Genomic DNA, 71043 nt, shown 5'->3' with positions numbered 1-71043 from the left:
CATGCTTCAACAATACCATGTGAAACCATCACCTGTTGCTGAGATGGAGAAAAGGAAAATTCACAGGTGGGTATTTAATCATGTTTGGTTTTGTCTCCCATGACAATATATGATGTTTGTTTAGGTAGTGTTTGGCTTAAACCTTTTTTGGGTTTGTCTTCAAAGGTTATGCCTAAAATAACTTTCCTAGAAAGAAAGGGTTTTAAACATAAAAGTAGTGTTTTTCTAATGGCATTGTGTATGATCATGCAGATCTGCTGCAGAGATGCCTTCTAGCTTTAGTGAGGATGAAACTGCTGAAACCAGTTCCTCACTAGATTATTAAATGCTGTTGATAGATGGTTTTGTCTTAATCCATTGGGTATGTACATTCTAAAACGACACATACGTTTTCCTTTAACATGGAAACCACTGTTTCTGACAGCCATGACAGTGACTCCATTTACTGTTCTTTGTGCTCGCCTATTTTTCCTTTGTAAAAAAAACAATGAAAAAAATGAATTACTTCCCCCATGTTATTTTTTTTGTGTAAAATTTCATTTTCTGAAGCTCCTTGTGGTTGGTTAAATTCCAGCTTATATACTTGTTATTTGTCTTTTACTGGTTTAATTATGCTAATTTGATCCATTGATTGGTACTTTAAATCCCAACTTCTACTTTTTACTTTAACAATCTCTGTTTCATTAGTTCTCTATTAATTTAAAAAGATGTAATTTAGTTAATTGATTCTGTAAGTTCTTTGTAATTAATTGGGTCTTGAATTAGTTTATGATGACTTTAAATGTGACTTAGAAATAGTGAAGCACCGTAACATTTTTAAAGAAAAAAAAAACATTAAATATTTTTAGAAAACATATATTATAGAAAGTTTTAACTGCCTAAGTTCTCACAAATTATAACCATTCTACACATTTTTTACATTTTAAAAATATTATACGATTTTTCATCATTAATATTATAAAGAAAAACATCTCTATGGTAACCAAACAATTATAAACCATTGATCTCTTCTCTGATTACGCATTCTAGTTTTTATTTTTTATTTTCATAAAATTCATTTAAGTGAAATATCTTTTAATCATTGAAGTTCTCAATCAAAATCAAAGTTAATTTTAAAAGTAAACGTGTCATTGAATACATAACATTTTTTCTAATTTTCGCTAATATTTTAGAATGGTTACCAGAAGCGAACATTGGAAAATATCCACAAGACCAAACACATACGATAAAAGTTTTAATTTAACTATCAAATCTCTAAATTTTACAAGAAAATAATAATGGATAAAACTCGGTTATATTTGTGTCATTAATTGATTATATGTTATGTTAAAAATATAAGTATAAGGATAAGTGAATAAAAATTAGAAAATAGAAGAAAGAAAACCTATAAATTTTTATTACAAAATTGTGAATTAAAAGAAATGTAAAACTTATTCGAATTGAGTTCGTATAATATTGTACTACTCCAATAAATTCTTACTTGAAATGTTCATCAATTTAGTACAATGTACAAATGTATATGTTGTTTTGTGTTAAATGGTTCTCACCCTTTGGATTTTCTTGGCACCAATCACCAAATCCTAGTACCATGGAAACATGGCTAAGAAACATTTTAATGATGTGTATTTTAAGTAGTGTACTTGCATGTTCTGTATTTTAGCCATGAAGATACGAATAACATGAGCCATTTAATTAATGGATGCAGAATAAAACACTTAAGAAAGACAGCATGTGAAAAGAGGGCTTTCATCAATTTTAACAAACCTATGTTTTCTTTTCTACTATGATGTTTGCTCGTCAAACAAAGGTTTCTGTACACCATTATTACACTTTCCTAAATCTAATATTAGAAAATGGTTTTATAATATATAATTAAGGTGTAAATCTCATTTTATAGACCAATTTTGTGAGATTGAATTAGGTTTAAAATTACTTTTTAATATCTAATTTGCTAATTCAGTTTATGAATTATATTCAACTCTTCTTAATTACATATACATACTAAATTACATGCTTGCATAGTTAGATAATTTGTGTTACATGTATGATTGTTTTATGAGGTAGGTAACTTAATATGTCTGAATGAAAATTGTTAAATTATATATTATTGGGATGTTTTATATGTTTTCACGTAAGTTGATTAATTGAGCAGTGAATACGAATCATCCATTTTTAATATAGAGTCGCGTGTTTAATTTTACTTATCTATGTATACAAAGTTCTTAAAACCTAATTAGTGAACAAAGATTAGTTTAGTTTCGAGAGTGAGAAAAAAAAATTAATTAGGAAGTGACCCAATAATTAGTTGATCTAACAATCATTTAACAATTTTTTTAATATATATTATTTTTTTTGTAAAATCAATATCAACTTAATAATTTTAAAGATCTAATGTTATAAATGGATAATAGGTTTATCATATTATATATAAGTAAATTGAGTTTGTATTATATAATTTTATTAAAATACAAATTTGTTTTTATTTGACTTAATAGATATATTAAAAAATATAGTCTAACAAAGTTTAATATACTTCTTCATTGTGATGAATTCAAACTTCAATTACACATATACTAATACTGTATTAGAAAGTGGATTTAAATCCAACTTAATCCCACAAAACGGCTTGTAAAGTGAGAACTGCATCCATTTACATATTGTAAATTGGTTTTATGTCTAGTCGATGTGAGACTTCCAACAACTATATTTATAAAAATCTTAAACTCTCTTGCTGGCTTGTTTCATTTCAATCAAAAGAAATTCTCAAATCACTGATAGAATATTATCAACTGTATGGAAATACACGCTTAGAATCCCGATAAGATTACAATTTAATAAAAATAGTATGATAAATAAATTTTTAATGAAATTGAATATAAGTTTAAAAATTAGAAGGTACTATGAATGTGAAGCTAGAACATGAAACTACACAAAAAGATAGTTTCTCTTTAATAATTGGCTTGGAAGGACCACAGTTAGGCATGCAGAATAAGCGCTTATAATAGTTGTGCTTAAAAGAAGAGCACTATATATATAATTCAAACATTGGATCAATGTTAGGTTCTCTCTCCCATATAGTTCAAAATTGACAATTAACCTTTTTAAAACTTTGGTCCACATCACAAAATAATTGCAATCTCAAACATTACTTCAATTTCAAATTTATATAATCATATATATTATATCATCAAAATATATATAGTTATATGATAATAACTTCTATCATTGTTTAATTGTATTTAACCTTTGCTTTCACGTGAACTTCTATTAACAAAAAAATAGAGTGTTAAAGTTTTGATTTTATAAATCTTCAAAGTTTTTGTTTTATTTTTATTTTCTCTCGTAAAGCAATATTCATTATAGAAGGAAAGCTGTATAAAAATATTAGTGAGTAGTGTTATATATCATAATCAAATAGATTGTACTAATTAAGTTGAATTAGTATTAGGTTATTAAAATGACTTTAATCGAATTTACAAACCATATAATTGCAAAGTATTATACTATAGGGTGTAAAGCAAGGAAAAACCTTTTTTAACAACATTTTTTTAACAACTTTTTGACAATCCATACGTGACAGTTTGTGATTGATCCGTTTTAAATATTTTTTAAACATAAATTCAAATAAACTAATAAAATAATGACTGTAAAAAAATTGTCAAAAAATATTGTCAAAATATCATTGTCTATAAAGCAACAGCATGATTCAACTTATGTTTCATTAATCATTACATGCATATATAATTAAATTATAATAAATTAATAATGTCCAAATCTCTTCAACAGGTCATACAAGTATTTCTTTTTTACAGACGGTGATGTCTTTTTTTTTTTCAGTGACAAAGTGTATACTTGAGTACTCAATTTTGTGGTTAAAAATTACAAATAAAATTATTTTCTTATTTTAATAAATATAATTACATGATACGAAAAGCTTTTAATTATCGGTCAAAATAAAGAAATATAAATCTAACATTAATATAATTAAGGATTTTGACATTTGTTATTTTGAAAATTATATTTTAATTCTTTAACCGAATATTTCGGCAACAAAAAAAAGTAAGATTTTAAGTTTCGATTTATAACCGATTTATGTTTAAGTTTTTTTCTTTTAATCAAAATCTATTTTTATATTAAAAAAAATATTTTTGTTTCAATTTAATTCTGAAAAAATAAATATTAATTGGTTTTCAGCTTTTTAAATTGTTTTTAATTATTTTATATTGTTTTAGTGTTAACACTACTAATTATGGTTCTTGATACACTGATAAGTATCCGTGACCTTGTGAATATTCGAACCAAAGTTATTAACCATATCAAATTAATAACATAGGTAGATATATAAAAATTTCAAATTATTTCATTTGATCTTTATATATACTAATCAAAACATTACAAATTCTACACGTAATATCCTTTCAACGTAATAATAGTTTTCGTGAGCAAACCTTTTTGTTCATGTGGTTAAAGGCAAGATGGTCCAAGCCTGTTGTAATTTTATTCAAACTAGAAAAGCTTAAAAGTGTTTTAATTAAAAAGTGACAAACCTTTCCTTCTATATTTAAGCATCAGAACATGTAACTTTGTGTTGGAATTCATATAAAATAAACTTACATATAAACAAAGTAAGAATTGCATATGTAATAAGAAATAACTTGTATCACATAGTTAATATAAATAAAAATAATACTTTAACATTTATAAATATTTTACATATCTTTTTATTTTTTATTTTCTTTACTCTTAAAAAATATATATTTTTTATAATTATTTTACTTTTATACTATATATATCATATCAAATGAACGTAAAAGTATGTAATTTTATCATTATTCTAATACAAAAGTTAAATAACTTTAATTTAGTTTATGGAACAGATAATTGTATTTTGTTTTATGAATGAAGAAGTTATATTATAAATATTTGTCATTGTTTTATTAATTCGTATATTTGAAATAGATCTATCACAAATTATCATATAAACCGTTATAAAGAAGACATTTTACTAAATATAATATTTTTGATAGAGAAAATTAGGTTAAAAAAAAAGTGTTGAAAGGAGAATATTAAATGGATGAAAAAAGTGTAGAAGCACTTAAGGTAGGTATAGGGGACCATGAAGTTTGAGGTGTGGCTAAGGGGAACTTTTGAAAAAAGTGGTGTTGGTCTCAATCACTCACAAGGGTTGGAGAGACAAGTGCCATTGCCAAGGGTATCATGCCTCTTTCTCAACTCCATCCATGCTGCACATGCACTATTTTTTACCATTCATTTCTTTTCACTAAAGTATATTCATTAACATTTATTTCATATACATTATATAGGAATAAAATAATTATTAGAATATGAATTTTTCTATTTATAAAAAAAAAAATAATGAAAGATAATATTAAATAAATATAAATTATTTTTAATCTTAATTTTTATGAAGGCTGGACTCAAAACTAAAGCAGGAAAAGTTTTTGTTTAAAGCTCTCAAGAAAAGAAAGTCTCAAAATTATTTTTTTAGCATTAATTGTTTTACACTTTGAAAAAAAGGTTTAATTTTTTAAAACTGATTGCCTTATACTTAAAAAAAAACTCAAAAAATTTGAATATTTTTTAAAATGATAAAATATTTTATTCTTAAATATTTGGAGTAGTGAAGGGAGCAAAACCCTTGTGAAATTTATGATAACAACCTCTTATTGCTTTCACTCTTTATATAAGCTCAAGCTCATACTTTATTTTAGGTTACTTTCATTATATTACATTATCTTTTCTTTTCAAAACTCACATTATATATGTCTATTGTTTCATTAATAATGTTTAAATTATTTTTTCTAATATAATAGTTCCATAGAATCATTTAATTTTAATAAATGTTAGTTTTATTTAATTTTTTAATATTTTAAAAATATTTTCTTACTTTTATGATTTAAACTGTTATTTAAAATTTAAAATTAGAAACTTTATACCGTGTCAACATATTTCAATAAACATATTTTATACATTTATTTTTAAAATTGAAAATATTACACGTCCTTAAAGGCTATTTCTAGCATTGTTTATTAAGTTGATAGATAAGATACTAAAATATATGGAATTAAAAATATAAAATTTTGATATAAAGTGAACTGAAACATTTTATGCTTAGTACATTTAGGCACAACTTAAAAGGTTTTTTTTTTTTTTTTAATTTTCAAGTTTTCTTCATACACCTTCAAACTTTTCTAAACGTTTAAACTATTTTTTATTAGATTTCAAAATCTAATACACCCTTCAACCAGATTTGAAAATTTTATATATATATATATATATATATATATATATATATAATTGTAATGTAACTACGTTGTTTCATATCTTTGTTGGTGATATGATTGTCACACTAAATAATGTGATTACGTTATTATATTTGTCTATAGTAGAACAATTATGTCTAAATGAAGTTTTAGACTTTGAAGCAATTTTGGAAACTCTCATGGACCTATTGGATGTGGATCGTGCGAGGGTAAAACCAACAAGGAATGAATTAATTAAATTGTGCTTTTAAAAATTTTCCATTTCTATAAAATAATTTTTTAATAAAAAACAATTCTTTATAAATATCAAAAACTTCCTTAGTTGTCCTAGTCAATCATGAATCTTCTCTAATCTTATGTATTTGTCACACCACTAACTAAGACCTTTAAGCAAATCATGTCATATAAGGGGTCGTGATTCTTCACTCATTCCCAACAAAAGCAACAATGCATTTACATTTACAATGATCATCAATATCGACATCAACAACATCGACAATGTAAGAATGACAAATTGGATGAAAGTGATCTAACAAGGGTATGCTTCTTTGTTGCATAAATTCAACCTTAAATTGCATCATCTTCTTTTTTTTGTTGAATAGCTATCAGGTATAGAATATAAGGTGTCTACATGTTCAAAATATAAAGGTTCATCCTTTGTAGATATTTGATATTGATGAACTTTAATATTTTTGTACGCTCTTCATTTCCAGTTTATGCATTGGAGATACTATTAATGTCATAAAAGAACAAATCATTTTAATGTAACTTTTGTTTGATTGTTTTGTAATGTCAATTTCTTTGAAATAATGAACACCAAATTAAGTTAATTTTGAATGCATAATTTTTTCTTCTATTCATTTGATGATGTATTTAAAAAAAAAAAAACTAATAAGTCTAAAAGAAAAAGAACGTTAAAATCTGTATTTTTAAGCATAGCTTTACGCATATAAAAATTAGTCACACACACAACTATTGAAATGTGAAAATACACTTCACACTTAGCTTATAAAAGTTAACAAATTAGTTGTTCACACTTAAGAACTATTTAAAGAAACAAATAATATATAATATTAAAACAACTTATATATATATATATATATATATATATATATATATATATATATAAGTGTATATTTTCATTAAATATTAAAAAATGCATGTGAAATGTTAAGGACATGTGGACATGGTTTCAATTCATAATAAATTATTTCAAGTTATTATATTATTTATTTACTCTAAATTTAATGTCTTAAAAAGTCAAATATTAAACGTTACTTCTGAAAATGATTTTGTAAAATTATTAAATTTTTTATGTTATTTGATTATAACTTATGTTTGAATAATTCATATTATGCTTCGATAACGCTACTCAATATAGATTTTGTCTCGATGATGTAAGAATAAATTTTTAATTTGGTGATATCATCATTTATTAAATTATTAACTTTACGTGTAAGTAAAGCGTGAATAATCAGTATAAATAGGAGTACATATGTATTTAATAAGTATGCAGATAAAAATTAAAATTTGTACTCAAATATAAATGTAGAAATATATACCAGTATTATTTTTTTTTCATATTTTGTATATGAAAATAATTATTATAATATCTCTAGCCACGTATATAAGTGTGTACAAAATTATTTTTAAGTTTATATGATAAAATTTATTAAAAAATAACTTGAAAATAATTTCTCTACTTTTTTTATCTAAATAAAAATAAAGTAATTGAAGTACACAAGATGTGGACTTAATTGTTTAAATAATAACAAAAAATTTAGAGCACTGTCACGATAAGGACGAGAAATATTAAAATACAACAACCTTAAAATTTTCAAATATTTAAAATTCATTAATTTTAGTAATTTTGGTTTGTCATACCAAAAGTGAGACATGAAAATTGGAATTGATAGTTGCATCTCGGATAGCTCTACTTGTTAGACGATGATGTTTCAATGTTTCAAGTGTTAATGTGTTACTGATTCATTGTACATACATCTTCTTCACACATTTTTTTACCGAAAGAAAGAAAAAATATAATTTTCAGAACATGATAAAGGAAGGATGAATAACACACATAATAATTTACGCTGATAACTTTTTAGTTATACATATAATTATAGAGTATTTATGCATTTTACAGTTTTTAAATTTAAATAATTTATCAAATAATTAATCTTTTTAACTGTACTGACTTTTTTAAATCTTAATTAAAATTACATGGAAATTCAATTAAAATCTATTATTAACTTTTATAATAATTGTTTTAAAAAACATGTGTATGGTAATTTCTAGTTGATTGAAAATGTACAATTTTTTTTTTAATTATTAGTGTACCAAAATCAAACTTTTTTTTCTTTCTCATCGCTTTCAATGTTTAAATATATAACAATACTAATAATAATAATAATAATTCTGAAAATAAAAATATATTTCTCTATTTTTTAAATTATTATTTTGGATTTATCATTATATTCAATCTTGATTTTAATAGATTTAGTTGTACTTTAGTTTTATTTTCCATGATTATTATGTGATGTTGTCTTGATTGTGCATGTTTTAATCAAGTCTTTTTCATTTATTTTCATCTCATAGTTTTGAATATTTATTCTAAAAGGATAATGTGTTGTTAGAAATTAAGGATAACGTTTTTAGATTTATTTATTTATTATTATTCACGTTAAGCTGCGAACTTCTCACAATGAGTGTTTTATTTATAAATTCCACATATAATAGCTAATACTTAATTTTATTATGATATTTGTATTCTTTTCTAATATATCATCCATTGTTTTCAGTTTTAATTTCAAATTTAAATATCAAGTTATGAGGTATATTGTCACGTGTTAATCTAATAAGTCATATTTGAATTTTTATAAATAAGAAAAACTTAAATTTCTATCAAACCTAATATTATATATATATATATATATATATATATATATATATATATATTCTCCTATTTCCTTAAATTACGTGTTATAAGGTACAAAGAAAAAAATAAATAAATAATAATTCTTATTATATATAAAAATATCATATTTTCTCCTTAAAAAGTCATTTAAATTTAAATTTGAGTAGTATGTTTTAAACAAAACATATTAATACATTTTTTAAAATTTTATGAATTTACAGATCTTTGATTACTAAAGAATCAAAGCTATATATATTTTTTGGTTTCAGAGAAAGAAAAACTTAATATTAATCTTATCCGTTTATGGATTATGTAAATTTTTCAACTATTCTTTATATAAAATTTATTTATTTAGTTACTCATATGAAATAAATGTTTTATTTTTAGGTATATGTTTAGTGTAAGTAATAATATGGAGTGAATGATGAATGTAAGTTTATAGACTACTAAGTCACTCGTAAATACAATAAATTTGGTAACATCCAAACCTACATTGCTAACTAATTTGTATGAGGAAAACAAACATATTTTTGTCTCATATATTACTATACAAACATAGTTGGTTGACTTGTAAGTATAATTTGTGATTTTAAGGTATAACAAGTAGGTTATTATTAATTTAGACATCATTGATAATTATTTGTGGGTTTTTCTTATGAAAACATGGTTGTGTGATTTTGCTTCTTGTATAACTCTCTTCTAACCATATCAGACAAGTAATAGATTGATAAAAATCTCAATGTTATGTTAATGTTGTGAACTTTCTGTTATATAAGTGTGTCTTAAAACATTTCATTTTTTATTGCTCAATTGCACGTGATAGTTATTAGAAAAATCAATTGCCAAGGCTAAAAAACTTGCATAAATGTCCTTCGTGGTTTGATATTTTGGTCCATATAATTATAATTGTTTTATTTTAACAATCTTGCTCAATTATTTATAATTATGTTAATATATTGTAATGTAATAGATAAACTTATTCAAATGAGTATAGTTACTATATAATTCATTAGATGACAATCATTATTCGTGTTTATATTACAACTAACCAAAAAATACTAATAATTACATCAAATCAAATATTTTGTAAAATTATCATTTTATATACTAATTAAAATTATTGTCTTTTATACAAAAATTCAAGAATCTTAAAATAAATTCTGATAAGCCTATTAATTATTTAAGGAAAACTTGCGCAAAATATCTAGTAAAAATGTGCAATAGTATTTTAAGTATTATAAAAATATCATAATTGGTAAGATATACAAATGTCTAAATTATTATTTATGTTGTTTTTATTTTGGGTTTCTGTGTTGGATTTTATTCAAATTTAATTTGTAAGATGAAACAAAAGTAATAATAAAATGTCTAACATTAAATTTCAGTAATAACCAAAACTGAAACAGAAAGAGGTATTTGGTTTCAGTTTGGTCATAAATGAATCCAAACACCCTTTTACAAAAATAATATTTTAAAAAAATATTAATTATATATATAACTGAAATACAAATTATATTTGACTTCAATTCATTAATAATGAAAGTCCAATGCTTTTCAGAAAATGTTATTTTTTTTAAAAGCTTTGATTATAAGCAAAGAAAAAAAAAATTTGATCTTTGTGGTATTGATTACAAACAAAATTAATTATAAAATAAATCGAAAGTTAAATAACCGCTTTTTTTCATTTATTTAGTTGTGATTTAATGTTTTTTTTAACCAAGACAAAATATCACTTTTTTTTATTATTTCGATTTATAACTGAAACAAATAACCCTCGTTGTATTTTTTTTCCTAACATTGTGAAATCATAAATATTCTCTTTTGGATCATATTCTAATTTAAATATTACAAAAATATTTAATTATGTATCTTATAATATTAAAATCAAAATAATTAATCATAATCAATATTTTTCAAAATATTTGTATTAAGTATGTTTGGTTAAATAGTAATAAATAATTCATCATAAACAATATTAAAATCTATACGGACTCTTTATGTCATGTATAATGTTGGTTCTCTGCATTTAATATATATATAATTTTAATAACAGGATATATTTAGCTGTATGATTTAATTGACAATATAAAATTATGATATTTAATTTTCTTAAAGATTATTTGTATCTAATACCTCAATTGCGAGATGTCATGATAACATTCACTTAAAAAGAATATTTACTTATTTATATATTTACGTATGGATCTTGTTCAAACAAGTAATAAATACACTAATTTTAAGAGATCATTCATTAAAATATGACTAATTCAAGTAAAATTTACTAATTTCAATAAACCATCATCCAAGTAATTAATCCATTTTATCCAAAAGATATCCCATTTAAAAGGGTTGATTTAAACCTAAGTTCTTTTTTAAACTTAAAAAAACCTTCCTCCATCAACATCTCCACAAAAAGAATTTAAATTTTATTTAGTATTAACATGAGTAAAACTCTCTCAATGCCATGTTTATTCTCAAGATTGCTTTTTCTTTCTTTTTGGTTATATATTTAAAGGTTATAATTAGTGTGTTAAAAATTAAATATTTTATTCCAATTAAATATATGCATAAGTTCATTCTTATATTAGTTTATTTTATGTGTTTTGGACTATATATTAGCATGACAATTTGAGTAATCTCTTATCCATATTTTGAAAAAAAACATATTTTCAACTTGTATTCATATACGCGTTTTTATTTGCATTTTGGTTTAAACTTTGGTTATAAGTACATGTGCATATAATTCTAGTAGGTTGGCCATTATTTTTGACATGACAATTCTAGTAGGTTGGTTACAATTTTAGTCATTAATAAAAATAATTATTTATATCAAGATATCGTAAATGGTCACATAATATCAATTCTTATTTTTCTTTACTAACAATTAAAGTTACTACTTTAATTTCTAAACTTAAATTGTTGCCATTTAATGAGTCAAATCCTTTCCCAATAAAACATGCAGTTTTAAAATTGCCCACAAGATTAGTAGTTTCAAAATTAAATTTAAATTATTATTACTTTTTTTTTATCATATTTCAATAATTCTTATTTTAACCGTTATTTATTTAATGTTTCAATTTTTATTTTTCTTCATAAGTTTGAAGTTTTTTTTATTCATTTATTTACTACTTATTTTTCGCGAAAATACTTTAATTTATTTCACATTTTAAAATTGATTTAAATTTTAAAAAATTAGTGTGATCTCACATTAATTATTAAATATGAACACAGACACTAAATAAAAATAAGAGTATTACATTGAGTTTTATCCAAATACATAATAATAAAATAATAAATAATAATATTACAAGATTAATCCTATTCCACGCAAACAGGACACAGCCATTCCGGCATTTTCGGCACTGCAATTATATTCACATGTATTGTATTAAAATCACCTTCCTAAGCTACCTTTTTATTTATTTATTTTAAATTCTCTTTTTATTTATTTATTTTAAATTCTCTTTTTATTTATTTATTTTAAATTATCTTTTTAAGTACTCATGCACACACTATTGACTCAACCACGACCATATATATTTTTTAAAATATTAATTAATGACTAAAAAAATTCAGTTTCTTTTTTAATTTTCTGTGTCATATTCTTGACAGTGTAATGAACCAAACATAAATATTTTAATTTTTAAAGAATTTTGTAAAAAGAAAAAGCGTAGAGTAATGGCATGGTCGTAAATTATGGCGAAATTTAGGGTGATTTTTGATTCATTTAGCTTTTTAGTTTTTTCAATTTAAAAAAATAAAAATGAATGTAGCTTGCTTCTGTTTTGAGCTCTCTCTCTCTCAGACACACACTCACTCATTCCTCAGCCATAGACGTACACTGTGTTTCTTTTTCTATGCTTTTTTATAATTCTCCTTCGCTTTCTCTCTCTAAAACCTCAAGTTCTCTCTCTAGCGCCCTCTCACTGCTCTCTCTCTCATCTGCAACTGATTTTGCAGATCATACTTCCCTAGATTCTCCCATTCCGTTTACGCGCACTTCCTCGCCGCGAGCTCGCCGACCTCAACGTCACCGGAATCCACCGAGAGTCGCCGTCGTTCCTCGATCGCCTTCTTCCGGTGCAACCTAGTGCCTTGCCACGGTGCCAATCGCCGAGTCGGAGAGCGCTAGAGTGGTTCCTGCGCCGCGCAAAGCTGCGGAGCAAAGCTTCAATTGGGTGAGTGAGAGATGGAGCTGTAATTATGGTGGATTCGCGTGCTGGAGGAGGCTCGGAGCTGTTGGAGCGAGGGTTTGAGTGGGTGAATTGATGAATGGAAGGGTTCGGGTACGAGAACGGGTGAATGTAAAAGATTAGTGTTTGGATTTGAGGAGAAAGTAAAAGTTTCTAATTAGTGCTGTTTGTGTGTTTTTTTTTTTCTTTTTGCGTTTTTTTGGTTTTGTTTTTGCGTGATGTCGCGGACTGGTAGAATGGCTTCGGATCTTAGCAGAACCGGCCCTGTGGAAAGAGACATTGAGCAGGTATATAATATGTTTTCTTTTTTGTCCATTTCCTTGGAAACTTTTCTCTGTAGCGTTGTGCTTTGAATTTTATTTTGGAGTACTGTTTGCTTTTAGATTTTGTTAATCTGTGTGCTGTGCGTGCGTTGTACAGTGGTGGCAATGTTCTTATTTTCTGTTGGTAGGGGCATTGTAAATGGGATGAGGGAGGCAATAGGTAATTAGCTTCATTTCGTTTGGAACTTAGAATTATGGATATGTTGATGAATGTCTATGATTCGCTTGTTTGACTGCCAGCTAGGACTGTATCCTCAGGTCAAGCTAGTTTATAACTGGTAGTGAAAAATCTTGGTAGTTTTGATCTGTTACTCTGAGTTTACTTCTTTTAATTAAAATTTGAGAGTAACGAATGTGTTGATAGTTAGTTAAGTGTGTCGTGTTCAATGTTTTGATTACTTCTTTTGCGGGCTAAATAATTAGATATTTGACTGTGATTATTAGATTAGTTATTTCTTTTGATTTGTTTCACTAATATTACCATTTATCCCCCTTTCTAATTGATCATTGTTCACTTTCATGGATTATTTGGGTGTTTGTTACCATGTGCCATAGGAAGACAAGGTGAATGCTATTTTGTATGGCTCTAAAAGACGCTGTTTGACTATTATATTGACAAAATGACAAAAGAGTTGGATGTGCTCTTTTATACGGCCTCGTTGTAGTAAATTTTGCGATAGCATTCAGTCAGTCTTTGCTCTTTATGTTCGGTTTTAGACTTTAGCAGGGTGCTCTTGGTGCTTTTCAGTAATGTTATCCATGTGCTATGCTTATTCAGTGATTTCTCTGTTATAAGTCTTCTCGTATCTTCAGATATGCTGTACGTGCTGGCTGAAATCTTTTATTGATCTTATTGACAGGCCATTACTGCTTTAAAGAAAGGGGCCTGCTTGCTCAAGTATGGAAGAAGGGGAAAACCCAAGTTTTGCCCCTTTCGTCTTTCCAATGTGAGCTTGTACTCTTATTTTTTAAATTAAAACGAATACTTGTTAAAGTGTGCTAACAAATTTCTTTTCTTCAAAGAATTGTATTTGGCATTTGTAAAATCCTTGGTCCTTCTACATTTTATTTTGTATTTATTTATTGTTAAATAGTGGTGAAAATATTTATTCTAAGTGATTGTAGGGGACCTTGAAACAGATTAGATAGTGAAAATTAGGACATCCGAATATTTCATGCTCTACTAGAAAAATTTCACATATTAAAGAAGGTTAATCAATTGCTCGCCATTAATTAGTTTAGCTTAAGACTAGGTTTCTCAGCAGGTTTGCAGTAACAACATCATGAAATTTTGATATAGTCACAATGATTATGGTATTGAGCTTAACATGGACTTTCAGCAACACATTGAAAATATGATAACTTGACGTTTCGTTTACTAAAACCCTTGGAAATGGGCTTACTGAGAAAATTTAGTAGTGTATAGTGGGATACAACTTCTGGTCAACATCAGAATGATTTTATCTGGTTAAGACATCCATTGTGCCAATATTTGGCACATTAAAAAATTGGAAGGTGGCCTTCATGCCAAGTCTTGTTAATGCAATTACTCTAATCCACATGTCTAGAGTTTGAACGTAAGCATCCATGGTACCTTATTGACCACCATGCCATATCAACTCTTGTATTTGGTGGTTGTGCATACCATTTACAGAATTACTTTCATGGTTTTAAGTATATACGACTGTTTTGTTATTCCCATAATCTCGTGTGTGGTCTACTTATGTTATTTTCATAATTTATTTTTTTAGATGTTTTCCAGTAACCAAAAGTTAAAATTTGAGTCCTCTAATTTTTTTTTTTCAGGATGAATCTGTTTTGATATGGTTCTCAGGGAAAGAAGAGAAACACCTTAAACTGAGTCATGTCTCTAGAATTATATCTGGACAACGCACAGTAAGTTTTCAAAATTGACAAGAAAAACCATTTTATCTTTTTGCTTCTTTAGATTTAGCCAACAGTGCCTTAACATGCTGAGATAACCAGTTATAAGATATTTCTTTTCATTTTGATGTTTGTATGACTAATACAGTTTGTCACCTATATCTATATGCACTTGTGGTGTGAGTATGAGTGACCACCATGTGCTGGAAGTCAAGATTTCTAAATATGATATATTTCATTATCCATCTACAGTAAAATGCTTTGTTTCTTTAGTATTATGAATAGTTTACAATATACTTGTTTGTGGTAACTATTAGATTGTGTTTTGCTTTGAGGAACATGATGTTTGCCGTTTCAGTGTCCTGTTCTAATAAGTTGGCATTTAAATCCAAAGACATTACTCATGCCTTTTTGACTTTCAGCATCTACCGTGAATTCTTTTCAAGTGATAAGGTTCTCTGTTATGATTGATAAAAGATGGCCCTACTCTTTTCAGCCTATCTTTCAAAGATATCCACGACCTGAGAAAGAATACCAGTCATTCTCTCTTATCTACAATGATAGGTCACTGGACTTGGTATGAGTTTCTTCATTCCTCTCCCGTTTGGATTTTTTTGCTGCAGTAGTCCTGTTGCTTCTACAGATATTATTGATTTTGTGAACAGTATGAATAAATTTTATATAACAGTCTGATGGTTTGATTATTTTCTGCTACAGTCTGATGGTTTGATTATTTTCTACTAGATATGCAAGGATAAAGATGAAGCTGAAGTCTGGTTCAGTGGTTTGAAAGCATTGATATCCCGTAGCCATCACCGGAAGTGGAGAACAGAGTCAAGAAGTGAAGGTATTCCATCCGAGGCTAATAGTCCTCGAACTTACACAAGAAGAAGTTCTCCGTTAAATTCTCCCTTTGGCAGTAATGAAAGCCTGAAAAAGGTGTTAACATATTGTTTATGTCCTTTCTCTTTTCTGACCCTCTCAATGGCAGTTGAAATTGTTTATTTATAGAATATTTCTTTGTTCTATTCAGGATAGCGGGGATCACCTTCGCCTTCATAGCCCATACGAGAGTCCCCCTAAGAATGGTTTGGATAAAGCATTGGATGTGGTTTTATATGCTGTCCCTCAAAAGGCTTTCTATCCTCCAGATTCTGCCAGTGCTTCAGTACATTCTGTGTCGTCTGGAGGATCAGACAGTATGCATGGTCACATGAAGACAATGGGGATGGATGCTTTTAGAGTTAGTCTATCAAGTGCTGTTAGCACATCTAGCCAAGGTTCTGGTCATGATGATGGTGATGCTCTAGGGGATGTTTTCATTTGGGGGGAAGGCACAGGTGATGGTGTTCTGGGTGGTGGGAATAATCGAGTTGGGAGTTGTTCGGGTGTGAAAATGGATTCTCTATTTCCAAAAGCCTTGGAGTCTGCAGTAGTTCTTGATGTGCAGAATATTGCTTGTGGTGGACGGCATGCGGCCCTAGTGACCAAACAAGGTGAAATTTTCTCGTGGGGGGAGGAATCCGGTGGCAGACTTGGGCATGGTGTTGACTCTGATGTGCTCCATCCAAAGCTTATTGATGCTCTAAGCAATACAAATATTGAACTTGTAGCTTGTGGGGAATATCACACATGTGCTGTGACACTTTCTGGTGATCTTTATACGTGGGGTAATGGTGCATACAACTATGGCCTTCTTGGACATGGAAATCAAGTGAGCCACTGGGTACCAAAGAGAGTAAATGGTCCCTTGGAAGGCATACATGTTTCATATATTTCCTGTGGACCATGGCACACTGCTGTTGTGACATCTGCTGGTCAATTATTTACTTTTGGTGATGGAACATTTGGTGCTTTGGGTCATGGAGACCGAAAAAGTGTTTCATTACCAAGGGAAGTAGAATCCCTCAAGGGTCTTCGAACTGTGCGGGCTGCGTGTGGTGTTTGGCACACGGCTGCAGTTGTGGAAGTCATGGTTGGAAATTCAAGTTCCAGCAACTGCTCTTCAGGGAAGCTGTTTACTTGGGGTGATGGAGACAAAGGTCGACTTGGGCATGGTAGTAAGGAAGAAAAACTTGTTCCTACCTGTGTTGCGCTCATTGAACACAATTTTTGTCAAGTTGCTTGTGGACATAGTCTCACTGTTGCACTTACCACCTCTGGCCATGTCTATACAATGGGCAGTCCTGTCTATGGCCAATTAGGCAATCCTCAGGCAGATGGGAAGCTACCAATTCGTGTTGAAGGGAAATTGTCAAAAAGTTTTGTGGAGGAGATAGCTTGTGGTGCATATCACGTTGCAGTTTTAACTTCAAGGACTGAAGTTTACACATGGGGAAAGGGTGCAAATGGCCGTTTAGGCCATGGGGATACAGATGATAGAAATTCCCCAACATTAGTAGAAGCTCTGAAGGACAAAGATGTCAAAAGTATTGCTTGTGGAACTAATTTCACTGCAGCTATATGTCTGCATAAGTGGGTTTCTGGTATTGACCAGTCTATGTGTTCTGGCTGTCGAATGCCATTTAATTTCAAAAGAAAACGCCACAATTGTTATAATTGTGGACTTGTTTTTTGCCATTCATGTAGCAGTAAGAAGTCTCTTAAGGCTTCAATGGCACCAAACCCGAACAAACCTTATCGTGTCTGTGATAATTGTTTTAACAAACTTAGGAAAACAGTAGAAACTGATTCTTCGTCTCATTCTTCTGTGAGCAGAAGAGGAAGTGTCAATCATGGGTCTCTGGAGTTAATTGATAAGGATGACAAATTAGATTCTAGATCTCGAAATCAGCTTGCCAGGTTTTCTTCAATTGAATCCTTCAAACAAGTGGAAAGCAGATCTTCAAAGAAAAACAAGAAATTGGAATTCAACAGCAGCCGTGTCTCGCCTGTTCCAAATGGGGGTTCACAATGGGGAGCATTGAATATTTCTAAATCTTTTAATCCTGTTTTTGGATCATCAAAGAAATTTTTCTCAGCTTCTGTTCCTGGATCTAGAATTGTTTCCCGAGCAACATCCCCAATATCTAGACGACCTAGTCCACCTCGTTCAACTACACCGACCCCAACGCTAGGAGGTCTTACATCACCAAAGATAGTTGTGGATGATGCTAAGAGGACTAACGATAGCCTCAGTCAGGAGGTTATTAAATTAAGATCACAGGTATCTTACTTTATGCACTCACTGTCTGTATTCACTTTCTTGCTGTAAACGTAATATAATTCTGACCAAAAGGATTCCAAATGGCTCTGTATTTGTCCGATGAAATGGGCTAGACATGTGTGACAATGAAGACAAGAATGAATTTACATGCTGTTATGATATTTATAGTATTATGCCCGGACACATGTAAAAAGATTCTTATTCATTGCAAGTCAGCGAGTTGCCCAATTACTTTCTGTATTTTATTATAATGATCTAGAGATAAATTGCAATTTGAAATCCAGGAGATCATAAAATTTCCGTGTTAGATATGAAACATTTCCATATAAGTTTTAATGTATTATTCCAATGCAGAACATGTGACAATTCACTGTTGAAGGTAGTCAGGGTTTGTGATACTTCTGTCTCATAGAAAGGTTAACAGTTAGTAACTTGGTAGATTGTTTTACACTTTTTTTTTTTCTTTCTTTCTTTCCCATTTGTGTTTTGGAATTATATAGAGAGCTTCTTTTCACCTATCTAGTATTATTCTTTCATAAGTGGTTGACTGTTTGATATAGAGGATACCCCATCTCTATAACATACTTTGGTGGGCTTGAACCGATTCTTTCCACATTCCTTTCTCCCATTTACTTTTCTAAACTTCCAACAAAGATGTTTAAATCACTTGGTTGTCTGTTTGTGCCTTATAATTTTTTTCCTTTGTAGGTGGNAAACCTGACTCGGAAGGCCCAACTTCAAGAAGTTGAGCTGGAAAGAACAACTAAACAGCTAAAAGATGCAATAGCAATTGCTGGGGAAGAAACTGCCAAATGCAAAGCAGCAAAGGAAGTAATAAAGTCACTCACTGCTCAGGTTGAAACTTTAATCTCTTAAATTACTAACTAGACTATTACCACAAAAAACTTACTCATGGAGAAAGCGAAAAAAGAATCTTTACATNAAAGGTTAAATAAGGGAGTAAATATGCTCTCATCACTGACCCTAAAATAGAATTGTAAAGCCATGAAATGTGACATTTGCAGAGTTACAGTCAAGCCTGAATCAATTTTGTACCCCAACATAGCGGATCTTTTAAAATCTTTAAGCTTGTATAGCTCTGTTTTAGATTTGCACTGGATGTATCATAGCAAGGCTAATTGATCCAACATTTATTTCTTTTTTGTCCTGAGCAGTTGAAGGACATGGCTGAGAGGCTACCTGTAGGACCTGCTAGGAGTGTGAAATCACCGTCTCTTGCTTCTTCTTTTGGTTCTAATCCTTGTTCCAATGATGTTAACTATGCTTCCATTGACCGATTAAATATTCAAGCATTAAGTCCAGAGGCAGAATTAACTGCATCAAACAACCAGTTACTTTCAAATGGATCAGGCACTGTTAGTAACCGAAGTGCAGGTCACAATAAAATGAGCCAGTCTGATTCAACAAATAGAAATGGGAGCAGAACAAAAGACTGTGAATCCCGTAGTGAAAGTGAATGGGTTGAGCAAGATGAACCTGGTGTTTATATTACGCTCACCTCCCTTCCAGGAGGTAAAATAGAGCTTAAGCGAGTTCGCTTCAGGTATGCAATGTTTTGTAGACATTGTTTTCCCGCCATTTTACGTTTTACATAACTTAAACGTGAGAAATTTGTTAATGTTAAATATGATATACTTATATAGAAGAAAAAGTAGGATACAATATACATGGTGTTAAAAGCCTTGACGANCATTATTCATACGTCAGNGACATTTTCATTCTAATGGTAATTTAATTGCATATATTCCTGTGTTTCATGTTGTGATCAGTTACATATTTTCTCTGATTTACTTTCCGCTATAATGTCTGTAGTTGGTATTGGTGGCACAAACCAGATAACTGTACAGCATTTCACGATTAGCAATTTTATAATCTGATTTGTATCCTTAACATTGATGAATGTAGTNGGAAGAGGTTCAGTGAGAAGCAAGCAGAGCAATGGTGGGCTGAGAATCGNGCAAGAGTATATGAACAGTACAATGTGCTCATGATTGACAAGTCTTCTGTCGGTGTTGGGGGTGAGGACCTGGCTCATTGACACGACAACCTGTAAATGAGATGTTTTTCATCATTTTGGTTGGGATTAGAGCAAGACCACACTGATCAATTTCATTTGGCTTCCATCTAATATAAACGACGAGGGAAGCTAGGGTTTGGCATAGTAGGAGAGAGAATAGGGATTGATTGTGATTTGTAATTCCTCTTGGTTTTCTTCTTCATCTTTTCCTCTTTGATTTCACTTTCCATTTTTTCCCTATATGATGTACCTTGTGTGGGGGTTGAGGGTGAGAAATGTAAATTCTTAGTAGGTTGCAGGCTCTGGTTGAAAGGAGCGGCAGTGTAAATTTCATAAGCGAATGCATTTGCAAATTTTTCTTCTACACGGGATATAAATTCCTTAAGCCATGGGAACAACGCCACTAATTAGCTAAATATATTTACATGGCCCTGCCATTTGCCTACTTTTCATTTTCCTGTTCTTGCACTTATTATCAGCTCACATCAGAAGCCAAATCCTGCTCATTTTTATAAATTTAATTGTCATTTCTCTAGATGAATATAAGAATTAAGTAATCCAGGTTTTTGCAGACATATCACAGTACGAATTTGTCTACATTTTTAATTTCACATGACATGTCAAACTAGATAAGTGCCATGGAACATTGTTTAATTTTTATAGAATATAAAAGTTCAGGAATTGATTTATTTAATAATAACTTCTATCACTTCAGAAGAAGTTATGAAATGTCCAGTAACTTGATTCCTCTCTCCATCACTCAATATTCAATTTATTGTAAAATATTTGATAAGTAATCATTAATACGAAATATCTTGGTCAATGTGTAAGCTTGTTATTCATTGTGTAAACAAAAGATTTGCTGTTCTTCATTTTCAAACTACATTCTCACTGTATAAATGATGCTCAGGAATAGTGAGACAGAAGAAATATATATTCTAGGCACAAGGTAATGGGTTGGCCACGTACAACAGATAATAACACCAAACTTTTCCATAGGAAAACATGTCAGAAATCAAAGGAAGATAATTGTCTGAATCCAAGATAATCTAGAGGAGGCCATGGCTTCTTCACTTCCAAGTTATTTATCGACTTTTCACACCTTCTGATCCACTATTTTATGATACTGTGCTTCGTGCAGTTGGAAACAAAATGAATTAGGATGCTGAAGCATCTTTTCTCCTACTTTTCATAAAAATAATTTAGATAGAGGAAGCAAATGCATCTCCTTCATCACTGGTTCTGTGAAACTGTAGTTATTCAAATGGCAACCAAATTTTGAATGAAGGAGATCCAAGCCCTGCTAACAAAACCCTCAGTGCATTAATCCCTTAAGTCAGTAAGGCAATACATGAAAGGAATTTCGACCAATTATCTTGTGCAATATGATCTTAAACCTAGCCACAGTGTAGATAGCAAATAGACTAAAAAAGTCCCCCCTTTCTGAGGTGAAAGAGACACATAGTGCTTTCGTTCATAACAGTCTTATTGCAGATAACACACCGGTAACATTCATATGTTTCCATTACATAGAAAAAATAAGGGTTGTGGCCATCAATTTATACACGTTCCAAACGAAAAAATTAGACATGTTCAAGGCACATGACAGGGTAGTGGTCCTTCATACTGGTTATCTATATATGGATTTGTTTAATAATTATGGTCTCTTTTTCTATATCTCACAACTGTCAACTGTGTAAAGAGTTTACTCCATATAGATGATCACGTCAGGCTCAAATTCTGTCTCCTTGCCTCATCTTCTTGTGTGCAGAAGCACATTCTGAGTTGATCTTACTGGCCATATCACCAAATAGTTTCCACAGCGTAAAGTTTTGTACCAATGCACATTTTATTACAGAGCATAAAAGTTTGAAAGAGGGAAAGGAAATAACTATTGACCAACATAATGAATTACATAATAACTATTCACCGATGATTAGTGTTTTAATTCCTCCCAAGTTGTTTCTCTCAGTCTCTCTTTGGGCTTCAATAGTAATCTTAAGTTGAGTTCGTATTCTCCATGTTATTTATGCTAAATGAAAACTTTTTGATGCATCAGATGTAAAAGAATGAAATGATAAGTCTAACTATTCTGATATGATTGCTAAAGTGCTGTTTGATTTTTGCTGCTAATACAATTGCTAAGGCATAAAACTTTTAAGGGTGTTATTCAGCTTCTCACTATCAGTTTTATGCTAATTCAATTCATGTAAAGCTCAAGTTAATTTCTTCAGGTTTTCTCAGTACAGGGTGAAGCATACTTTGAACCTCATTCTGGCTATGCCTTTTAGTATAGCATACTTCAAGTTCGTGTTAATGTTGTTTTATGACTAGAGTGTTCCTTCCTTAGGTTGCATGTGAGAAGAAGGATATCCCACATCGATAAATTCTATTGGAGTAGTGGCACTGATGGGTTATAAAAGAAAGGCATATGGGATGTAGCAACATACTTACCTGGACGGGGTCAATGGATGATCAAGAAGGTCTATGGCCTAGACATGTGACTTCCATTGCACTTAGGAAGGGTGCCTGTCTAAGGTCTGCCCAAGTGGCAGAGCCTACGTCATAATTTGTGGCAGTGGGGGCCTGCGTTCGCGCGGCCCCTTCCAGTGCAGTTTAAAATGTTTTCTTATGTTAGTAGTGTATTTTACACATAATTTGTTTGCTTTCTTAAATTTAAAATTATTTTTCAATATGATTTTTTTAGTTTAAATTTGCTTTCTTAAATTTTCTTAAATTTTTGAAGTTTTAAAATTTCTGAAGTATGAAATTACTTTTCATGTGCTTTCTTAAGTATAGAATTATTTTTTATGTGCTTTCTTAAGTATAAAATTATTTTCTGTGCTTTCTGAAGTGTAGAATTATTTTCTATGTGCTTTCTGAAGTATAAAATTATTTTCTATGTGCTTTCTGAAGTATAAAATTATTTTCTATGTGCTTTCTGAAGTATAAAATTATTTTCTATGTGCTTTCTGAAGGATATAATTATTTTCCTTGTGCTTTCTGAAGTTTAAAATTATTTTTCGTGTGCTTTCCGAAGTTTAAAATTATCTTTTACTTGCTTTCTGAAGTTTGAAATTATTATAAATTTTATTTTATGAATTTTAACTACGTACTGATTTGCTTATATCGTTGAACGTTAAGTGTAGTTATATTTTCATTTACTTTTAAAAGTAATTCTATCTTGATATGCCGCTGATAACGTGTTCATATACCTAGTTATACTACTAACCTAGGGTCAGTAGTAATTTAAATATGGCATTAAATTGGGAGATGATACTTTATATGAATATAGTTCTTTATGATAATAGTTTTAGTGTCAAAATTAATGAAAGAGTTTTATCAAATTCACCTGGGTATTGATTTTTATTGACAAAAAGTATAATTAATCCTAAATTTCAGTATGCTTGGTGAAATAAATCAATGGGCATAGTTTTATCAAAAATCCGTTGTCGTCCAGCGGTTAGGATATCTGGCTTTCACCCAGGAGACCCGGGTTCGATTCCCGGCAACGGAAGTTTTGTTTGTTTTTTCATTTTATATTTTAATTGCATTATGTTTTTCAGAGTCAATTCCTCTTATATACCAAAATTTACAGCATATATCACAGCTAATTTCATGAAAAAAACTCTGATATGGCAGTTTTTTTTGTTCCATCATGCTCTGCTATTATTGCTTCATCAAATATAGTAGAATTGAATTTTAAGCAGAGATAATGACATCGAGCTAATCGAACGGTGATAAGCAATGAAGTTTACATCCGTGACTCTGTTGTGTATACAAAATCGTAGTGTAATAATCCTTTCAAACAAAATCTATTTTGAAAACAAATGAATGAAACTATAGTTATTCGTGTACCACTATTCTGCTATTATTACTTCCAATTATACACCGATGGACCTATTATTACTCATTACATCAACTTTATTAAAATTTGAAGTGCTAGATTAATGGAAGATTGCGGCATGAGCAGCATCTGGATTGTAGAGGCAATATCGTGCACCTTGATCACAATTCAATAGTTTTTGATGATCAAACTTGGACATGGCAAGGAAGCAAGGAAAGACAGTACAGTATCCTATCTACTGTTCCACTGCTATGCCAGACTCCTGATTTTGGGAAGGCCTCCATTTTCGTTCATAGATGCTTCTTCCAACCACCTGTGCACCCTTATTGTTCTGAATACAAAGTTTCTGATCTATTAATTCGAGCAATTCTTGCAACCCAACTCCTGTGATAGCAGATGTTTTCACATGTGGCCCAGATTGTTTGTCAAGATTACTGTGTTTTTCAACGGACTCATTTTCTCGGTCCCATTCATCGCCCAAATCATTATCATATAACCAACCATCAGAATATTCTTTTTCTTCCATGGCCTCAAAACCAACCTCCTTCATGCCTTCATTTTCTGCTAATAATTCAGATTTCACATCATCTTCTACCTCGATGCCGTCTTCATCTTCATCTTCATCATCAAGATATTCATCAACGTCCATGCATTCTTCTTCCATATCAATCTGAACATTTTCAGAGATTGAGTGAAAAGAGATATAAAGTCAACAGTTGTTTCTTGCAATTTGGTAAATGAGTAGACGAATTATATACTTGTATCACCTTGTTCCAAACTTCAATCATATTCTGAAGCTTCTCTTCTGACACTCCTATTTGTCGTAGAACTTGTAACACTGTTGTGCGATGCTCATCAAGATTGGGAGCACTTGAATCTACAACATGCTTCAAGGAACAATAAATTTAACAGTTGACTTGTCAATTACTAAATATAAGACTAATTCTAAATAGTTGACTTTTGTAATTTTCAGAGCAATAGTTACTATAAAGACAAAAAGAGTCATAAATGCACATTCATTCATACTGGACAGAAAGTAACAGTCCATGAATACGAATATCAGCTATACTTGTAGAAAAAGAACTCAATATGAAAATCTTCAATGCAATCACCATCTTTTTATTACCGTTCATTTTTAATGTTTGCCTTTTCTTTTTCTCCTATTTTTTTAGTTAAGGGATAAAATAAGAGATTTGTGAAATTTAGAGACTGGTACCGGAAATAAAATCAGACGAGATGCAAAACACGCTAAATAGCAGTTCTGTTCTCAAGAAACTAAAAGGAATTGAAAATCATACCACAAGCAGGTCTGCTTCCACCACTTCTTCTAGAGTTGCATGAAATGCTTCCACCAACTACAAAAATTAAAAGAGAAAAAAGGTTAAATTAGAATATTGTCACAGAAGAATATCGAAGAATATTATTAATAAAAATAATCAGGGAACAGTTTCTCTGATACGACAATTTGCTCATGTTTCGACATTACCTGCACAGGCAAGTCAGATATGAATCCTACTGTGTCACTGAAAAGCACTTTCTTTCTGAAAGAAAAAATTAAGAATTTAGGATAGTGAAGCATATGTATTCAACACTACCAGTCAATGTACAAAATGGAGGGTACTGCAGCTGAGATTAGAAAAAAAATGGTAAAACTACCCCGACGGAAGAACTGCACTTCTTACTCTAGGATCAACTGTGGCAAACAATCTGCAATTCATGTAATGCCATTAAGTATTTAATGTGAAAATAACAGCACTAAAAATTATATTAGAATTAGACGATGTAAGTGCACAAAGGTTGAGGGTGAAGGTGATTTTACCTACTGTCACTATACAGATCACTGTCTGATAACCTACTTACTAATGTAGATTTTCCCTGATAAAAACATGTAGAAAGGTATAGCAGTTAACCTTCTGGTTAAAATAAGTATCAAATACATAATATTGAGACCACTTACAGCATTTGTATACCCAACAACAGCAACAGTGGCTAAGCCTTGTCCAGATGAACCTCCACGCCTCCTACGACCAGCACGCTGCAAAGCCCGGGTGCGGCGAACCTCTTCAATTTGAGATAATAAATAATTTCTCCTCTCTAGGATTCTGAAGGTATTTTACACTTTAGTGATTCAATTATGCACAACATAAAATCATCATAAAAACTGTTAGATTTCACATAAACAAAGAGATCATATTCCATACTTGTGATTTATATATATAATGACACTCAGTGCGAACTGTGCTCAGCAGAATTGAACTTTAATTCAATGAAGATTAAAGTCTCATAATTCACCCCTTTGAAATGTTATTTGGATCAAGAAAATTACAGCGACAATTTGCAATGGCGTGATTCAATGAGAAATTGAAAAATAATTATGCAAATAACACCAGGAAACCATGAGATTTACTGGGAAAACAAGAAATACATCCTTAAGAATATAATATGCAAAAAAATTAATATGACAGTCATACCTTCGTCGCTGAAGCTGAAGCTCAGTTTCTCCGGCACCACTCATGAAACCTTGTCCCCCACTGCCTCTCCTGAATTTGACAAGTATTGAATTTAGAAAATGTTACTCTAACTATCAGTTTACTACTACAATACAATAGACTAGGCCAAAGGATACACAAATTCAGAGAACAACAACTGCATACAGGTATATGTTCATAAATTAGTGGAAAGAAAAACTAAATTCAGTTTCAACCATGTTCATAATTCGTAAAATCAAGGAAAATAAAAAATTGGATATCTAAAACAACATGTAAAATAGAAAAAGATGGATTCCTGTGAACAATTTAAGTTTCAAAAATTCAAGTCATTATATAATAATATGCAAGAATGAGGCATGTTTAACTGATGTACTATGTGCCTGTGCCTGTGCCTAATTATTGTTGTGAGATAATCCTCCGAAGGGACCACAAACAAATTCACCAAATTTGAGAGGAAGTGTTGCCCATAGCCAACATCACACTTATGAAATACGACAACATTCTGCCAGGCCCCAAATTTTTATAATCAATTATGCATAAAGATAAAAACGGTCCAATTCAAAGTATATCATCGTTATCAAAGAGCATAGCGATAAATCCTAGCAGCATATCCGTAACAGGTTCTTTGAAGAAACTCTCTAAAATTGGTTGGAATTCGTTGAAAATAACAAGATTGTGTAGGTCTGGTCTCTTATTTGATAAGCATCTATCATCTTTTTGTAGTTCTTAATAAATGTTAAGCAACAATTGAGTGTGTTAGAGAGAATTGGCAGCACTCCTTACAACAGAAAATTAAGAAATAAACTCACCCTCGGGCGCTAACAACTTCAGCGTCTCCAGAAGCACCAAACGTGTAGCGACCATCAGGGCCACGAACACGAACAAGTCTGGTCTTCTTGTAGGACAGAGCAGCGAGTTCAGCCTGTACTCACAGATGCCAAACAACACACAGTAACAATGCAACACAACATTCAATCCATTTCAACTCGAGAAGAAGGGCACATCAAAGATCACCTACCTGAAGTTTCGCTTCCTTGGTAAACGCATGGGCATTGAAAATCTCAATGATAAGTCCAACACGGTCCAAGACCGGTTTCCCCCAAGCCCTCTGCCATGTACGCAAACCTCAATCACCATTTTAATGCAACAAAATGCCTCAAAAATCACGTCAAACCAAGCAACACACACTTACCTCAAGATTGCGCTGCTGAATCCCAGACAGTATCGCATTTACAAAAACTGCATCCACCTCATCCTGTAACACACGAGTTACACACTTCACAGTATTTTGAGATCGAATAACAGTCACACGAAATAGACAAGACAACCTTAGACTCCGCAGCAGCATTCACGTGACATTTGATGTTATCCACCGTTCCGTGGCCGAAATAGGAGTCGACGCGTGGGACGCGGTTCTGAACGAGCACGTGAGGTGGCAACGGCTTGTCGAAGAAATCGGTGTGGAAATAGCCATCGCGCTGGTCCTCGAGGGAGTTTGCCAGGCACAGAGCTTCGTTCAGCTTCGCCTGCAACAGCTTCTCCGGCCGCAAGCGTGGCTGAACCACTAGAAGCTTCGGAGGCCTCTCACGTGCACCCTCGCCTTCGCTCGTGTACAGCTTCTTGCAAGAGATTGGGGTTTGGAACTTTCTAGAACATCCCCGCAGTGCAGAAGAGAAGCTTCTCAACATTTCTGTTTCTCCGTCTGAACTTGTTCTTCAACGTTCGCTTAACCCAATAGGGTTCTTGGTATGTCAAACTACCTTAATTCCCTTTATCTAAAATTAAATTATGAAATATTTTGCTCGTTTTTTTATTTTATTAAATTCAGAATTCATATTTAACTATAAGAGAGTTTTTTTACACTAGAATAAATAAGTGACAAATTATATTCACTAATACGTTTTTTATTTTATTGCATATATAAAACTTGATTTTTTAATTTGTGGGTGTGTGTGGTTGTAGCTGCCATCCACGTTAAGACTGTGTTCACTTGAGAGTGATACACTGTTCACGTGTTATTGCGAGCGATGAATACAAGATAGAATCGTGTTCATTTCAGCTTATTAGCGAGCGAGTGATTGAAGGGAATTGCGTGATAGCACCTTTTTCTATCACCCGCACTTCTGCGAAGATTAGCAGTTAATTAACGCGAATTTCCTTTGTTGTCCTTACTGCAAAGCCGAGAAAAAGTTAAAATCATATAGGGTATTCGAGTCTAGCTTGGGTATTCAGCGTGCTTAATAAACACTGTTGTCGATTGCATGGTGCCTTGCCATGGTTGTTAAATTTTTGCAGGTTGGAGCTTGGAGAGGTACCCATTTGATGATGAAGAGGAATGGAGAATGGTCTGTGTGCTGATCGTGGATAATGAAGATGCGTTGATCATGGGGAACTTCAGCTTCAATGTGGAAGCATGCCAGCTGCAACGTGAGAGGAATGATGGTGTATCCGGTTATACTTGATTTTACTCGGATACGCTACAACGTTATTGGAAAGATAGCTTGTGTATTCGGTTACAGTTCGTGGTATTTAGTTACAGTATTTTTTTTAATTTTTGATTGATTATTAATATCTTATAACAGTTACATTTTTACCATGTTTATTTACATTTTAATTTCTTACAATTAAAAACGATAATTTAATTATTATGTAGTAGGTTTTAATAATTTTTTTTTATAAAACCTACCACATAAATGAAAGAATACATTCTAATTTAATTAAATTTTTATAATTCTTTTTAGGTTTAAATACTTTTTTAGTCCCCAAGTTGGAAGTTGAATTTTTGTTTTGTACCTATTTTTAAAAATGAAATTATTTGGTTCCCATGTTACTTGTAAAAATTTAATAACGGCGTTAAGTGGCTGCACTTTTCTGCCCCTTTTCTTCTCTCTCCTCTGCTATTTTTCTTACACTTTTTTTTACCTCTTTTCTATTCTCTCAACATTAATTACTTTGCCACTTTTTTTTCTCTCTTTCATCATTGACTTTTTCTCTTCTTTTCATTTAATTGATATTTCCATGAAGGTACCTATACTTCTCATTTATTAATTTTATACATTTAAAAGCAAAACATTAATCTCTTCGTAAGCTAGTCTTTCAGTCATTTATAAAACTTATTTTTAAAATATAGTGTTTCACTTCTCACATACACATTAAGCAGATTAACACTCAGATCAAATGTTGGTTGGTTATAATTCAAACATGATGAAGAAAGTCAAGTGTGGTAGGTATTAATAGTGGTGGTAATTTGATGCAGTACCAGTATTTGCTATCATGGAGTCGATGGAGTCATGTGTCCCACCTGGGTTTCGGTTCCACCCACCAGTATTTGATCATTTTGTTCTGCGTTTTAAAGGTGAAATTGGGCAAATGCCATGGAGACACAACAAGAGTTGGAGTGGGCTGAAGCACAGAAAATCGTGTTAAGCGAAAACCTCGTTGCTACGGCTAAACAACAGCTTCTGTTTCTTGCAGAGGTTGATAGAAATCATGACCTTTACGATGATGGCTCACTTTTGCGCATTGCTATTTACAGGTATCTTTTACTTCCTGAAATTTTAAGAATCCATAAATTTAGTATCTAAAATTTTCGTTTAATTAACTCTTAAAACTACTACACTACAATGATCTTAGCGTTTTTACTGTTAATTGACACGGTCCATGGGAACATCTGATAAGCATATATTATTAATCTTGGTCATCGGTTTTGAGATTCTCTCCTTCTCTCCCTCTCTCTATATATATATATGAAAAGAAAATGTTAATTAAAAATTCTATTGTCTGTAAACCTTTTGACTTTTGTATAATCATTTTAAAATTTGTGATTATGTTTTTAATTAATTGACAGAATAAAATATTTATAGCTATTATGCTATAGATTACACTCTTGTTTTAATTATAAAATTATGAAACTGATAGATTTAAATAATTGATGTTTTATCATTTTAATGGTTTAATATTTTTGTAACTTTATATCAAAGTTAATTAGCTCTCGGTAATTTAAGGAACTATTTGATGTATTACTTGTGCTCTTACCAAGTGTTTCACGGGCGTGTAATTAAAATCCTATGATGTATGTGTATGTTTCCTGTGTTATATATTCATTCACCTTTTATTTAAATAGATTGTGTTTTAATCGTTAGTGTTTGTGCGTGTCTTTAGATATAAATATTGTTGGCTTCCTTTACTGGCCAAACATACTGAGTCACCTGTGACAGAAATCCCTTTGGTTGTGCCTCTTGATTGTGAATGGATTTGGCACTGTCAGAGGCTTAATCCGGTAAGCTTGAGTACGGAATTTAGAATTACATATAAGTTTTCTTTTTATTTGTGAATTTGTTTTTTTGAAAGAATTGTTGTATTTCTTGAATCACCCTTTTTATGAACCTACATGGAAAAATCAATTAAATGAAAAGGGAACAAAAAGTCAATCATGAGAGAGAGAAAAAAGTAAGAAGTAATTAATGCTGAGAGAATAGAAAAGATAGAGAAAAAGTGTCAGAAAAAGTACAGTGGAGAGACAAAAAAAATGTCAGAAAAGAAAAGTGCACTCGGTTAACGTCGTTCTTACCTATTTAACGGAAAAAACCGAATTTTTACAAAATTCGTAACATGGAAACTAAATAACTTCATTTTTAAAAGCGGGTACAAAACAAAAATTCAACTTCCAACTTGGGACTAAAAACGTATTTAAACCTTCTTTTTAATAATTATTCCAAATTTTTAACTCTTAATAAATATTTTTACAATTAAATATAACATTAACAAATATCATTTTATATTACTTTAATACCTAAGGGCATTTTGATAATCTTCAATTTCTACCAATTAAATAAATTTTTTAAAATTTTCACATCAATCAAATCCTACACTAATTCTCACAAACTTCACCCCCAAATTCACTCTCAATTACCTTCAAATCCACTCAAATAAACACAAAAAATATCACCCTCAAATCTCCTCAAATCCACTCAATCACTCTCCCCCAATTACCCTCAAGTAAACACACCCTAAAAGAGTTTTTTGTCAGGATTTTTTTTTTTTTTGAAGTTAGTATACAAATGTTTCATACAAAATTTTTGCTCAACTTTAAGAAGCAAGCATGAAGTAAACCCTCCAATAAAATATACAAGTAATCAATAAAGCCAATCAATTATTAAAACCTAAAGTTAAAATGTACAAATACAAATTAATGATACTATTACCTTTTGGTTTAACAAATTTCAGCCCCTTCAAGGTTATTCATCTACCAATAGTTTCAGGAACCACTTCTATGAATCCTTATTCTCAACTTCAACAACACAGTATGCAATTAGTAACATCTACTCGTTTCCATCTCAACTACTTGACGTTGATTAATTTAAGGTTGAACTCCTTGCTGTAGGTATGATTATTCAGCATAGTTCTCAATTGCCATGTTTTAACTGTCTTCATATAACCACAATATAACCTCCACGGGCATTTACTCTTTGCACCCACACACTTGAACCTCATTCTTTGTTTATCATTCTTAACAAACTTAATATTCCTTCTATTACCTAACGCATAACTTTTTATAGCATCCAAAATGTCTTGCTTTTCAACAAAATATGTCCCAACTTCCCACTTAAAGTCAACCATACTTTTTGGCAAAACAAATGTTGCAAAAGTCCCATAAGCCTCTACATCGGCATTGTCTTCATCACTTTCTACTCCATTAATTAATTGTTCAGATTCTCATTCATCATCTGACAAACCTCTATCATTCCCACCCTCTACATTAACATCAAACATGTGTCAAAACTCACACTGGAACATGGTCCACTACAGTCATTTGACATACTTTGGACTTCAACTTCCACATTTCCCTCCAAATCTGCATGTATATCATAATCTATATCACAACCAACATTGACATCAACAAGCCCCTCCAACCACTCAGTATTTCCATCACCACTACCACTGTCAAAAGAGGATTTCCAACTTCAGATTTCCACATCTGGTTCAACTTCATTCTCTTCTTCACCTTCATCTTCACCATCACCACCAACTTCCTCAACTTGCACTTGTCCATCAACATCACCCATCTCTTCCAACACACCACCAACTTGTTCAACTCCATGGACCTCTTCCTCCATAACAGCCTCAACTTCCAGTTGTTCACCCATCTCTTGTTGTTCACCATCAAAATCACCCATCTCTTGTTGTTTACCATCAACATCACTCATCTCTTGTTGTTCACCATCAACATCACCTATCTCTTGCTGTTCACAATCAACATCACCCCTCTCTTCAACTTGTCCTTCATCATTACCAACATATTCCAGCATATGTATGACTTTGGGTTCAGAAACAGGGTGTATCACAAACACATGCACCTCACCATTCATCCTAGCTAAATTAACCATAGGCATGGCAACGGTGTCCTCACACAAACACTCTAACTTATTATCCACGTTAATTTAGGTGCCCCTACATCAGTCAGTTACGTTAATTAGGAAACTGACTCTAACATGTCACGTCAAACACACACTAACACGTGTTAACGAAAAGGGCCCAATTATTAAAATTTTCATAAAATTGAAACCCAATCGAGAAACCCAAAAAAGAAAGAGATGAAATTGAGATTTCCCGTGAAAGTAGAGATTTCCTAAATGATTAAACCTTGTTTATATTATTTAATCATAATTATTTATTACAAAATAATTAGAATAATTGAAAAATTCAACATTTTTACCTTGATTCCAAAAAATTGTTCATAGTAAAGAAATCATATATATATATATATATATATATATATATATATATATATATATATATATATATATATATATGGATATGGATACATACTGTAGCGCGGTCTAACTAGGATTTCAAAACTTTTGAAATCAAAACCAATAGGTGACGTTGCCTTTCTTCTTCTTCCTCCCCTCATTCTCTTGGGTACTGTTCTGTTACATATTTTTATTTATTTTTCTTCATTTAACTTAATAATTAGTAAACCTAATTGCAAATATTAATCACTTTTCGTTACTGCGTTTTTCACTTTCGTTTGCATCATCGCGTTCGTTGCTTTTATTTTGTGGATTTTGGTCTTCCTATTGATCTCACTAAATTGTTGCTTTTGCTTTTGATCACTGGTTTCTCAAATTTATTCGCAATTGATACCGTAGCATCTCATTCACCTTTCTTCCTGCGATTTTGGGGTAGGGCTATCGCTTCCGCTTTCCTTCTCTATAGTTTGAATTTAATTTCTTTAATGTTTTTGAATTCAATATCTTTAATGATTTTGAATTCGAATTTGTGTTCCTTGAGTTGGTGTACTTGATTCATACATGAAATTTCAAACCATACAAGTAAACCTAGAAGCCTCATGGGGTTGACTATGGGAAAGAAAGTATTAGCAGTGGTATAGGTATTATGTTCCTTGGGAGTTATGTATTATTTATACTAAAATCTTTATTTTTTTTCACCTCATTAAATGAGTTAGTAAGAGTAATATGATATTTTTTAATAATTTTGTTTTATTTTAACTCAGAAAAGTCAGATTTCTGCCTCCTCCATTGGAATGTTTTTGTTGGAAATTTGAGTAAAAGTCATTTTCGGGGAATATGGTTTATTCAACAGCTCTTTTTTCGACTGCTTGTTTTGTTCTCATTTCACCAAAGAACCCGTGCACTTATTTGGATTTGAAATTGTATCTAGGTCAATCTGTAGCCATCGGGCAAATCTTCCTAGTTATGCAAATCTCTGCTACTGCTACTAATATTTTATCCCTGGTTTCATTTGAAAAAGTTATTCAAATTTGATATTGGTGACATCGATCTAACCAGTCAGTGCTTGCTTGAGTTAAAAGACTTTCATACCCTATTCACTTAAAAGAGATTTTCACAACTCATTCCTTTTAGATTCTTATGGCTCATCCTTTACTCCTTATGTGCGATATTGCACTGTTCACTCTCATGCGTTATACGTCATAAACTTCATTTTTTAAGTTTGTGTTGCAGTGTCCAGTAACAAAGTCTTTGCTTTCTAAAGGAGGTGAATCAGGATAATGGCTAAATTTGTTGCTCCTGGAAACTTGATGATCAAAGATGAAAACTTGGATATTCATTCCAAAAGTAAGCCCTTTATGTTATGTTGCTAGTAACAACAATTCCCAGCAACTAGAGTGGATTCTATTGATTGTCATTATTACTTGATTATCGATGAAAAAGTTTTCAACGAATCAAGCAGTTTAGGATTTGTCTTTGCATTCTGTAACATCATGGGTTTTGTTTATCCTTTGTTTGCTTGGGTAGAGATTGTCAAGTCGAAGAATTCTAAGACAGGTGGAAAGAAAGGTGGTTCAGGGATTGCAAGTCGAAAAGCTTTAAATGATATAACAAACAAAGCATCACTGCACCCTGAAACCTCAATTAAGATAAAGAATTTACCTAAGGAAGATATTAATGTAAAGGAGGAAATGTTTTTGCATGATCACAAGAAGTGCATTGAGGCCCAAAAAGCTACAATGAGAAATTTCGATCTGGAGACAGTTCTTCCAAAAGATGGTAATCCTTCATACCTTGATTTTACTTCAGCATTCAATGGGTGAATGTATGTTGTGCTTAGCAATTCAGAATTTATTATTTTTTATTTTCAGTTACCTTCTAATTTTGATATCAACTAAATCAATGTCTTAGGTTTTAGCTTTAAACTAACAAGTAAACTGTTGTCTTGAGTTTTAGGATGAGATTGTATGTGCGGTATATTGGCATGAATACGTTCTTAAGTGAAGTAAATATTTTCTAGCTCTCTTGTATTTTAGAGAATACCAGAGTAGTTGAATGGCCACCATAGAAGCCCTTTGGCACTACACAGTGGAACTTCTCAGATCTGCCGTTCCTTCGGCTATTGGGACCACTGTCGTTATTGAAGTTGCAGCATGTGTTTTGCATCCTCTTCTCATCTCTGACGAGCCTCCACCAATTGAACTTTCAAGTTCATATTATGCCCCGATTTTTATGTATTTCATTTGCGTAACAACGTAATTTTTTTTACGTATACTTAAACCATTATGTGATTTCCACTGTATGATAGCAAATTATGGGCTTTTTGCCATTTTCTGCAACTTTTAATCCATAACACTATGGGAGAATACAACGAAGATAAGTTTGGCACGAGGAACTTTTGACAAAAAATATTTCTTGTAAATTGAGTTCCCTTAAGATATACCCGAATACATTCCTACTCAAACTTTTGGTGAATTAAATTTGGATGACACTCCCTGTCTATCATGTTGATGGTTATTATTATTAAGAGATTATATTGATAAAATTCCTAACCGAATTTTATGTCTGCAGATTCCATATTTATTCTAGAGCAGATAAAGGTATTATTGCTATCTTTCTTTCACCCATTTTACTTTTAGGTATGTTTTGTTTTGGTTACAGAGATAAGCTGAAAGGATGCTTTGAGAACTACTTCACTGTCACACACAGACACATAGCAGTCAGTAATTTATCACTAAAAGTTTATATAAATTTACGCATTTTTTTTATTACACTTTACTGTTATCTTTCCCTTGTCTAACACATTAGTGATCTTCTCTGTTTAGGTTCCTGAATCCCCTCGATGCTACCCAGAACCAGTAGAACTGCCAATGTCAGATTTTTCTGATTGGTTGGACTATTCGATGCAGTGGAGCTCTCCTCCATCGTCTCCATCACCATGGGACTCTCCACCATCTCCCCTTGCGTGGCAAAATAAAGCATTTGAATTTGTTCTGAAGGAAGAAATCGATGCCAAAATGTAACCTAATATTTCTTCATGTAATAGAAGGAATGGAACCCCCCCTGTTTAAACCTCATTTTTTAGAATTCTCTTCTCAACCTTGGAGAAAAGTCAGTTTAAGAAGTTTTGTTCCACAAGTGAGAAAAAAACAAGGGCCAAGCCAATTCTTAGTTCTACCATCTCCAATTATATAACGATAGAGTGACATATAGTGTAGTGATCCACAGCATAGAATACCATGGCCTATCAAAAATAAATAAGAAATATTATTTGACTTAAGAATCAAACTCTTTATATTTCAACACAACCAAATATGAAATAGTTGTTTCCTGTGGTTTGTCTGTACTCTTCAGTGAGGAGGAAGTTGCAAGGAATTTTCCTTCATTTAATTACCTTTGTCGGGGTAGGAAGTTGCCTATAAGTTTCCTCCATTCTTTCCTTTGTTTCCTTTGTTTCTATTTCTATGAAAGACCCATAGTTTATTTTGTTTTTGAGTTAAAAGTTTTTCTCCAAACTATGAACGACCCATAGTTTAACCAACATACAATAATTTGTCAATAATACATTTGTTACCTTTTTAATCATGTTCCATGAAATCGACTAGATTATTTCGTTTTTGAAAAATGAATCCTAATTAAAAAATAATCGGATGATGTTGAAAATAACTTAAATAGTAGACTGAGATAGACTATTAAACCAAAGAAAAAAGTATATTACTTTGTTGTTCTTAAATAAGAACTGAATGAACAGATAATAATATTATTAAAGGAAAGCTAAAACATTATTAATAATGATGAAAATAATTTTTCTATCTAATTTTAGCTTTTGCGTTTCAAAATACTTGCCTATTCAAAGTAACATTCGAATCTTTTAATATAGATACATGATACATTTATTGTTAATTCTTAAAAAAAAATTCTAAGAAAATATTGTAGAATTATTTTAGAAAACTAAGAAAACTAAAATGTTTTTAATCCTTGAAATATAATTATATTTACTTTTAATCTCTAAAGTATCTGCGCTTTTTGGTTCTTATCACTTTCATATATTGATTTCCATTATTTTATTCTAGTCCTTATAAAATGTCCTTTTTTTGTTTTTGTTCTAATTTTATTTAGAACTAATTTAAATAAACAGAAACAGAAATTAAAAAATAAAAATATCGAACATTTTATAGACTGAAAAAAAAAATCACAACCATAAAAATAAATTTTACAAAATATCAAAAGTAAAGCAGAATTTTTCAGAGACAAATAAAATACAACAATACTTTAAAAAGACAAAAGACACTTAAAAAAGAGTGAAAAGATGGTCAAACACGCCTTATTTATCCTGCAGTAGCAATTTGAAGTCTGCCCTTATAACTATATTTATGATCAATTTTTGCAAAGTATTCACTAATGTTGACTTAGATAACTAAATTTAAATCGAACTGTTGGACTGTATTTCTCCCAAAATTGATACAATCTTGTGGTTCTTTAGAAGTAAAAATAGTTTGAGTCTCTCTCTTAGCTGTAATCCAAAAAAATACACTAAATCCCTCACAAGACTTGTTTTCATTCTGGACATTCTTTATCTTGTTGAATGAGTGAAGCCTTCAACAATGATTAGACTGAACATCAAATTATGGATACATTTTCTAAAGCGTGATTCAAAGTAATTACATTGCAGGACTGCATTATAAGGGAGAGGGTATGGGCAGATACGAAAACATAAAAAAAACGGAGCAAATTATAACTATGACAAGATTTTTTCAATGCCAAAACATGCATTAGATCTCTAAAAATCTCATCTAGCACTTAAATATCATATCCACCGCTTTGTACACATTATTGTTCACACGTTCTTTTTCATAAAAGCAGTAAGATGCAGCAAATTCCCAGTATGATATATGTTTGCTTCTTACATATCAGATTATGTGTTTGAGAGAAAGTATTGTCACTTTTTTCTAGACACAGCTGCTGCAATCCCACCTGCTATAAGTCCTACAGCAGTAGCAGCAATGCCTAAGCCAATTACACCATCTGCAATGAAAAAAAAAAGTGTCATTGTTTTATCAGAGTCAAGATCAATTTACCTCTTGCATAGAGAGGAAAATGCAGTACAAAAATTATTAAGTAGATCATGAACAATTGATGATGACCTTTTGTGATCTTATCCTCGATTGCCTTCTTGAGTGCCACTGCCTGCCTCCAGTCGGGTGCAATCTAAGAAAAAAAACAAAACATTACCACGATGTCATATTAAACTATATACATGCAAAAATGCTGCACCATCAGTCATATATAAAAAGATTTGAGGATGCGTTTTGTCCTTGCTTGGAATTTGTTGTTGGATTTGGAGAGGGATATCATAAAACACCCAAAACTCAAAATATAAGTAGTAAAACAACATTACAAAACGTGGTTAGATATTATGCTACGGACACAAGCCAAGAACAACCTCCTTCGGATGTAAAACAACACACAATCTCTCTCTCACACACTGATTAAGGGAAATCAATAGCAGAAAACACAGGTCAGTGATGTTTGTTCTTCACACACACAAAAAAAAAAAGGTTAAATCATTATGCTGTAAAATTAGGATTTGACTCCTACAATATTTGCAAAGATAAAGTAAGCAATATCAGTCGTTATGTGAAACTCATGCATAAGAAATTACAGAGGAGAATAAAATGTCAAGATTGAGATTCCTTACTTTATCCATACTTGCTTTAGAGAAGCCAAATCCGAAATAACACACAGACAAACATAAATAAGATGGATAGACACATACCGTGAGGCACCTGTCGACAAGATCCCTACTCCTTGAATAGTCAGCATTTCTAAAGTATCCAACAGCCAGAAGATAAAGCTTCTCCCTTTGCTGCAGTGGGTCCTTTGTAGAAGGTAAAGATGCTGCCATTTTCATGTAAACACATACATGCATACATACATACATGTTATTTTACTATCAATCAACACAGAACATACATACCTATAATGCACAGATATACATACCTGCATCACATACAATAAGTGATCTAATATGCCATATGTTTATTTAAAATAATAGAACACGATATTTATGCATATTGAACAATATATTGAACATTGTACACAAATTCTAAAAATCATAATAAACATATGTTTACTATAATGTGAATCCAAATTAAAATCAGTATTACCAGTTTATATATTAGAGGAAAATATCCTAAGGATCCCGGTGTGGGACTCGGATACATACATAGAATTATAATTGCATAGCATTATGAAAGAGTAAAAGAGAGAGACCTTCAAGCATGGCTATCCCACGGTGCACATCTTGGGGATGTTTGGAGTGCACAAGAGCCCACGATAAACGCAAAAGACAATCTTGCATATGTTCATCAGAAGATAGTTTCTCTGCTTCCAGTACCTCCTTTTCACACCCCTGCAAGTGCAATCTCAAACACTTAACACACAGAAACATATAATGTGTGATTGGTAACAAATTGATAGAATTGAACAACTTTGAGATTGGGAATGAAAACCCTAAGAGAGAAGAAGATAAAATACCGCGACGATGTCAGAGTCGCAATAGGGAAGATGGTCTTTGCCGGAGAAGAACTGACCTACCGAATCCATGATCATCCCTAGCTTCGCTTCAATCTTTGCCATCAAATTCAACACTGACCGAGTTCAACCGAATTCAACTCACTCTATTTGACTTCAAAAACTCGCTCCCTCTTCAGATAAACTCAGACCATTTGGATTTCATGCTAACACCGCCTTCTCATAGTAGCATGTTATTCCCATAAATATATTATTATTTATTGTAATATTAATAATAATAGTTATTATTTATTTTCTATTTAATTGAACCAATGGCTGTAATAATTTATATTTATTGTCGCGTTTTGAAAACTTAAGAATTAAGTCATACACGTGTCTTGTGGGGCCAGAAAACAATCCACTTGCTAAAAATTGACACCTCTCCGATATTTATTTTTAAAAGAAAAAATTATTTTCATTTTTACACCCAACAATCTCTACTAAAAAAAATTTAATAAAGTATGAAACTTTCATCAAATTTTTATTTTTATTGGATAGCATATATACATTCATAATCATATTTATTTTCATTTTATTTTAATATTAATTAATATTTTTTATAAAAATAATAATAATAAATTATAAAAGAAGTATAATGTTATTATATATTTTAAAACAAAATGATATATTTTCGTTTTTATGATATTAAATATTTATTCTAAAATATTAAATAAAATCTTGTAAGGCTAAAATATTTATTAAATTTAAAAAGTTAATAAAATTTAAGAATAATTGAAACTGTTGAGAAATCAAAATTGTTTTAGTAAAACAAAAATAATTTTTCAAATAAAATTAAAATTAAAATTAAATAATTAAATAATAAATAAGATAATTTTTTTTATATTATATAGTAAAGGAATGATTTATATTATTAAAAACTTAAATTAAAAGTTAGACTTTGTTATGTAAAAAAAATGAATAATAAATAAAATATTCAATTCTAACAATATTCGCAATAACAAATTGATTTGTCATCCTTGACTAACTTATGAATCCAAGAAACGATCTAGAATTTTTCTTTTAAAAGGATTTGCTTTTACATACTTGAAATACTAGAAGATGATGTTTATTACCGTGGTTATTTATTTTACACGCAAAAACGTGTTTTTAACATCCTTCTCAAGACAAGGACTAAAGAGTCGGCATGGGAAATTGCAACAATACAGCCCACTTTTTGAGGTAAGCTTCTCTTCTTGGCTTCTTCGAACAAGTTTAACCTTAAGAAAAATGTTGGGAACATGTTTTCCTGAAAACTCTGTTTTTGACTGAAAATTTGAATTAATAATTTCTGGTTATGAAGAATGTGTTATTAACACTTCACTTATGCAAGTACAACACAAACATGTTTGTATTTGTCCATTTAAGAATGATAACATATTTCTTGTTAATAACAAACTACAATTCTGAAGGAACATGCTTAGCTCCCTGTACATTTTCATTACTTACAAACCACAAATAATCCTCTGAGTGCTAAGCCAAATTGTCATACAAAATAAATAAATAAAAATTTAAAAAAAAAAAAAACAAAAATCTCCATACTTCTGGTTTTCACAAAAACTAATCATCTCTATCCCCATTTACTTTCTTGGTTCGTGTAAAGAGAGCCTCACACAAACTACTGATATGAATCTAATGACTACTACTTGTAGCAGAGATTAGTATCTTGGAAAAAGTGAACAAAACCAAACCATTCATGACACAAGATGTACATTATGTACCCTGCAAAGTTTCACAAAACTAAAATCTATGAGGATAAAAGAGTGGCTTCACCTGATGTACTTCTCATTCAGATTCTTCAGGGAATGTACCCTTCACTCTACAGCTAAATGAATTAACATCTTTAACCATCTAATAGGATTCTTGCCTTCTTGAGCAGAAATTACTGTCAGGAGATCCACTTTCCTCATCTTGCTTAACTAAAAAGTCTGCATTTCCACTATAAAGCCGGGTAGAGAGCGTAGGCGAGGAAGGGCCAGTACCTGCAATTGTTTCAACACAAATGCAAATATGAAATACTATCATTCATCTGGTTAGTCAGTGGCAGCAGATTTCAGCTGTATGATCAAATTTACCACACACCTCTAAAAGAAGGGCATCTCTCAAAGTCCTTGGTTGCATGTAACATTACTGTTCCAGAGAGCACAACGATGAAGCCACAGATTTCTGATACTATAGTTCCACCACTTTGGCCGTCCCAATCCTGTAAGCATTGTTTTTAAATGTAAATAGTTTATTTTACAATTCATAGACAACAGAAATATCTTACACTGCATTCACCATTAAAAGCCAAACTAGTTGATTATACCTTAAACATTATTACACTGGCTAGTATTGTAAGTGTTGTGAACATGACATAGTATATAGGAGATACAATCGCTGTGTTGAAGGTGTCAAGAGCCTGGAACATTACCATCATGTCAGTGATGCATGTAGTCGATTCATATTTTCAAATCTGAATAATCTGTAATTGCTTTCTTTTTCAATTGAATTTAAGTTGAACATCATTTTGATATAAATTTAACGAAGAAATAAGAATAGAAAACGTAAAATATATAATTGATCACTACGTCACTGGAAAGAGCTATAAATATCAGCAATTTAGCAATGGGGATGCCAGCATTTTCAAATTAAATATTTATTTCATTTCTAATTTCTAAAAGATCATATCACTACATCAAGAAACAGCTCAGTCAAACTGATTAAGAAGCTAACACAAGATACAGAAACATAGCCACCTCAGTCAGCCTAATATTCTCCTGTATCCAATCTCCTTTGTATGTGAAATCATACAGAACATAACAGTAAACCTCAGAACTCAGAAGAAATCACATAATAAAATAGAAGTAACATCACGTTGCACGCTGTATGGAGGAATGATAGAGGACTGTTTCAGATAAGATTATCAGTAAGCAATGAGAGAGTACCAAAGACTAAACCTTTAATTGTTGCATGGTGCAAAGCCATTTACTTCTGTTTTTTCTTGATTTCACTTTTGTTTTATTGACTAATCTTAGTTCTGAGGTTTGTAAGATGCTCTGGTTCCGTAGGAATTAGCATGTTGTAATATTGTATGTTGAATCGAGGATCGAAAATGAAACTAGTAAAATGATAGCAGGAATTATTGATATCAAACCTTATCAGAAAGAGTCCTCCAATGGAATGTAATTCCCCTCTTACTGATACGATTAACTCAAGAAATCATGAAAAGAATTCCAGATCTTTTAACGGAATTTCAGTTCCTAAGATTTTTCATTCTGATTTATATTCATCTGTCTTCAGTTTAATAAGAAGTGGTAGCATACCAATTCAAAGGGGTCTGGAAACAAAGACCACCTTATCCCATTAGCTAGGCTCATTTACATGAATCAATCAATGTCTATAGGCTCTATTAAAACCTATGTTTTCAGTACAATCTTACAGAAGAATAATTTCCTTATTGGTTTTTAAAACACTTCTCTAGGTATTTTTATGACCTTAAACCACCTCATGATACCATTTTCACTTTGGATCTTCTATTAGTCTTACGACACGATAGAAAACCAACATATGCAAGTTTCCGTCACATTATCCCTAATAGTTATTGCTACAACATTACCCTTAATCGCAAGACACCAAAAAAAAACTATACTAATACATGTGAAACCATAGACATGAATCAATATTTACGACGCTTTATTTTGCTCACTTTTGATTCATTTAGCCAACTTGTAGTTCTCACTCCAACAATCCAACTTTCTTTCAGAAATACTTGGTATAAATTAATATTGATACTCCATTACTCCTATATCAGATATATAAACCTAACCCAAGAAAATGAAAAAGAAATTTAGGGTAATGGCTGGAGACTACCTCCTTACAAGATGGACAATAGAAACCAAGCAAATAGCAGAAATTAGAGAACCCCTTTCCTGAGGAAGAACCAACTTCCTCACCAAGGCTACCCAATATTGATACTGATTTCCCCATAACCAGATTCAATTACAACACCTGTCATATAATCCTTCTCACTCTCCTCACTCTACCCTCTAGCCACTTGAAATTTTGTTATTCTTTCTCTCTCTCCTTCCACCACATCCCCATGTTTCACTCCTCACCTCTTCTGCATCCTGTGCATCATGTATATTTCTTCTTCCATAATCTCTCAGACCCTTGTTCATGAGCCTAATTTCACATCCTTGCCACTAACATACCCCCATATAGAGTTTGTAAGGCGTTCTCCTTCATATATACAAACAAAAGACAACCTTGCTGCATTTTTCATTTTTGAAACTTAGGCCCAATGATAACCTCCTCCATAGTAATGTTCCACCATGCTTTCTGTTGAAAGGATTAGTTACACAATAGGTCACGAAGGATGGTACCTCGTACCTGGTACCATGTTAAGAAGAAGGAATCCCAGAAGGATATAATGAATTTCTTGTATTATGTATACACACAAATATTCTTATTTATAATAAAAAAGGTACAACAATAATGGAAAAGTATTTGGTAAGATATTTCCCTATTAAATCATATCATATATCCTTATTTATTGTAATTAAATCATATATGTAACATAATCGAATCATAGAGTATATATATCATATGAGACAAGCTTGTTACAAATATCATTAGTGTGAAATCCTTCGAGAGATGTAATGAACATGTTAGTCAGTTGTTTGTGGAAGCTAACTACGTAAATAATGAAAAAAGCTAGTAAATATATATATTTAACACTTAATAAATCTTTCTTTTAACTACACTTTCGAAAAAAGAGCAGTTCAAGTGGAATACATATGGATCAATATATCATATCATAGATACAACACAAAAAATAGAGAAGAGATCATTTATCCTTATATATTAACATATTATAAGGAGAAGGTATTATATTCCAGCTTAAGAATTTATCAAAGGTTTGAACTACCACCAAGAGGTCATTGATAAAAGTATGTGTACGACAGACAAGGCCAGCATGACAATTTTGAGACATCAAGTAACAAACCTTATTAAGATAATTCATTTGCATGATGACACATATAGCCACAACCAACATAAAAAACCATGTCTCTGGGTAGATCAACTGATTTTTCCCTTCAAAAGTTAACTTCAAAGAAGTCCCGAGGGCCTTAACACTCATCACCTGCAAAGTTATAGCAATCCAACGTAGATCAGCCTCAGTGTTATTATAGTGTTACTACAACGCAAACAATTTTCAGTAAGTATTATTATAGAAATAATTATGCAAGTAAAAAATATATAAAAACCATATGGAAGCTGAAAGTCTATTTATGAAATTCATTACTAGAACACAGTAGTGAATAGTAAAGACCAGATTACTTTGAACATGAAATCATGTTCCTCGGATTGTATACTATGAAGTGTAGATCAATCTTAAAACATAACATTTAACAGGAGAGAAAACATTTAATTTACTTACAGAGAGGGAACCCATCAATGAACAAATGCCAGTATAAACTAGCACATTTGTATGCCCACATCTTGGTGCAAAATGGAAGACCAGAATGAATACCAATACTATTACCGAGCCCCCATATGCCAGAAAAGCTGCAAGCACGGAAAAGACCTTCGTAATGAAGGAGCTACAATGAATAACATTATTAAAAAAAGAAAGTGCATTCTAACCAGGTTGAGTAGCCATATCCCATATTTCCTGAACTGACTTAATGGGTTGTTCCCTAGGAGCATGAATAACAATAATGATACTACCAGCAATGCACATTACACAGCCCAATATCCCAAGATGGTGTAGCTTCTCTTTCAGAATAATGTCAGCCAACACAGCACTGGAGAATACCGTGCAAAGATCATTGAAAAAGAAACCATGTTGCCAATGTTAGAAGTTAATATAGCCTTAACTCCCACTTGAGAAAGAAAACAAAGGGGAATACCTCACAATAATACTTAATGCGCCAAGAGGGGTAACTAGAACCGCTGGGGCAAACGCATATGCAACAAAGTTTGCAACCTCTCCAGCAATCACTGTACATTAAACCATACAGAAACAGGTTCTGCAAGAAATCAGATAAAGAAAAAATGACCATGACAAACAAATATCTGCATCTAGCTAATAATAAAGCATGTAAAACATGAAATCCGGGGGGTTCCACTACAGACAGTTGATCCTAACTTACCGGATTCAAAAAATTTATTAAAAATAAAATCCAATTAACTCCAGACAATTAATTGATAAGATCAAAACCAATTATTAATAAAAGACAAAAGGTACAAGAAAATCTAGATTGTAGCACCCCCGTCCCGCCATGTTAAAAAACAAAGCTTTAAGCTTAAAAACAAAATTAAAACAACACTGGAAGCTTACTTGTGATCATTCCCACCCACCAGAGTGGCTCCAAGAGATAATAATACCCACCAAAACCTACAAAATGACAAAGAAAAGAAAATCATGGATAACCAAATAGAAATTGTAATTGTTAAAGAAAAAATAAGAAAAATAAGAAATTCCCTGACCAGCCCTGACACCAGAAGCTGCTGCAGCTCTTCTGAGACCTTGCTTCTTAATGATGAAACTTGCCCCAATGAACCCACTTGACACCAAAGCCAGTATGAGACCTTTCAGATTCTCCTTGGACAGACCCATCACGAAAAATCTTGGTTCTCTTCAGATTTTGAATCTCTTCTTCGTCTTCGTTCGTCTTCTCCTTCTCTTCATGGATGAGACACGAGACAAACACGGTTCCTCAGATCATCATCATTACCTGTTTCATGATTGTGGCATGGAAAGCAGGAAAAGATAGAGTGCGAACAGCCACAAACTTATTATCCTACACCGCCGTGAGGGCCCCACTTGTTATTTTTCTCTGTTTACGCATTCATTGCGGACAATTACGCTTACAAATTCTGACTATCAATTCTCCTTACGACAATTCAACTCAAATAAACTAATTCCAAAATGTTAAGTATATATTTTTTTATAAACATGTCACATTGTTTAATACTTGTAATCTTTCCTATTTAACAAAAATAATAATTAATGTGGTAAAACATTTTTAATCTAATTTAAAGTACTCATTTTTAATGTTTTATCGTAATAATATTTTGTATAGGCTTAAGTATTTTAAATCAAATAAAAGTTTTATTTCAATGGAAAAAACAAGTGGGCCCCTTACAACCTGGTACACATCATCAAAATAAAACTATGCTTAAAAAATTACACATTAGAAAAAAGAGTTAAAAAATATAAATAGGAGCGCGTGTTGAATTTTTTTAGGAGTTGAACGGGCGCAATAGTGGTGCACATGAAGCTACCGTGAGGAGTGGTGCATGGAATCGAAAGAAGGGTACACGTGTTGAGTTGTGAGGTGGGCAAGAGGGAAGGTTGAAGAAGCACATGTGAGTATATAAATGTATACAAATGGAACGAGGGGTCAACGTTTTGAATAGTTGTGACACGTGTTTGGTTTTGGGTGGTGGGTGAGGATTTGTTTAATGTAGATATCGTACCACAATGTCGGCAACCAATAATTTTAATTTTAATATGACAACTTTTTTAATTAAGGGGAAAATGAGATCAAAATATAATTAAGATTTTAGTAACGAAAGAAACATTAAAGCTCAGTTTCCAGTGCTTTTCTAGTTTATCATTTCGAATTTAAATTTCAAAACAATATTTGTTTAAATAAACTGGAGTTGAAAAATACTTTGAAATTAATTTCACACCATTTGAAAATAAAAGGATTTTAAGTTTTAGAAGTTATTTTACACTTGCTATTTTTCCTCCGGACTTCACTTTCCCGTGATCTTCTTCTACCCTTTTCTTATTTTATTTTTTTTATTATATATATAGTTTTTAGAATTACCTGACCCGAATTAATGCAATTAAAATCAAATTATTTTCAGGTTAGGTTCAATTCAACCTAATTTAACTGTATTTCATTGAATCTTACAATTAAAACAGATTAAACAAAACTCAGTTCGAGTTACTGATACCCAGATAAAGCCTTCAATTGTATTTTCCAACAAAAGAGCGGAAAATGGAAAAAATATATTAAATAAGGCAAAATAGCATTCATATAGAAGCATGATTAGGAAAAAATTAACAAATAATAACATTTTTTTTCTTACAATAACCTTAACTAATTAAAAATATAATTATTTTGGTAGATTAGATTTACATACAAATACAAAATCATTCAACTAGCGAAAATAACTTAAAACTTTAAGAAGAAAAGACCGACTAACTACAACACAACACCCTAATCAAGTGCAGAATAGAAGCCATACATGAATCACTAGAATAAAATATTTAATCTTAAAATATAAAGGTGAGGGAATAATTAAAAATACTAATGGAAAATGCATTACTTGAAACGCAAGAATCCTAACCAAATGCAAGAAAGTTTGGGCAAGAAGGCGAGAAATCGCTTTCCATTGATGAAACTCAGTTGAACGAGCTACAAAATCTTGGAAATTATAGCTATAATTACCACAAAAAATCAAATACATTTGTCTACATCAGCTAACATACTTTATGGAGTGAGCAGTAAAATCCAATAAAATTGCAGAATTGACAATGTACACTTTCCTAAGTATGTCTATAGCAAGTGGGTAAAACTCTTCGCTTTTCAAGATTTTCGCCATGTCACTTTTCTTGGTCATCTTCAAAGAAAGGGGTAGAAATCAAAAGGGAAAAAGAAACAATTGGCAAGACTAGCTTTTCATCTTGCATTATAGATCTTTTGGGCTTCAGCCATTTTTGTTCAAAGATGTGAATCCCAGTGTAGGGATATTTCTCATATCCGCCAAAAGACACCAAAAAGGGATCCGCAAGATCTTATTCCCATGGGTGGAAGAAAAAATTTCCACAGAATGTACAATAGCTGAAGCTGTATAAATGCAGAGGGAAATCCATCCACCAACACTTATAATCAGCCACTCAAATTCCACCAACCTGGTTACTTTATACCTGAAGAGAAGCCCTGTCTTGAAGGAAATCCACCAGGTTGCGTCCTGTAAGGTTTCTCATTAGCAAAGCGTTTATCCGAGGGACCGGCACCAAGGATCCCAAGTGAGTTAGGATCAGTAATCCTGAGTCCATTACTTACGGTCCTTTGAGGTGGCGGCTGACCCTGGAATTGATTATCACTTTCAGCTCTTCTTCTTCGTTTCCATGCCTCAGATTTCCCACTATTATCAACTGGTTCTGGCGTTTGATATGTACTCATATTTTTTAATCCTCTTTGCCTCTCCATATGGCGACGGAATGGGTTTCCATTTCTGGTAAATGAAGCAGATACCGATCCATTGCCGTGAGAAGGGCCAACACCTGCCTCATCTTGCTCCTGTCTAAGTTTGGAATATATTTGATGAAGCCTTTCCCCTGAAAGATGGGAAAAAGTGGAGACGTATTTCCACAGTCGCACAGTCATTCCTGTAAATAAGCAAACAAAATAAATCAATATGAACGAGACAACAGAATCCTAAAAATGATTAACCAAAACAAATGTTGACATATCCTTTTAAGAAAATGAGAGCCGAATAAAAAAAACAAGAATTCCATACACAAACAAAGCAGAAACCTTCCCAACTGGAATGAAAACTTACTATCTTGCTTATAGGGCTCCTCTTCATGTTCCGACACAATTTGATCTATCCTTCGCCCGAGAAGTTGCAAATAGTTGCGTATTTTTGAAAGCACCTGAGCACGGAGGAATATAAACAATGCAGCTATGAAAAAGAAAAGACAAACTACAAGGAGAAAAGCCAAAAGACACACCTTCTCCTTGGGAAGATTGGCACTAGTTTGCTGCAACCTGTGAAGACGTTTCAAAGTCTTCATTTCTTCGACCATTACATCTTGACACCATTCCATCCATTTCACCTCCTTAAACTGTTCGTATACTTCCTCGTTGTCAGACATTTCACCCTCTTCCTTTACTATAGATTCAACCTTCTGCGGTTTTTGAAATCTTTCCTTTCTCATTTGGACATTAACAGAACCTGATTTTTTCTTTTTCTCCTGCCCACGTACCAATGAGATGATATTATCTCGCTCTTTCTTTGAAGGCTTCCGTCCGACTTTGCTATTGGCGTTTTTCACACCAAGAACAGCAAGTTCCTACACAACAAAAATCAAGATACCATGGTAAGGGACAAATACTGAAAACAGATTCAACAAATGACGGGTCCCAGAGTAAAAAAAAATTAGTACGAAGTAGATCTTAAATTGCTGTAGGGGGGATTTTAGCATGAACATGAAAAGGATCAGGGCATTACTTCAAAATTCAAATAATCTTAAACTACAGGAATACACAAAACTAGTGTTAAAAAAGATGCCAACATACGTCACGGAGCATGCCATAGAAATATGGACACCGTGAATGTAAGTCTAAAATGAAAATCAGGTGAAGGACAACCATTGGTGTGGACTTCAAAGTCCCAGAGGAATTTACAAAAATGAAACAAATAAAGCCAACAATTCATAAATCTACTATTTACACCAGTCTGAGATGACACCCTTGTTCATTCACTTTACAAACTACCTTCTCCCATAACTCTGTCAACTCAATATCTTGTTATGCTAGAGACTATAAGCATGTATGTTACCCTCAGTTCATATTATGACCACCCCCCAACTACTACGGTAACTTCTCCAACTCTTCTCTTCTTGCTAGTAAAAACCTTGGTAATTGAGGATATAAGTGTGTAGCATTCAATGCCAAAGAAACTCATGAAGGGTAATTAACAAATTATAGAAGAATAGGTAGCATGTAAAAGCATTAAAAAAAACAAAGGAAAAGGAAGAGATTAAAGATCCATTAGTAGAATTGTAAATTGTAAATACAGAAGAAACAAAAGGCAAAATGAAATTAAAATTTAAGTAATTGCATACTTGCTCCAAAAGGGCATTAGCACGGTCTTTTAAATTTGGAGCTCGTGGTAAGAAAGTTTCATGGTGTTGAAGTTCTACTGGTGCAATTTTTTTCGTGAGGCCAAGTCTTTCATCTAATCTTATCTTTTCCCAATTACCAAAACCATGGAAATATATTCCAAGAAGCAATCTAGCATCATCAACTGTAAAAAAGTAAAATAAAATTAGCAAAGCAGAAATTAAGTAAAAGGAATATATAAACACAAACTATACAAGAGGATAAACCTACTTTGATTCCATCCACAACCTTTGGACCAGTTTGATGGTTTGAGATATGACAGAACACGAAATTGTGCAATAGGATCATCATATCGATCAATGCGCTTTGCCAAAAGTTGAAGTTGTTGGACACGGGTAAGTAGATCATTTGCCTTCACAGGGACACCAAAAAAATCCAGCAGAGGCCCCTGGATGCAATATTACATGTGAAAAGCTTCTAAGGATTCTAGGGAAAAAAGAATACTAATAACCATTTCAACCCATATTCTAGGGAACTTAATGTTATACCAACCTTCACATCTAAATTTCCAAGTTCCACTGCCTCTGTACAGCCATCAATAAAGGCATTGAAAAGTTCAACCTGTGCTCCAGTTGGAGCCGCACCAACAGCACCACCCACCTCGGCAGCAATTAAGTCAATTTGGCTCTCATTGCCATATTTCATAACCTGGTAAAGAAAATTATTTACTACCAAATAGAATAAAAAAATGAAGCATACATAAGACCCATTGCACAAACACCAAACACAAACTGACGAGGCATAACAAGTCCAAAGAACAAAAATAAAAAGAATAGGTTATACATGAACTAAAAAGAGATGAAAATGCAACGTTTACACACCCATTTACTATTATGACCAAAAGTGAAGTACAACAATAAACCTTATCCAACAAAAGGAGAAAATAAAAAACCATAAAAGAAATATGTCATTTCTAAAACAAAAAAGAGAAATTTCATAAAGCAAACACTTTTCCAGGCCACATGATATCCACTTTGAGCTTTAGAGTAAGTCAAGCTTAGCCCAAGACCATAACGTGCACACAAATGCCCATATTAGGCTTTATACAGTTGTTGAAGAATGCAAAAAAATTAATTGCTTTAGTCATGCGGAAACAAATTATAATTTAATATTAAATTGCAATTGGTTAAAAAGAAAGTTTAAAATCAGTTAGTAATTTGGTGCAACCTCAAGCTTATGGCTTCATTCGTCCATGTATAAATGAAAAATTTACCAAAAATTTACCCAAATATGAATGTTTAACTATGTTTTATTTCTGCCCAAATACAAGTAAAAGTTCAAATACAGATCCTATATCACCTAGTGAGCTAAACTTTTCAGGAATGGAAGTGAGAAACAGCATGAGAATGGTTGGGATGAAGACTATCAATATACTGATCTAGGGAACGCATAGAAAGTTTCCAGTATAGGAAGATAACATAAAGAAAAAATCATTAGAAGTAATAGAATCTTACAGAACGAGAAAAACGAAGTGCGTCTCTTTTAGATAAATTGCCATATGACCAATTTCTCACTTGAACACATGCTCCTTCAATCATCGGTACTGCAGGAGCAGAATAATCTGGTTTCCGACGTTTCTGAACTCGTTCGGGTGGTTCAGCTTCCTTCTTTTTTCTTTTATTAGTTTTTTCTGATGGATCAACTTCTGCATAGCTTTTAATATTTCTAGCAGAACGAGGAGCAAGAGCTTCCTAAAAGAACCAAGATAAGCCAGGTAAAGCATCAATTAAAACAGACATTACATACACATAATTCTTAGAAACTCAACAGCATTAGAGAAAATTATTTAAGAACATATCTATAAAGTACAGGTTCAAACCTCTGCTTGGAACACAGAATCAGGTTTTATCCATCGGCTCCAGAAACTCCCATCATCTTCATCATTGCAAAAATTGGCAACCTACAGTTTAAAAGGTAAAGAGAATTATTAGCATTTCCTCATCATATCCAAAACTATATCTTACCCAACCCAAAATAAAAATAATATTACCAAAATAGCAGATTAAAAACGTAAACAACATAATTCATGGTAATCTGCACAATCTTACCTTAAAGGCACTTAATAACTCATTTCCCTGTTCCCCGTCAGCTTCCTTCTCTTCAACCTTCTCTGCTCTTTCAAGAATTTCATCTATATCCATACTTAAGAGTCGTTTCTTGCTTTCTTCATCATTTCTTTCTTCCTTAAAAAGCTCCTCAGCTCCAAATCGTAAGATTGCAGACAGCTCATTCTGTCATTTCAGAAGCAAATTATTGGTGTAGTAATTGTGCAATTAAGTAAAAAAAGTAAAGTATGCAGAACCTAAATCGAGTTTTAGTATCTACAAAAACATGATATAGTATGATGAAAGTAAACTAATGAGTATACACTCTTACAAATGTCCTTACTTTGTCAAAATAACTGCCTCCTTTTTTGGCTTCTTTCTTCTCCAATCTACCCTCTGCATTCAATTTTTGAATCACCAAGTGGTCCAGAACCTATGGAACACACTCACATGAAAAAGGACAAGAAATTATTGACCTAAAGCCAAGTCATTAAGACATTGAAGGTCTATTACGAACATTATAGAATATATACACATATAACATACATACAAAATATAAGACGCCAAAGTTAGAGAGAGAAAGGGATGAAACAAAAACAGTCACGGGATATCCAGTGACTTATAACATACCATTTTCTTCTTAGCACGTTCCAGAATATCTTCCTCAACACTTTTACTTGTCACAAATCTATATATGTTAACAACTTCTTGTTGCCCAATTCTATGAGCTCTACTCATTGCCTAAAAACATAGAAGTGACAGTAAGTACCAAATATTTTGTTGATTAATAATAAAGTTAAATCAGCAGCATAATACCTGCAGGTCATTTTGAGGATTCCAATCAGAATCAAATATTATAACAGTGTCGGCTGTGGCAAGGTTGATACCCAAACCTCCTGCCCGCGTTGAAAGAAGGAAGCAAAAATCATCACTACCAGGTGCATTGAAATGATCCATTGCCTGCTGTCGCAGCTCAGCTTTTGTACTGCCATCAAGCCTCTGAAATTGAAATCCTCGAAGTGACATATATTCTCCCAGTATATCCAACATCCTAACCATCTGCGATACACCTTTGACAAGTTAGTATATCATAAACTAATCCTTACAGCATATTACAATCAAACAAAAATCAAAGCAGACTAGGATGCTTACACAAGCAACATCAATAAGCTATTTAAGATCTTAACATCCACCTGTTTAAGAACTTTGTACAAGCAGAGTCCTAAATCAATAGTGAAAGATTTAAGACTTCAAAGAGATCAGCAATCATCTTTGTTAACCAGAAATCAGTAAAGATCAATTAGTATTTTCATGAGCAGTAATTTTATCTAATCAATTAAACGAATTTTTTGTTTCAGTTCATAGATTCTTAAAGGGATTTAAGGTCTTAAAGGGAAATACTGATCAAAATGTTGTTTCTGTTTTCTTTAATTATTGTAAAAAATCACTGGGCTGTTTTATAGAATGTTTTCCACACTACTTTTCAATCTTCATCTCCAAAAACCCATACTTCATCAAAGAAAAATAAAGTACCTAACACATGCTCAGGCCAAGCCTGACCATATTTAATGCGTATCTGGTGACTGGGAAGAACCATAATATCTATTATTACTTCTTGTCAATTAGTTGGGGGGTTCGGGTTGTTGAAAATTGAAATATGACCATGCTAACAATACCAGCGAAATGAGTATGCCCAATAACACCAAGAGACCAAAAACTGAGTTTACATTATCTCGTCTACTAAAATTCATAAATTTAAGTGAATAATATTTAAAACAGCTGAAGAACACATTACGATCAAGTGAATAGTATTTAAACCAACCAAAAAGTAAACTTCATTTTTAACGGCTATAAGTAACCCTAAATAGAAACATGTACAAGGATGAGTTAAAACAAGAAACAACACTACTCAAGAAAAAGTATGATGAAATATTTTTGAGCTAAAAGCTTCCATTTATACAAAGAAATACTAAGAAGCACATTCAGTATATCAGTTTTAATTTTCAAGAACAAACCTGAGAGAAAATCAAAACCCGATGCTTGGTTTCATGCAATCTAACAAGCAGCTTATCAAGTATGACAAGCTTGCCGCTGCTAAAAACAATTCTCTCTAGTTTACTGTTATCACTACTCCCGGAATCCCCACCATAGCCATGATCAGCACTTTCAAACAAGAAGGGATGGTTGCAGCACTTCTTTAATTCCACCACAATATTTAGAAGAGAAACCTGAAAATTAGCACAAAATTATAAGTAATCATGTTTTGAAAGAATAGAAATATACATTATGAAATCAAACTTCTCAAAATTGTCAGTCCAGGTGATATTCAACAGACGCAACATTTCCTATTAATATCTTCTCCCTCTAATTTAATATCACACCAAAATCGAGAAAGAAATGCAACTCTGCTTCATGATATGCACATAAATTTACCTCAATGTATTTTTTTCCCTAAATAAAAAATAATTAAATCTTAAATACCAACAAAAAACCAAACTATCTCTGGCTTCCTACTCTTGACAAACAAAGAAGTTTAGTTTGCAATGTGGGAAGAAACCAAGTTTCATAGCCAAGTATTGGCATTTCTATCTCAATAATCATGATGAAGAAAGCTTGCAATCCATGTACTTATAAAAAATGATTGTTAGGAACACAGAATAGAAATTTAACCTGATTCCCACGAACTCCTTTGTTCAAATTGTGAAAATTACGTTCCAAAATCCACTTATAATACCTACATGATGGAATACATTAACAGGAATTAAGAAAGTGAACTTACAAGAACATCATTTTCTCAAAAGAAAAATATTTCAGAACCTAAAATTGCACTTACTGTTTCTGAAGAGGAGACATTTCAACCCGAAGGATACGCTCAATTTTGGGAGGTAATGATTTCTCCACATCTTTGATAACTCTTCGAAGTATGTGAGGTCTCAACTCTGTGTGAAGATTTGCAAGCTAACAAAAAATAATTTATGCACTTCAACTTACAATTCAGAAAAAAAAAAATCAATTAGTAGAGAAACAAGCAGAGGGTATCAATAAAAATTTATACCTCATTTTCATTAAAAGAACTCAGATTCTTATAGTTTTGAACAAATTCATCTTTGCTCCTGAACTTATCAGGATCAAGGAAATGAAGTAAGGCCCTACAAAACAGGGGGGGAGGATGGGGTTGGGAAATTGTCAAACAAACCAGGAAAAACAAAGCAAATAAAATAACTCACAACATACACATAACCTAAATAGAAATCAATTTATTGGACATGTTATGCAGAAATCCAGGAATTCTATGTGAAAAGAAACAATCAATCAGGGATGTCTCCCAAAAAAATGTATTTGTCAGAATGCATACACATACTAATTATACGTTAATGACAGACAAAAAACAAGACAAGAAGCACCGTCAAGACTGGGGGAACATAATCTAAAATGTACTTTAAATGGTTAACATCAATGATATACATATCATTCATTACATCATGCATCGAGCACCTAAGTATATATCCTTACAAGAATTTCCTGGGCACCTTCACCAATAGATAGGAGGAATCATCTATGTTAAAATTTATTAGCACTTGTCCATGCAATAATATTAAGAAATCCATCATATCCACAAAAGATACAAGTTTCTTTTTTCACAAGTCAAATATGAACGGAAATGTTAATGATACCATAGTTCTTCCACACTGTTCTGTAGAGGAGTACCAGTGATAAGCAACTTGTTCTTGGTGCTAAATTCCTAGGAGATTAGTATAAAAACAAACCATAAAAATTAAAACTCTATCATAAATAATTGCACAAAAATAAAATAAGAGAAATGTTACGTACTGAAAGTGTCGTATACAACTGTGCCTCACTATTTTTTAGCCTATGAGCCTCATCCACCATCAGGTAACTCCATTTGATTTTGGACAGAACAGCCTTATCCTTCAAAACTACTTCATATGTCGTCAAAAGTGCATTGAATTTTATTGGCTTCCCAGGTCTTTTTTCATTATAAAATTCATACAGTTGACAAACCTGTCACAAATGTAAACCAGGAAAAAATCATATGTGAAATAAATAAAATTAAAAGCTTGAAGTTACCAACAATCATATACACTATGTATTCAGCTTCGCAAGAAATAATCAAGTAAAACAAAGACAAGCAAACATCCACAGTGAAGCAAAAAAAAGGTGATTAAATGCTGGGATAAAAATCGAATCGTGCAAGACTTGACAAAAATCATAAATCATAAACTAAGGTTGTACTCTGTTTTTCAATGTAAAATCGGTTTAGGATAATTGAGCATCGAAGTTGAAAAAGGTGCTAAAAATTGGATGCATGGTGTCTCAACACATATTTAAGCATTGAAAGAAGTAATTAAAAACGCTTGACAGCTTTAGCAAAATGACAACCATTAATTGCTCATAATTAGACATAAAGATCTCTATTTCTTAAGGATATGTTCCACGAAACAAAGTTGTAATTTCAATATATGCAAGACAAAAAAAATACAATGTGCCTAACAAAATTGAAAAATAGCAATTCCTGAACAAAGTTAACCATGAACATAATATGCCTAAAAAATGAAAAGGAGCATGAGAAAAACTTCTATATCCATCAAGAGCAAAACAAAGGTGGTTCAACATTAAAAACAGTTATAATAATGAAAAACAAATATAGACATCATCACAGTTGACAGCAACTCAACGTTCACAATAACAAAGATGAAGAAAAAGGGCAAGGGCAACCATGAATTAATGTCCATATTCCAAACCTAGGACGTCAATAGTCATCATTGAGTCACTTTGAAATCATTACCATCACAGCCGCTCTCCCATCAGACTGGAGTGGTATGATTGCACTTCTGGAGTGGTTTAGGTTTCACAATCGGCAATTCAGAGGAAACCCCAAAAAATGTCCTTGCTATTTCATTTAGTGAGGGTAATTTAGGATTTTACAGTTCTTATATTTTGGCTTTAGTTAGATTGTGAAACAGGCTCTCTCCCCACAGAACGCAAGCACAACTCCTATTCCCCAACTTCCCAACCAACAATTCCACCTTCTTCCTTTCTTCGCCAGTGATCTTCATTTTCCAGCAACCAGCCAAAATCATTTTTTCTTCTTTTATTATTCTCATCCTTTCTTCATTTTTCCTTTATTTTGAAAATGAAGTCCATACCATTATAGCCTATATATATATTATGATCCCCTTTCTTTGATCTTATGCCCCCTTTCTTCGTTTTCCCTGTTCTCTTTCCTTCTTCCATTTTCTCCTTTATCACTGGCTGCAGCAATATGAATTCTTTTATTTTACACTTCTATATTCTGCACAGCAGAATCAAGGCCGTGAAGACTTTGTTTCCTTGACTTTTATATCTGTTCAAGTACTGAGTTATTATTATTAATGGTGACTAGGATTAGAACAGAAATCATCCCGCTATGCCAATTATGGGGTAGGGCACTCCGCTCCATTAACAAAAATGACAACTACGTTCCAAACAAGTATTACTCACACCCTCTACCATTATAAAATCATCTCAGCTAAACAAATTTAGTTAGCGCTTTCCACAGAACAACCCCAAACTAAACTACACCCCCCCCCCCCACATGCTTTAATAATTCATTTATTCACCTAATTGTATGGTACAATACATGTTCTTGAACAATGGAGAAGAACCATGTTACCATCAGCACAAAAAAAAACATAAAGATGTTGTGCATCTAAGCTGGGTTAACATTAACATTTTAAGCATTAATGCAGTAACTAATTACGGACTACATATCTCACTCAGCATACATATCTGCAATAAGACAATCCACTGAAAATGTACTACATATCAACAGATTTTATAGCTTCATTTGCACATGAACCAATATGACTCACCTCTCGACTAGCTCGAGTACCAACATATATGATAATATTCATTTCAGGAAGCCACTTCCTGAATTCTTTGGCCCAATTTGATAAAGTGGAGAGCGGAACAACTACAAGAAAAGGACCATGGATTTGCTGGGCATTCTGTGTAAAGAACAAAAAAGCATGTATTATTAAATTGCAAAGGCAATTATAATCAAATAGATAACTGATATTACACCTGTAGAAAACCAAGCATCGAGACTGACTGAACAGTTTTTCCAAGGCCCATTTCATCAGCTAAAATGACATTTGTATCATTTCTCCAACTGCAAAATGCAAGAGACAGATTTAGAACATCAAAAATTTAAAACAAAACGTGACAGACAAACAAATACAAGCATGCATACCTGTTAACAAGAAAGTTCAGACCCTCAAGTTGATAATCACGGAGCTTTCCACCCTTCAACCACTCAGGTTGTTCCTCAAGCTTCCGCAAACTTGCTAAGCATCAGAACCAAATATTAAAATCAGAATTTACATAGGTAATATAGCATATGCTATTCTGTAAATGTCATAATGAACAAAAACATCTACGTATGGCATTAAAATAACCAAAGAACTAATAAAAGGAAATAGGCTTCAGAAGTAAGGAAATACAAAAAAAAAAAAAAAGTAAACAATCAAATAACCCCCTTTAACCAACTTTCTCTAATTTAAGCCTAAGTAGTGATAAAGTGCACCATTGTAAAAGATCTTCTGATTATTGTTAAAACTACAAACACCATATAAGTTTTGCCCAGAAACAGAAAAAAAATGGGAAAAAAAATCTACGTATGGCATTAAAATAACCAAAAAACTAATAAAAGGAAATAGGCTTCAGAAGTAAGGAAATACAAAAAAAAAAAAAAAAAAAAAAAAAAAAAAAAAAAAGAAAAAAAAAAGAGGTAAACAATCAAATAACCCCCTTTAACCAACTTTTGCCCAGAAACAGAAAAAAAAAATGGGAAAAAAAATCAGTTAAATTCACTAAGCAAATATAATATAATGTTAAAATTACATATTAAGAATATATGTAAAATAAATGGTGACACATAAAACAGTAAAAAAAAAATTAGACCTATATCTTGAGGATTTTCCTGACTAAACAGTTTATCTAATCGTAAACAAGTAAAAAAATGAGGTTTTGCATATTTAAAAGTATGCTAATAATATACTGAGTAGAAGAAAAAACAAAAAAGTAATAATTTTCCTCACAACCATGTTTAATAGGAAAAGACATTCTACTAAACAGAATTGAGTAAACCAAGACTGACAAGCTCCTAGTGATATTACCAAAACTGTCATTCACTTCTGGAACACTGGACAAATTGGTAAAATTGTTCAAGATATTGTAGGTCTTTTGATTTGCAATTTAAATTACAAATGCCTAGAACATAGAAAATAATGGTGGATAAAAAACAATAACATAAATCTTCCACACCAGCAACCATGTCAAGTGCATACACAGAATTTGTGGAAAACTTCTGGATTTTATTGAGTCTACCAACCTTTACTTTTCTTACGCTGAGAATCCACCATCTTTCCTTGAACTGCTGCCATAGCAGCCTCACGAGCCTGTTTATGCCAGAACATAAAGGTAAACAGATAGTGTCCAAATTATCATATAACAATGTATATATATCTCATCTACGTGCATGCATTGCCCAGCACTTATAAACATAAATGCAACAACCAAGCCTAGTCCTGTTTCTAGTGGGTTGAGATGTGAAACTCCTAAGGCTACTGCAAGTCTAAAACTCAAGCATGCACAAAACCACAAGTTTAATCCAACTGAAGGCACAAAGACAGGAGAAAAAATGCACACTCGACAGGAACATTAAAAGGAAAATCCAACATCAGAGGTCAAAGAACGAAAACGGAAAGTTTCAATCAAATGAAACAGAGGGAACATCTATAGTGATCCAAATTCAACTAAATTTTGTTACAGTATCCTATGTTTTAAGCAAATTATCCATTCATTTCAAGATGATGTGCCATTAAGTGGTCAATATAAAGAAGCATGGACGCTTAAGCAAAACCAGCACATACAAATGTTGTCTAGTAGTACAGTTAATGTGCCTTGTATTTCTGAAGCTCCTTATTTTGGACACTGCCAGGCTAAGATAGTTTAACTTGGCTCAGTAATGGCAAATGACTAGACCATAAAAATAAAAAAAGTAAACAGTCAAATCCGATATCCAAGGCATGAAAAAACACCAAGAACATCTAATTGTTCACTTAGTTGTATCCCTGCCACATACTATCCCATTTTTGTAAATCAATCAAGTCCTTGTATCCATTTCGTATCATACCTAAACAACAGGTATACTCACGCTCAACAAAAAATATCTATTTAGCCATGCCATCGTAATTTGCACAAGCCCAAATAGAAGACAGATAGTTGGATGATAACTTCCACAAGAATTACTAAACCCAAGTAATGAACTTTTCAAAACTGATATTGTAACAGGAATAGAGTGAAAAAGAGACTTACCTTATACTCGTCAATAGCATTTTGGGCAAAAGCAATATCAGTATCCTTTTCCCTAGAGTACATTAAGAGTGACAATTTACATTTTATCAATAAAACAATAGCTGTCTATTAACAGTTAAAAACAATGTCTATAAGATCTAAAAGTTTAAAGCAGTGTACAACAATTCATATAGATCAATCCACCCTGCTTCTAACATGAAGCAAAACATTTCATAAAAAATCAATAAAAAATAAAGTACACCATTGCTAAATTTTTAGAGAAATGTACCAAGTCGCTTCAGCATAAGATAGTCCATGCCACTTGACCAAGTATTCTGGAATAACATCGCCAGAATTATCTTTGCTGATTCTATCTGCAATTATCCTTTCCACCTAAAAATACAATAACAATCCAATTAACAATACAACACACAAACAAGAACAGAATAATGAAAATATTGCACTTAATGAAAGCCAACCTGACTGTTCTGTTTTATAATATCTAAATCCATCTCCTTACTAACATCATTGACCTCAATCTGCATAAAGCATCAGACAAACAAGAAAATATTGAAAAACACAAATATCAAAGTTCGTTAACAGATAAACCATTTACTCCAAATAAATTTCCAGTTCTGCAGTACTTATAGCCTGCAGCCCTATTAAATGAATCAGAGCATTTGAATTGACTGGCTGAACTAAAATATTTACCTCCTCTCTTGAGATTGACCTCCTATACCTCATGTCTTCCATTATTTTCTTTGTATAATTCAAAACCTTCTTAAAACCACTGAGCTGCAATCTCTCGTATAGACAGGATGTATTACATTTCAACCAGAAAGAAATTAAAAAAATAAAAATACATGGAAAACTAAAATAACCATACGATAGGAAGTAGGATTATTGTGATAAAAATAGAGACAGAAAGAAAGAAAGTAGTGACAGCATAACTCTTATAATTCATAATAAACAAAAACAATAAATATCATACGTTTTGCAGCTCCGCAAAAGATTTCCATTGACAGTGCAAATGTGATTGCCCTTTCCATTTTATCAAAAATTCCATCTCATTCCAATCAATTTCCGAATCAAACAAGTGACTCATTAAAACAGGCTCTGTTGATCGGTTATTCCTTTCGGCATCTTCTGCTGTGCCCTTTGGTTGATGCCAAAGCACCTTTTCAATGGAGTCACTATCTTCCTCATCAATTTCTTCCTGAAGAACACAAAGAATCACATAATATAAGCACATGTTAAGTCAATAGGATGTATCATAACAACAAAACTAAATAAAATCCCCACAAACAAGCCTTTCCCATATAAATAAAAATGTTATTAGATTATAAAATCTTCATTTCTAGATTAAATCACACAGATCCAGCATACTTCTATGTTGTACTCAAACAAAACTATTATCCTTAAAAAGGAGAGCTTGGAGAAATCTCAAATGTCAAAACAAATGCTACTGAAATTACCATCTTGCCACTTGGGAATAAATCCTTTCAAGCAATCGGAAAACCTCATACCTGAGGTCTCTCCACAACCACCACACCAAATGTAAGGAATAAAACAGCTGACAAAAATTCCTAACAAACACCAATGATCTTCCACCAAGTAAGTGGTTGTATACCACTCTATTTAGACAAAATATTCAAATTCACAAGCTTTCTTCAAGCCAGTATTCATTCTCTGATTTCCCACTTAAAAATTTCACTTCGTTACCTATATCCTTAAAAAATCATTAATTTGTCTGAATGCCACATTAAAACAAGCCCAGGGTTTGAACCAATTCTTCTAAGTAAAACACCCTATAAATTTAATAATCCTACCTCTTATGCACAATATTTCAAGCCAGTATACATTCTCCAATTCTCCACTTATCCTACCTCGATATTTTTTCCGAATGCCAACTTAAAACAAGCATTGGATTTGCACCAATTCTCCTTAGTAAAACACCTTATAAAATAATCCTACCTCTTATGCACAATGTTTCATTCTAAAAATAATGAAAATTAAAAGAAACAGAAAAATAATAGATAAATTCATAATCACCAATTCATCACACATGTAATTCCATTTCCTAACTTTATTCCATATCACACTGAAACTGAGGAATAGAAATACATTATTTTCTGATTTCAACAGCAATCAATCAGACCTTCAACTTCCTACAAAATATATTAACCTGAACAAGAAATCATGCAATGCCACATCCACCCGCCCTCCAAAATGATAAAACAAACATCTTAGAAGGACAGAAGATACTAGTAACAGATACGAAAATTATTGGGATAACTTTTTGTAGTTGTTTATGTATCTATTTGTAGCCAAACTCGCCTAGTGAATAACGTTTTGTTGTTGTTGGTCTTTCCTGATTTGGAACAGTTTTATTTGGTCAGGTTCAAAAGTAAGAGAAAATTCTGCAGGACTGTACAGGTTATGCAACCCATTCATGTACTGATGTACACTGCAAATTTAGTGGTATTTCACTACTTTGCAGCTTAATTTCATTTAGGATTGTGCTTTTGGCTCCTCTATAGATTACTCAGATCTACTAATGGTTGTTTCAAAGGAGATGTGATTTCCATGTCTTCTTTCTAATAAATCTTGTTTTGTCGTCAAATATATGTAAAACATATCCTTGTTAAATAAACCCACAACTTCCTAAGAATACGCTGCCAAAATTATTTACTCAAATAAGAAAAAATGTGTCTAATCAGTAGTCATTTACTATGCAAGTAAAACAGCCCTTGGAATTTACATTATAGAAGTGACATGATTATTTGAGTCTTACATATATTACAATCAACATTTACGGAATTTTAGTACATAAATAAACCACAAGACATTTACACCAAACTACAGACACCCCAAAAGAAGGAGATAGAAATCATGCTCAGATGTGAACAGTAAAGATTGTACCTTTTGGGACTTTTTCTTTTTCCCTTCATCGACTTCTTCACTTTCTTCACTTTCCACATATGATACCTTCCTAACAGACCTACTAGACGTCCGAACCTCACTGTTGCGCATAGAAAGACCTGTAACTGAAGAAGAACGACCATTATTTTTGCGAGCATGAACACCCCGCTTTTTTGAGCTTTTGAAATCCTCGTCACTGTCATTGTCAGAATCCTCAGTTGTTGACTCATTGTCCTCAAATGATGATTTAAGTCTTCTTTGCCGTCCAGATGCAGCATACGCTTTGCGATCTCTGGTAGATTTTATGCTCTGTCCAATCTTACCTCGTTGCCTTCCTTTAGGCCGTTTTGCATAGAAAGACTCATCATCATCTGAGACAACTATATTTTCATCACTGTCATCATCTTCATCCGAGCCTTCACCTTCCCAATCTTTATCCTGTGTAACAGTTAAAGCATTTGATATTCAGAAACACCCACCAGACACATTAACTTCAAAACTAACAGTAAAGAAAAATTTAGCTTCTAATAGACTTATGCAACCCCTTACTACATAAATTGCAACAACAACCACGCATAAATTACCTTATTTCCAGCATGGCCAATTGTGGCAGGCTCAAAGTCTGCATCATCAGGGTCATCTTCTGCAAGATGTTAAAATTAAAAAAAAAAAAAATCACAGAAGTGCATCACTAATTAGAACTAGATAAAAAGAGCCAGATATTGGCTAATTTGAAACAGTATTCCACACTGAAGAGAATGTTTAACACACCATCAGCTTCATCCTCTTCTTCATAATCAGCATCATCACCATCGTTATCATTATCTCCATCATCATCGTCATCTTCTTCAGCGTCGTCTGAAAACCTTGAATTCCTATGCAAAGTTCTATTTGCAGTGGATGACATCCGTTGTGGCCATGAATTTGATTCAGATGGCTTTTTGATACCACCGTAATGCAGTGAATCACTTTGCTCTTCCCCATCCTGCTCATAATACTCATCCGACAACATCTCTTCTGCAGGAACATCTGAGAGACCTCTGGGACCTTTTCCTGCCTCCTTTTGTCCATCATCATCATCTGAGTCTAATCTTTCTGCTCTTCCATCCAATGAATTATCTTCAGACCCATCAGCATTTCTATAATCTGAACCACTTTTTGATTCCTGCCCAGATTCAGAACCATTTTGAGGGCCCATTTGCCCACAGTCCTTCCAAAAAGTTGAACCCCACCTTCCCATAGTAGCTGTTTTACTACCAGCAGTCTGCAAGTTTGAGTCCTTCACAGCATCTCTGTCATCCATTGTTGCCTCAGTTTGCAGTCTCCCGGAACCATTTGGTTCGCCTTCACTCTCATATTGTGCCTCCATGTTCATATCAAATTCTTTCTCGCTAGAAGTTGCATCAGTACACTCATTACCTACTGATCTATGAGTTCTATTTGCATTCTGTCCTTGGCTTTTATCTTCCATGACACCATGGGAGACTGTATCATTTGTAAAGTTCCTGAAGAAAGCCATCCTATAACATATGACTAACCTACAATTATCTTTACTCCAGTCTCCTCACTGTAAGTGTGATTAATCATAATAAAAAAAGAATATCACGTGCTCCTTCAGTTATCTTCTGACTCCACAAAACCTGAACAACGGAGAAAACGATTTAAGGTCAGCAGGAACCTAATGATGGTTGGCGCAGGCATAATGTAAATATAATACAGAAGAATGCAAGTTGGATTAACTAACAAAATAGAAAACCCGTATTACAACAACCCAGCATTGATAAAAAGGACGTAGAGGAAAATAATAGGACCAGTTTACATCTTCTGAAAGACTTTCACAAATACATGCTGATAGAACCACCAAGCATGCTTAGCTCTTAAGTAGTCAAGTTAGGTTCAGGCGTTCATCCAGTGGTGACTCCATAGAGTTGCAAGTCCTTCACAGACAGCTCGTTAATTAGTAAGTTAAAAATTCACATGTTAATAGTTCCAAAGATTCTCTAGCAATCAAGTAATGGGCAGATGGAAATGAAAAAGAAAAACTCGTTTCGGGTTGAATTTGAGTGGAACTTGACCAAGGTGAGGTAAATTCGATTCAAACTTCAAATTCTAGGTTAAAAACAGTCCTATATGTATTATTCTAAGTTCACGGACGAACCACATTGATCAAGGAGTGAAAGCACAGCTTCAAAACGAGTGTCTAGTGTAACGGTCAAAACTGAATACCGTTAAGACTCGTATTTCGCCAGAATCGAATTTCAACACTGTTCAATGCACAAAATGATCATCACCGAATAAAAACAAGTTAATCTCCAAAAAGAGACGGCATAACCGAATCGAAAGGGAGAAAGCAACGGATCGAGAAGCAAACTCCACGAAGCTCGTCGCTAAAACCCTTAAGGCTTGGAGAACGCAACCTCGCAAACAAAAAACTACCTAAATCCAAAATCGGAACCCTTATTCCGAAACCCAATCACTATGCAATGACCAAATCCATTTGTCGATGATGCAAGCAAGAGCAAGCGACTCTCACCTTTCCACCTGGTAGAGGTGAAGGGAGTTCCGGCAATTTGGTTCGAGCGGAAGGAACCACGGCAAGCGACAGTGCACAGGTTAATAATCGTGCGCACTCCTCCTCCGATAAGGACACGCCGGAAACGGAATCGCCGGCTTGGAATATCAAAGGAAAAGAGAAAAAAAAAAGAAGGGAATCGGTTGGTGTTAGAGGAATCGCGACAGAGCGAGATTCGAATGATGGAGCGGCCGCGTAGAGATTCGCCGGGGGCGGCGTCGGCGGCGGGTGGTAACTTCCGATTTAGAGAGTAAAACGACAAAGCGATTGGGATTAAACGACGATGGTGTGCAGATGAAAGACGAGAGAGTCTTTTTGTTAGCCCTTTTTTTTTTCCTCAGAGAGAGACACACGGAGAAAAGAAAAGGATATATTAATAATAATGTGAGGGAAAATTTTGTAATTTTTTTATTATTTATTTACGCTTTTTATTTTAATTTGACTTCATGACATTCAACCAACCACATTATTCCATGTGTCAATAACATTGCTTATTGATTGAAGGTAAGGGCTGAGGTAAATCAGCCTACACTATTTATTTTAAATTAATAATTATCTTTTTATTTGTATCTATAAAATCATGAAATATTCTAAGAATAAATCTTTATTTGAATAAGAATGTATGACCAAAAAAAATTACAACAACAATTAAAATTAAAATACTTTTAAGAATTATTGTCTTTTTAAGTATTATTAAATTGTTATAAGTCTCATAAAAAAAATTATATTGTTCTACATATATTTTTAGTTTATATTTAGGTGAGAGTAACAAACTCAAAATACTACTAAATACATAAATCAATTCACAATATATTATTATTATTATTATATAAATCAATTGATCTAATAGTCATTATAGTTTATTATCTAATATTTTTAACAAAATCAATCTACGATATTTTGTAATCATCAGAAATCAATATATTTTTTACTTATTACTAGCTTTTCTTAATATTTTATTTTTTAAAATTTATGAAATCTATTTTGTTTATCATTTTTCTTTATTTTTAAATAATTTTCAATGTTGTTTAAAATAATATATCAATAAATAAAAATAGCATTATGTGATTCTAAAATTATTGTATTGTAAAATATATCAATGAATAAAATTATCAATAAATAAAATTAAAATTTTAAAATTTTAATTACAATACAATGTAGATTATTAATTGTTCATCTTACAAGTTAAAATGATGCCTTTTATAGTAAATACTAATTTTACAAATTTACAATAAGTTTTCGTTTTAAACTTTTTTCCTAAAAGATCACAAGAAAAATTATTAAAATATGTATCATAGTTATAAAAATATTGTAAAGCTATATCATAATTTTTCTTTCATTTTTAGAGAAAGACTTTTGGTAAGAAGATTTCACACAAAATAAACTAATTAATTTAAGAGGAAATAGTTTTGAGATTATTCATGTAATGCATCATATATTTGGTATTATTGTTAAGTATTAATTATCACAAAATAATGTATTTGTTTAGATAGATATTTTGCACAAGGATGAATGAATTTTCACAATATATCTTTCATATACTCAATGATAAAATTTTATAACCACTTTCTATTGATATACATAATTTTATAATAACAAACTTTTAAGATCATATATATCATCTCGATTTCATTTGTTTAGATATAGATAAGTGAAAATTTTGAAAATGAAATTTCAAAATATATCCTTTACATACACAAAATGATAGAGTATATGCACTTTTTATTGATATTATACAAAACCTTTCAATAACAAACTATGAAAACCATATATGTCTTGATTTTATGCAGCAATACAAGAATGATAAATTTTGCAATCTAAAACTATTATGACATTAATCATTGAAACAACTGATCAAATTAATGACAGTGTTCTAGCATTGATTTCACTCACTCCATCAAATAATAATAATAATAATAATAATAATAATATAATAGTAATAATTATATTTTTAAATATTGATAATAAGTCAATATTATTTTAAATATTTGTCACTTTCTCAATGTATATATTTATTTAAATTTATAATGAGACAACTTCCTACTAAATTAAATTGTTAGAAAACACCAGATTATATACTTACACCAATGTTTAATTATAACCAACTTTACATAACAATTTGTAAAGTAAAAAAAAAAAATCACGGTATAAAAATTTTAACACATGTCAAAGAGAAAAAAACATGACAGCTAATTTTGTTTCCAAAGAGGTTTTTGAGAAATGTAAGCTTCTACTAAGTTGATAAGTTCATATAACGATATAGCCTTGCGTGTATGATGAGAATGTCACTTTCTTGTGAACATCTTATGATAGGATGATTTTGATTTATAGGAGTTACTTCACTTTATTATAAAATAATATATCTATTATTATATTAATTATTCACATGCTTTAATCATAAAATAATTAATTGAAGGTTATAAAATATATTTTTTTTTATGATATTATATATCCTACAATTAAAAAATTACAAAAAGTTTTAAAGAACAACATCATTTCAAATTTAATAAAAAAAATTGATGTGTGGAAGTCTAGAAATTTATGTTTTAAAATTGACTGTGAATTTAAAACCACGAAGTTAGATTATTTTAATATTAAAAATTGAAGTACAAATAGGTTTTTTATAGATAAATTTCAATATTTTAAAATATGTATTTTTTTATAAATATTTCATTATAACTTTTTTTCATTTTTTTTAATATATGTTACAAATCATTTATATTTGAAGATTAAAGATAATAGAATCTTTCCTAGCTCATAAAGTTCATTTAATCAATTTCTTAAATAAAATAAATTGATTTTTTGTTTTTTTTTTTTGTTGATTCTTCTTTTATATGTGGCTTTTATTCAACTTGCATATAGTGTTTGTGTTTGTTTAGTTAGTTTATGTTGATCAATGGTCATAATATGTTCCTAATCGTGTTTGTATTATTTATAAGGACAAATTGAGCTACCTGTGTGTGTGAATAATGTTTTAGAAGTCATCGAATTGTTTAGTCATTTTTTAGGTAAGGAAAGTTAATTACATTGATTTTAACTCATATACAAATAATAATTGTTGATTTATATTTGTATGACAATTGATTGTGTGATTGAGTTATTTGATGAAATATTGAGTTAGATGTTTTTAATAAAATTTTGATATGTTATATGATTAAGATTACATTGAAGTGAATAAAGTTATTGAATGGTATTTAATATTGTAACATCCCAATTCCAATTCTGATAGTTATGAAAAAAAAAATATATGTTCTTTTGATAGCGAAAAACAAAATAATTCATTCATATAAATCTTAGACTGAGGTAATAAACAATAAACCATCACAGTCCCATTAAAGGGAAATTTATTACAAACTAGAAATTTCCAAATCAACTGAAAATAAAATAACATAATTCAATTTAACTGAAATTGTTCAAAAACAAAGAAAATCTTTCCCATTCCATTCCCGACTTCTTTTCGCTCTAATTATCAACTAGAACATTTGTATCAACATCTGCTCCCGTATAACAACACGAGTTATACGATCATCGCATTCATACACAAACAATAAGGGTAAGCTACCATATTCAAATACAACATCAACACATCAATTATTAAGTAACAAAATGATATGGTTAACATGACGTATTCAATTAAGTACACCAAAATCAATAAATACAGAAGATACACACTGTCTCTTTGTACTCTCTCATATAAAACCTGTTCACCAAAACAGGACAGTTCGAGTCATCCTCCACCGCAGCTTCAGATCTATCTCCCTTGCTCCTCA

The 71043-nt window shown here is 31.9% G+C and overlaps 7 protein-coding genes and 1 non-coding gene across 22 annotated transcripts in view; 4 read left to right on the top strand and 4 right to left on the bottom strand.

Moving 5' to 3' along the window:
* LOC106763158 (homeobox-DDT domain protein RLT2) overlaps window positions 1–548 on the top strand; it is a 5442-nt gene extending 4894 nt beyond the window's left edge. For both annotated transcript variants that reach the window (XM_014647365.2, XM_014647364.2), the window contains exons 7-8: window positions 1–66; window positions 253–548. The exon at window positions 1–66 is cut by the window's left edge and continues 23 nt beyond it. In XM_014647365.2, coding sequence (XP_014502851.1) covers window positions 1–66; window positions 253–325 — 139 coding nt within the window. In that variant the 3' untranslated portion in view covers window positions 326–548. The remainder of the gene's footprint in view (window positions 67–252) is intronic.
* Window positions 549–12983: 12435 nt separating this feature from the next.
* On the top strand, window positions 12984–21257 carry LOC106764730 (PH, RCC1 and FYVE domains-containing protein 1). 5 transcript variants are annotated; one of them, XM_022781901.1, is made up of 10 exons: window positions 12984–13037; window positions 13162–13681; window positions 14578–14664; window positions 15524–15613; window positions 16098–16178; window positions 16346–16540; window positions 16635–18767; window positions 19476–19622; window positions 19943–20331; window positions 20694–21257. In XM_022781901.1, exons 2-10 carry the CDS (start codon window positions 13613–13615, stop codon window positions 20824–20826), a joined length of 3324 nt encoding a protein of 1107 aa, XP_022637622.1. In that variant the 5' UTR covers window positions 12984–13037; window positions 13162–13612; the 3' UTR covers window positions 20827–21257. The 5 variants fall into 5 exon arrangements, with proteins under 5 accessions (XP_022637622.1, XP_022637624.1, XP_022637623.1 ...); XM_022781903.1 differs by lacking the exon at window positions 12984–13037 and having other exon boundaries at window positions 13044–13487; window positions 13651–13681; XM_022781902.1 differs by lacking the exon at window positions 12984–13037 and having other exon boundaries at window positions 13044–13487; window positions 13630–13681.
* Window positions 21258–24250: 2993 nt separating this feature from the next.
* On the top strand, window positions 24251–24322 carry TRNAE-UUC. Its single transcript has one exon. It is a non-coding gene; the product is annotated as a tRNA-Glu (tRNA).
* A 183-nt stretch (window positions 24323–24505) lies between these two features.
* LOC106763142 (GTP-binding protein At3g49725, chloroplastic) lies at window positions 24506–28886 on the bottom strand. Its single transcript, XM_014647341.2, has 12 exons — window positions 28470–28886; window positions 28334–28396; window positions 28160–28249; window positions 27951–28063; window positions 27124–27192; window positions 26610–26754; window positions 26472–26527; window positions 26309–26359; window positions 26139–26193; window positions 25951–26007; window positions 25420–25539; window positions 24506–25322 (listed from the first exon to the last, which is right to left on the bottom strand). Exons 1-12 carry the CDS (start codon window positions 28827–28829, stop codon window positions 24888–24890), a joined length of 1614 nt encoding a protein of 537 aa, XP_014502827.1. The 5' UTR covers window positions 28830–28886; the 3' UTR covers window positions 24506–24887.
* A 1536-nt stretch (window positions 28887–30422) lies between these two features.
* On the top strand, window positions 30423–37166 carry LOC106764251 (protein PATRONUS 2). Of its 5 annotated transcripts, none has more exons than XM_022781906.1 (5): window positions 30423–30676; window positions 35127–35240; window positions 35421–35672; window positions 36465–36493; window positions 36719–36916. In XM_022781906.1, exons 2-5 carry the CDS (start codon window positions 35174–35176, stop codon window positions 36914–36916), a joined length of 546 nt encoding a protein of 181 aa, XP_022637627.1. In that variant the 5' UTR covers window positions 30423–30676; window positions 35127–35173. The 5 variants fall into 5 exon arrangements, with proteins under 5 accessions (XP_022637627.1, XP_022637628.1, XP_014503997.1 ...); XM_022781907.1 differs by lacking the exon at window positions 30423–30676 and adding an exon at window positions 31399–31420; XM_014648511.2 differs by lacking the exon at window positions 30423–30676 and adding an exon at window positions 33968–34062 and having other exon boundaries at window positions 36719–37166.
* A 1341-nt stretch (window positions 37167–38507) lies between these two features.
* LOC106763080 (mitochondrial fission 1 protein A) lies at window positions 38508–40661 on the bottom strand. Its single transcript, XM_014647253.2, has 5 exons — window positions 40431–40661; window positions 40167–40305; window positions 39670–39791; window positions 39038–39101; window positions 38508–38918 (listed from the first exon to the last, which is right to left on the bottom strand). Exons 1-5 carry the CDS (start codon window positions 40530–40532, stop codon window positions 38833–38835), a joined length of 513 nt encoding a protein of 170 aa, XP_014502739.1. The 5' UTR covers window positions 40533–40661; the 3' UTR covers window positions 38508–38832.
* Window positions 40662–41796: 1135 nt separating this feature from the next.
* On the bottom strand, window positions 41797–47242 carry LOC106764565 (probable magnesium transporter NIPA3). Of its 3 annotated transcripts, XM_014648834.2 has the most exons (9): window positions 46938–47227; window positions 46789–46845; window positions 46358–46448; window positions 46092–46252; window positions 45886–46013; window positions 45451–45588; window positions 42772–42864; window positions 42546–42666; window positions 41797–42445 (listed from the first exon to the last, which is right to left on the bottom strand). In XM_014648834.2, the coding sequence occupies exons 1-9, from the start codon at window positions 47065–47067 to the stop codon at window positions 42315–42317; spliced, it is 1050 nt and encodes a 349-aa protein (XP_014504320.1). In that variant the 5' UTR covers window positions 47068–47227; the 3' UTR covers window positions 41797–42314. The 3 variants fall into 3 exon arrangements, with proteins under 3 accessions (XP_014504320.1, XP_014504321.1, XP_022637620.1); XM_014648835.2 differs by lacking the exon at window positions 42772–42864 and having other exon boundaries at window positions 46938–47229; XM_022781899.1 differs by lacking the exons at window positions 41797–42445; window positions 42546–42666; window positions 42772–42864 and adding an exon at window positions 42871–44783 and having other exon boundaries at window positions 46938–47242.
* Window positions 47243–48826: 1584 nt separating this feature from the next.
* On the bottom strand, window positions 48827–67634 carry LOC106764564 (protein CHROMATIN REMODELING 5). 4 transcript variants are annotated; one of them, XM_014648832.2, is made up of 32 exons: window positions 67235–67634; window positions 66521–66638; window positions 65473–66341; window positions 65286–65344; window positions 64702–65139; window positions 62771–62995; window positions 62491–62574; window positions 62259–62318; window positions 62069–62172; window positions 61801–61852; window positions 60815–60881; window positions 59675–59768; window positions 59506–59593; window positions 59295–59429; window positions 57253–57444; window positions 57096–57163; window positions 56477–56570; window positions 56255–56379; window positions 56092–56155; window positions 55437–55649; window positions 54238–54480; window positions 54052–54162; window positions 53765–53854; window positions 53425–53607; window positions 53196–53276; window positions 52831–53067; window positions 51869–52024; window positions 51587–51764; window positions 51319–51500; window positions 50203–50544; window positions 50031–50124; window positions 48827–49857 (listed from the first exon to the last, which is right to left on the bottom strand). In XM_014648832.2, exons 3-32 carry the CDS (start codon window positions 66218–66220, stop codon window positions 49382–49384), a joined length of 5283 nt encoding a protein of 1760 aa, XP_014504318.1. In that variant the 5' UTR covers window positions 66221–66341; window positions 66521–66638; window positions 67235–67634; the 3' UTR covers window positions 48827–49381. The 4 variants fall into 4 exon arrangements, with proteins under 4 accessions (XP_014504318.1, XP_014504317.1, XP_022637619.1 ...); XM_014648831.2 differs by lacking the exon at window positions 66521–66638; XM_022781898.1 differs by lacking the exon at window positions 67235–67634 and having other exon boundaries at window positions 66513–67190.
* Window positions 67635–71043: the final 3409 nt, after the last annotated feature.

This window comes from Vigna radiata, chromosome 6, assembly GCF_000741045.1.
Source record: "Vigna radiata var. radiata cultivar VC1973A chromosome 6, Vradiata_ver6, whole genome shotgun sequence".
NCBI classification, from domain to species: Eukaryota; Viridiplantae; Streptophyta; class Magnoliopsida; order Fabales; family Fabaceae; genus Vigna; species Vigna radiata.
This window is presented reverse-complemented; position numbering and strand designations above follow the sequence as displayed.

What these genes read in the sequence shown, in the direction of transcription:
- LOC106764251 (XM_014648511.2), top strand. Translation starts at nt 35,174, where the DNA reads ATGGCTAAATTTGTTGCTCCTGGAAACTTGATGATCAAAGATGAAAAC. An exon ending in CTTGGATATTCATTCCAAAA is followed by an intron (nt 35,241 to 35,420) that starts GTAAGCCCTTTA and finishes TTGCTTGGGTAG; the next exon opens with AGATTGTCAAGTCGAAGAAT. An exon ending in TTATTCTAGAGCAGATAAAG is followed by an intron (nt 36,494 to 36,718) that starts GTATTATTGCTA and finishes TTCTCTGTTTAG; the next exon opens with GTTCCTGAATCCCCTCGATG.
- LOC106764565 (XM_014648834.2), bottom strand. Translation starts at nt 47,067, where the DNA reads ATGGGTCTGTCCAAGGAGAATCTGAAAGGTCTCATACTGGCTTTGGTG. An exon ending in GCATTAAGTATTATTGTGAG is followed by an intron (nt 46,253 to 46,357) that starts GTATTCCCCTTT and finishes GGTATTCTCCAG; the next exon opens with TGCTGTGTTGGCTGACATTA. An exon ending in CCAGTGTAATAATGTTTAAG is followed by an intron (nt 42,667 to 42,771) that starts GTATAATCAACT and finishes CAATGCTTACAG; the next exon opens with GATTGGGACGGCCAAAGTGG.
- LOC106763142 (XM_014647341.2), bottom strand. Translation starts at nt 28,829, where the DNA reads ATGTTGAGAAGCTTCTCTTCTGCACTGCGGGGATGTTCTAGAAAGTTC. An exon ending in CCAAGGAAGCGAAACTTCAG is followed by an intron (nt 28,064 to 28,159) that starts GTAGGTGATCTT and finishes CTGTGAGTACAG; the next exon opens with GCTGAACTCGCTGCTCTGTC. An exon ending in GATCTGTATAGTGACAGTAG is followed by an intron (nt 26,360 to 26,471) that starts GTAAAATCACCT and finishes CATGAATTGCAG; the next exon opens with ATTGTTTGCCACAGTTGATC.
- LOC106763080 (XM_014647253.2), bottom strand. Translation starts at nt 40,532, where the DNA reads ATGGCAAAGATTGAAGCGAAGCTAGGGATGATCATGGATTCGGTAGGT. An exon ending in GCGACTCTGACATCGTCGCG is followed by an intron (nt 40,306 to 40,430) that starts GTATTTTATCTT and finishes TTGCACTTGCAG; the next exon opens with GGGTGTGAAAAGGAGGTACT. An exon ending in TTGTCGACAGGTGCCTCACG is followed by an intron (nt 39,102 to 39,669) that starts GTATGTGTCTAT and finishes TTTTTTTCTTAG; the next exon opens with ATTGCACCCGACTGGAGGCA.
- LOC106764564 (XM_014648832.2), bottom strand. Translation starts at nt 66,220, where the DNA reads ATGGCTTTCTTCAGGAACTTTACAAATGATACAGTCTCCCATGGTGTC. An exon ending in ATGCTATTGACGAGTATAAG is followed by an intron (nt 60,882 to 61,800) that starts GTAAGTCTCTTT and finishes TGGCATAAACAG; the next exon opens with GCTCGTGAGGCTGCTATGGC. An exon ending in AAGGAGTTCGTGGGAATCAG is followed by an intron (nt 55,650 to 56,091) that starts GTTAAATTTCTA and finishes GCTAATTTTCAG; the next exon opens with GTTTCTCTTCTAAATATTGT.